The sequence below is a fragment of the Phalacrocorax carbo genome, chromosome 1 (assembly GCF_963921805.1).
Source record: "Phalacrocorax carbo chromosome 1, bPhaCar2.1, whole genome shotgun sequence".
Lineage (NCBI taxonomy): Eukaryota > Metazoa > Chordata > Aves > Suliformes > Phalacrocoracidae > Phalacrocorax > Phalacrocorax carbo.
Window position 1 is genome coordinate 214,740,535 of NC_087513.1, and position 70,574 is coordinate 214,811,108.

At 48.6% G+C, this 70,574-nt stretch overlaps 1 protein-coding gene and 2 long non-coding RNA genes across 6 annotated transcripts; 1 reads left to right on the forward strand and 2 right to left on the reverse strand.

Moving 5' to 3' along the window:
* Positions 1-8,323: 8,323 nt before the first annotated feature.
* Positions 8,324-27,564, reverse strand: TSKU (tsukushi, small leucine rich proteoglycan). Of its 4 annotated transcripts, none has more exons than XM_064441523.1 (4): positions 27,292-27,564; positions 24,793-24,876; positions 10,720-11,754; positions 8,324-10,024 (listed from the first exon to the last, which is right to left on the reverse strand). In XM_064441523.1, the coding sequence occupies exons 3-4, from the start codon at positions 11,745-11,747 to the stop codon at positions 9,871-9,873; spliced, it is 1,182 nt and encodes a 393-aa protein (XP_064297593.1). In that variant the 5' UTR covers positions 11,748-11,754; positions 24,793-24,876; positions 27,292-27,564; the 3' UTR covers positions 8,324-9,870. The 4 variants fall into 4 exon arrangements, with proteins under 4 accessions (XP_064297593.1, XP_064297594.1, XP_064297595.1 ...); XM_064441524.1 differs by lacking the exon at positions 27,292-27,564 and adding an exon at positions 26,633-27,116; XM_064441525.1 differs by lacking the exon at positions 27,292-27,564 and adding an exon at positions 25,559-26,422.
* A 4,951-nt stretch (positions 27,565-32,515) lies between these two features.
* On the reverse strand, positions 32,516-35,424 carry LOC135311582 (uncharacterized). Its single transcript, XR_010371244.1, has 2 exons — positions 35,292-35,424; positions 32,516-32,722 (listed from the first exon to the last, which is right to left on the reverse strand). It is a non-coding gene; the product is annotated as an uncharacterized LOC135311582 (long non-coding RNA).
* Positions 35,425-48,077: 12,653 nt separating this feature from the next.
* Positions 48,078-56,614, forward strand: LOC135311583 (uncharacterized). The gene is made up of 4 exons (XR_010371245.1): positions 48,078-48,351; positions 48,492-48,614; positions 48,857-48,960; positions 49,151-56,614. It is a non-coding gene; the product is annotated as an uncharacterized LOC135311583 (long non-coding RNA).
* Positions 56,615-70,574: the final 13,960 nt, after the last annotated feature.

Consider the following 70,574-nt stretch of genomic DNA (forward strand, 5'->3'; position numbering starts at 1 on the left):
CCTTCAGCAGGGGCTCAGCAATTCAAACACATCTGATACGCAGCATCGTTGCCTGACACTCATTAATTTCGTGACCTTGTCACCGCATCTGTGGGGCTAAGGACAAGGAGTGACCTGCTCAGGCTGCAGCTAGGGAAGGTTCAGGTTAGAGGCTGGGGAGCAGATTTAGAATAGACATATGGAAGCAGATTTTTACGATAAGGGTAAAATGATAAGGGAGACGCTGGCTCAGGTTGCCCAGAGAAACTTTGGATGCCCCATCCCTGGAAGTGTTCAAGGTCAGGTTGGATGAGGCTTTGAGCAATCTCATCTACTGATAGATGTCCCTGCTCCTGGCAGGGGGATTGGACTAGATGATCTTTAAAAGTCCTTTCCAACCCAAACCACTCCATGATTCTATAATTCTGTGATGAGAAGGGCAAAATAAAGGCTGAAATCTGCCTCTTTAGAGAGGATACGGCATCTCCGTTGCTGCTCCTGTTAGAAAGTGTAAATCTGGCTGATGCCAAGCTGGTGCCCTGAGTGAGTTGGCTGCTGAGGCCCCTGGTTCTAGGACTTGAGCCAAGTTGTTGGGCTTTATCTATAACAGAGCAACGTGGATGCAGCAAACAGCTCGGGGTATGCTGTTAGCCTTTGGCATCCCATGCTGAAAGCAAGCGTTTCCATGTACAGGAGTGTTTCTGTGGCCTTCACATGTCATATGCATGTGAACAGAGTCAAGGATGTGAGGGATAAGTAGATATTCTTGGTGTCTTTGCTGTATGGTGGAATGAGCACTGGAACGAGTCTCTGCCCAAGCAGGTGCTGGCTCTGATGGGGACAGCAATGGGGCAGGCACTGTGACAGGGACAGCAATGTGGCACCTTGCTTTGGGCTCCTAGAGCAGAGACAGTCCTTTCTGCCACCCCAAGGGTACTTCTGCCTAGGACTACTCTGCTGGAAGAGGTCAGGAGACAAGAGAGGTGTGTGCGCAGCAGGACTGCCATGGCCGCAGGCTGTTTTCCTCTTTCTCTAGCACTCACAAAGGGAACTAAGAAATAGAGTGTAGATTTTTGCAACCATTAGGGAAGATCTACCATGTAATGGTTCTCCTGAGTCTGTCAGCTTCTGGGATTTTGTCCTCTCTTCCAAGTGCTTATGAGATTAGGTCAATCCCTGGGAAAAGCCATGCAGCTTTCTTCTACGTTTTCAAATATATCTTGGGTTTGAAGGCGGGAAGATAAGCAATAAAAGCAAATGAAAAAAGTTGTTCATCCCTGCTTGTGCCTAGCTGCCCAGCACCACCTTCGTCAGATGGAAGGGAAGTCTCTGTTCTTGAACAACTGAGTACTTTGCAAGGAAATGTTTGAATCTCAGGGATCTTTGGATATAAAAAGAGGTTTGGAGTCTGAACACCCCCCTGACTCCCAAGTCTGTAGCTACCCCCATTGCTCAGTTGGGCAGGCACACAAGCTTGCTCTGCCATGCTGAACCAAGAGGGTAGAGAAGTGTTATGAGGAGAGACCCAAGCTGGTGGGACAGAAGCCAGGCAGGTCCAGCTGTAGCCAGAAAGCCTTGGCCAGGTGTCAGCTGAGCTTGGTGCCAAAGCTAATAAGCCTGCCAGGAGCCAGGACTTCCTTGCTTGGATGAAAAACTAGGCTAATGGTGCTTGGCTGGCTCCAGAGCTGTGCTAGAAACTGCAGAGCTCTGCTCTGCCCTGTGAAACTGCTGCTTCAGACGGGGCAACCAGCCTCTCTTCTGCAGCAGATAACGCAGGCATCTGTGGCACTGAAATGAGGACATGTCCTGACAAAAGGGTTGTCCTGGGGCTCTTCTCTTCTGCTGTGGCTTGAAGAGAGAAAATGAAGGAATTACGACCTCGTTTCCATCAGGCTGCTGGGGCGGTTATGGTGACTTTGATATCCCCTCGGTGACTCTAGGATGGGGTCCCTGCCAGCTGTGGTCCCTTCCACCCTGCTTTGGGATGCCGACACAACACACACTTTATAGCTCTGATTTTAGCTTCAGGAAGTAATTCCAGACAGAGCTTTTGCCTGCCTAAAAAGGTTGCCTATGGACTGCAGGCTGTGACTGGGGGATGTTGTCAATGCATAAAGGGCCTGCCACTGCTCTTCTGGGGCTGCTGAAACCCAGCAAACAGTATTTGCGGAGCCACCACAGAAAAGCACTTTTTTCCCCACCAGAGCAATGGAACCTAAACCCATCGTGAGCTTGGTAGTGCTCTTTCCCAGAACAGCACTTCTTTTCCTGGCATCACCAAGTGTCTATACTCCTCCTGTGGAGCGGAGACCAGGCTGCTTGTGTGTGAAATAGCTGATGAGCAAAAGTAGAGACAAGAATATTCTTTTGGGGAATATTTTTGGGTGAAAAGGTGTCTCACTGGTGAACTCAAACCCAGCTGTGAAATAGCCTCCAAAGGAAGAAGCCCACCAGCCCTGTCAAAAGGCTGGACACACCATTAGAGCAATCTTACAGCAAGCAGACATGGACTAGATGGAGCCAGTGTGGGTTCCTAAAGTGACTGAGGAAAAAAAAACAGTTTTGTGATGAGGCTTTGGGAAAACTGATTGAAACACAGTCCTAATCTTCCCATATTTCTGTGATAGTATCATCTTTGGGGGTCTTCTAGGGTTGCAAGATCTCTGGGGCAGGACCCTTACCAACTGAGCTGTGGAGGAGCGTTGGTCTTGGGAGGCTGAGGATGCTGCCACAGGACATTTAAGAAACAGTGGTAAAAATAGCATTGTGGCACAATTGCCACCGTGGATTGCCCAGGCATTTCCCATGGGCTATCGCAGGGATGTGTTCTGTGCCCTCCTCCTTTCCTGTTTATTCAAGGGGATTTTCACTCTGCGGTCTCTAGGATGCAGGTCCCAGATGGCACTATGACAAACAGGCAGCTGTTGGGTTGGGGTTTTCTTTGAAGACCAGCACTTTACAAAAAATTTAAATGAGAAAAAAAATCTATGAACAAACACTTCTGGGGCAAATGGATAATTTTTATGCTGGTGGTTAAGATTAGTAGCAAATTAGGGGAAAATCTTCCCCCTTGTGTTCCTGCAAAAGAGAGCGCAGGTAAGGCCCAAACAGGGATCTGTTTTCCTCAGCATATCTCACAGGAAAAGCTACTCCCTCTTCAGGAGTTTCTTACCTTAGACAGAGTCAGCAGATGAGCAGGTCTGAGAATTACCTCCAGAGATGCTCAGTTCTTCCATTAAATAAATCTATCCATTATTTCAGCTTTGTAATCACTGAAGCGATAAAAGAAATTATGGCAGTGAGTACCAGTAAAGCAAAAAAAAAGACTGTAGCATAGTTGTTCTTCAGAAATGTCCTAAAGGTTATGGAGCAGCATGGATTGATTTATGTTTTAATGTGAATTCTCAGATATTTGATCAATGCAATGAGGTTTTATGAATGCTGGCTAACCTGTGGTAACGATATGCACTTAGATCGTTGCAACCATGAGGTAGGACATAACAGCGTAAATGTTTGACTGGCGTTTATACTGATGTGCTCTCCCTCACAACAGCTGAAGCTGAGAGCTTAGATCTGGTCAGTGAGCAGGGCTCAGTTGAAATCTAGGGATTTTCTGAGATGTGATAGTTATTGTATGGACGAGTCCTACAAAATATAAGGACAATCATTGGCAGAAGGGGACTCAGCAGCCTGGTTTTCTTGAATTACAGATAACAGTAGAGCTGTGAGGACATGGAAGACTTGCCTTCCAAATTAATGGGCAGTTAATTTGGAAGAAGTCAAAATGAGGTGAAAACCAGCACTGACTGGAAGGAGTTTCAGGCTTTATATCTTTCATCCGAGCCGTAGAGGTGTGTGCCCCATGAAGGACCCCAAATGCAGTTTTGGGGTCATACCAGAGCTCTGCTCCATCCCTGACGCTCTTCCTTCCCATCATACCTAGTCCTGTCCCAGGTGGTGAGAAGAAAGTGTTGAGATAGTTCCTCTCAAAGACTTACTGAACGAGACAGGTATTGACTATACTCCAGCCCCTCATGGGTGCTTGGTAGAGCATCTGTCATGGGAGCAAAGAGAATAGCTAATGTGGACTGAGAAAGCATCATTAACAATGCAAAGATTTTAGGACCATAGGCCCAATGGTGACCCTGGGTGTCAATGGAGACCTACCAATGCAGGTGTCAGCTCTGCTGATGATGAACTTGTCTTTTAGGATGTTTTCTAATCTGATAGTCCAACACCTCACAGTCCTGCATACATTTATCTTCTTAGAATCATAGAATAAGATGGTCATTAAGCTTGGAAAAGACCTCTAGGATCATCAGCTCCAACCCCCAACCCAACACCCCCAGGCCTCCTAAACCATGCCCTGAAGTGCCACGTCTACACAGTTTTTGAACACCCCCAGGGATGGTGACTCCTCCCCCTCTGGGCATCCTGTTCCAATGCCTGACCACTCTTTAACTGAGGAGAGTTTTCCAAGAAAAATTAATTTTTCTTAGAAATTAAAATTTTATTTATTTATTTATTTATTTATTTTTAAGAAATAGCAGCCCAGCCAGGGCTGAGGCATGGGTTATAAGCAGGCAAGATGTTCAGAGGTACTTGGGAGCCTTCAGTCCACCTGTTTTGAACCTAAAATGGATGCAGACATCGCTCTTAGAGTCCAGATATTTTTGTGAAGAGTAACTCTGCTTATTGTGCAGGGCACCGTGCTCTTGCCGTACATTTCTGCTAGCGGCTGCGTGGCCGCCTGACGGGTTGGATCAGCTCACTGATCTGTCTCAAAACTGTTCTTTTTTTTTACTTCTTTGATAAAATGAAGAGCTGCACAAATGCTGGCTCTGAGGTAAAGGCAAGGAAGGTCAGGACAACTGCTCCCTGCTGCCCTGCAGTCACAGGGTGACTTAAACCACCGGCGGAAGCACACCTCGGAAAAGTTGTCATTCATATGCCCAAGCCCACCCAGAAAGTCCAGCATGGTAGAGGGGCTTGAACCTAGTTTCTGGATGAGCGACCCATAACCTGTGGCTCTTCCTTGGTCCTCTGTCGGCTGAGACCCCTTTGTGTGCTGCTGGGGCAGCGATGCTATGTGCCTCTGTCAATTTCTTGGGCATCGCTGGACCAGTCCTTTACCTGCAATCCCCTCCGAAATCAAGGAGTAGCTTGATCCCACCGAAATGCACCATCACACACCGCTTAGCAGCACACCGCCGCCAACATCTTCGCTGGTAAAAACCCAGCATCTCTAATGTGCTGGGCTCCCGACAAAAGGGGCTCTGGGAGGAAGACGACGCATGTTTCCTTTAACCTACAATAAAGCAAAGCAGTTCAAAGAGAAGGAAAAGGAGGTTAACGATCTCTTTGAAATGTAGGTTCAAATTCCCAGCACTGCTGAGTCAATTACCAGCAAGCGCCGTGACACACATCCACCGCTAACGAGGAAGAGGAGGGGAGCACACGGCGCAGAGGTCCGGGCAGGCAGCGGTGGGGGTTAAAGGACAACACCACAGTGGTGGGAAAGTTTTCAGGGGCAAAACTTTGGGTTTTTTTTTTTCAGGCTGATTCATCCCCCAGGGGTGCAGCTGGAGTGGAGGCAGGACCACAGGAGGGCATGGAGCTGGGCAGGGTGGCAGCACATCCCCCTGCCCAAACCCCCTTGCAGCTGGTGGGGGTTTTCTGAAGATGCACAGCGCCTGGCACAGAGGGCTGCTGCTGTCTCTGGGGTGCTCCTCTGTGCCAGAATGAACCACTTTTATTTTAATGTCACTAGTGAAAGGCAGCGCAGGGGCTGGGATGGGGCAGGAGGAGGGCGGGTGTGCTCTGGCGCTGAGGGATGCATACACACAGGCGTACAAACACTAGGAGACAAAGACTGTGATAAAGGGCTGGTGCTCCGACTCCCTGCTTATTACAGGAAAGGATTTATCTGATGGCCTAGTTTTAGCTCCAATTTTCCACTTTCAATCAGGTTCCCAGGTCTGCTTGTCCACTCAAATATGGAAGGAAGGGGCAATGGGGCAGGAATAATGCTACGGCCGCTGCCTTTAGAAACATGCATGGGGCAGAGGGTTTTGCTGCCCCGACGCCTTCCCAGGAGGCAGATCCCAGGGCAGCCAGAAGGATTATGCCCAGCCATGCAGCATTATTTTCTGGCATGCCAAGAGTGCATCTGTGCTTTCCAGCCTTACCAAGCCAGGGTGTGTGGAACAAACGTGCTGGAAATAAAAACCTCCTGCAAAATGGAAAATGTACGGAGGAGCAGCTATTTTTAAAAGGGACGGCACCTACTGCTGCTATGAAGTCAGTCACATAATCAGTCAGCGAGGGACTTCTGTAGGCTGACAACTGACAGCCAGGAGAAACAGTTCCAACAGACTGGTGAGAAGAAAATAGGAGCTTTTGGGTACCAAAAGGTGCATCTTTTCAAATAAAGAGAAGGAGGTTGTCCCATGCTGCCCTGGGCATGAAGCAGATGGGGGGAAGCAATCCTCTGTGGTTTTTCCAACATGCTGGAAAGGGGGGGGCGAGATGCTGATAACCCTCCAGGAGACAGAGTGCTGCAAGCAAACGCCAGCTCACCCACTTCTTCCCCCTCCCTAACCCAGCCTATCCTTATTGCCCAGCCTCCACTGAGGTTTTCCTGCTTCTAAAAATATTCAGCCTCTAATTAAAACGCCCATCTTGCTTGCCAGGGCAAACGCATCTGGCTGCAGAGCTGAGCTGGTCGTGGAGACAGCCAGAGCTTGCAGATAACCAGCCTGGCTGGCTTTCCTGGCATGGGTGGCTCGGGTGATGTCTGACACCAGGGTTTAGTCTGTCATGCCGTCTTAGCAAGCTGACAGCAGCTTCAGGAAGCTGTCATGAGGGCCTCCTCAAATTTTCCAAGCCTGAAGCCACCGTGTGGCTTTTCCTCCTCCGTGAGGCCATTAGGGCTATGTTTCAGGTGTCTGGGTCCCGTGGTGGGGAGGGATTCATGCGTGGGTGATACTGGGGCTCACGCTGCCGATGGAGGCTTGCATGCTTCTTCCCATGCAGAGGGCTTTGGAAAGGCTGTATAAATAACCGCAAAAATAAATAAATAGCCAAATCAGAAGAAGTTAAGGCAAGGAGGCAAAGGCGTACTGAAAGGGGCAAGGTCCAGCGCAGCACTGAAGCATCATATAAGTGGGTATTCACATGGAAGGGGGAGATGCCAGCTTCAGACCTGTTCCTCCCTGGAAAGTGTCCATCCCCTGGCAGATCGGGACAGCAGGACACTCCCCGCCACTCCAGCTGAGCCTGTTGTCCCAGGGCAGGAGGGATCCCATCTGGAAGGAGCGTGCTGGTATGGCCTAATGGTCACAGCATGCAATGGTGGACACCAGAGGAGCACTCATCTCTAAGGGTTGATGGTGGCTTTTCCCCTACAGTCCACAACAGTGCTGGGAGCAGGACCTGGCCCCTCCTGGAGATGTCTACCCCCAGGCTGTAGTCTGACTGTACCTTGCATGATGTCCTGGAGGACAAGGCAGTTTTGGGAGGCAGATTGAGAACCAACAGCCTCTTCCAGGCAGCCTGCAGCTCTGCCTGCCTGGATGAAAGATGCAGTTGTTCCTTGAAGCTTGGGAGGTCCAGGAATGCTGCAGCTTCCCAGGAGCGGTTTCCTCACTGGGTGTCTGCTTGCATCACTTTTATACACAGCATTGAGAAGTGCTTAAAATGAAATTTGCTATTTAAGAGCAGGCAAAGCCCTCCTGAGATGTTTCTATTTATTCTTTAGTTGCAATAGCTCTGCGTGCTCTTAGCACGCAGCAGCCCCTGCTCCTCGGAGAGTCGTGCTGAAGCTGGACCACATGTATCTCACCACCGAAAGCTCTGCGGTCTGGCAGCGCGCAGCTTTCTGTGCCATGGCATCGCTCCTGCACCTGTTTGCTTCCTCCCACACCCATGGGCTTGTGAAACATCTCGTGGGCTCTCCCTGCATCACCTACTCTGCAAATCCAGCCTTCCAACCCTAGCAGATCATATCCTGGATTGGCCAAATCCATGAAGAGATCCCCGCCACCTCTGAAGCTTCGGAGCAGATCCTGCAGCAGGGAATTTGCTCCAGATACTCTTGTGCTGCTTCACTGCCACGTGGCCATAATTTCCTTTGAGTCAGCCAGCGAAGCTCTCAAGCCTTTCTGCCAGTGAGGAGCCCAGCGAGCCAAACACAGCGGGGCAAATCCTGCCCCCAGTTTGGAGATGCAATACTCATGAGGCTGGTGGGGCTGAGCAGAGCAAGGAGACAAGCTGTGTTGCACTTCAGACCCAGCGACAGCTGCCGCCCTCCCAGCACTAAGGCAATAAATCTGGGGGATCTGGGTTTGTTCTCCTCCAAATCACTTTATTATATTGTGAGTAATCACAAAGCCTTACAATGCTGCAGAGGTTCTTAAAAAAAAAACACAAACCAAACTAACACAGCAACGGTATTTGCCAGCTTCTGCTAAGACTTATTTAGCTAGCAGCTAGCGTGAGATTACACAAGGAAATCTTGCAGTCTTCAATTGGATTGTCACACTGGGTTTTAAGTTTACCACAGTGGCACAAAGAGAGTAACTCTGACAGTATGTGATCCCTGAAACATTTCATCTAGGTACAGACTTATAAAATTCAACAACTTTTTTAAAAATTACATTTTCTGCCAGCAGAAAAGAATTCTCTTAAAAAGGCAAGATCCACTAAAAACACACCTCTTCCCTCCCAAGGTGCCCCCATCTCGCACTGCAGCTGGTTGTGTTCCCCTCCAGATCCCTGCCTGTAGGCAGTCCCATTGCCTTTTTAAGAAAATCAGTGTTTCTTGTGACTGTGAAGGTCGGTCGAGCACTGCAAACGCTCAGCAGAGGGGGAAACCCCCCAGCATGAAAGAAAGGGTTCAAATCCCCACCCTAAGGTCCGCAGACAAATCACTGAGAAGGAGATGGATGAAAATGTGGGAGAGGGATGCCAGTATCCAAAGTGAGGTGTTGACTCTGGCTTTTATGGTCTCAGTGGGTTTAACCATCGCTGGAGACAGCTGCTTTGGGCAATAGGGTTTCCATTCGCAAAGACCTTTGGGGGTGTGAGAGCAAAGCCTGAGCTCCTCCCAGCGCTCCCAAGGACGGCTGTGGAACGAGTTTATATCTGTGTCACCTTCGTGTGGACTTCCCTAAACCAGCTTCACACACTAAAGGTTGCCCTGCAAGGCTGGGTTTAGAGACCAAGCTCCCCACCAACCCGAGCCGGACCCCCCTCCAAAACATCCCTTCCCATCCCCAGGACAGAGCGTGCCAGGTGTGGCCCAGACCTCAGCAAACACCTCCACTGCAGGAGCTCCTATAAGCAGGTTAAAGGCTTCACAGATGGCACTGAGTCAAGCTGTGCTGCCTTCCCCCGCTTTCGGGAACGAGAGGGGCTCCCTTTGCTTTGCCAGCATTACAGCAATGGAGGAAAAAATGAGTAAACCTCTGAGGACCAGGCTTTTTATCAGATTTCAGTTGGCAGCCAAGGAGCTGTGCGAGAGAAAGAAAAGCCACAGCTCTGGAAAAAAAAACCCAAGATCTTTGCCCTGATAGGCAAAGCGCTCCGGGGTCGCAGGCGTCCATGTTAATTCTTCCCCTGGCATGTTCCGGAGACTGTTTTGGCTCTGGAAATTGCCTCACATGAGCCCAGCTGAGTCAGAGATGTTGTGGTCAGATGGGGGATGTCAGCATGGAAACGGCTTAGTCTCACATCCCTCGGGTCTGCATCTTGGTTTGATAAGGTCATCGAGACGAGAATCCGTGTCAAGGTTTTCTTCCAAGCTTCCCCAGAAAGGAAGAAGGGATTTTTTTTTTTTTCGTTTGGGTGGGTTTTTTTAAGCTAGGCTACATGATCTCTTCACTTTGCAGCTCATTTAATTTGCTTCATCGGAGGCTGGTTCCTGGGTGAGATGCGGCTGTTGGCAGACCCCTCTGCTTCCCTTGCTCTGCTGCACATCATCTCTGAGCAATAGCTCGCTAAGGCTGGAAAGATGGGAGGTTGCCAAGGTTGGACCTGAAGTAATCTGATGTGAAAAGGATCGAAATGGGAAAATAGAGAGAAAATTGTGGGAAAAGCTCTTGACTTACTCAACGTTCATTGCACACCTATGCAAATAACATGTAAAAAGCAGCACATTAGGAGCACCCTGTATTCAGGTTTGTCTGGAAATGTTTCTTCAAGACTGAAAGTGCATGACAGGGAAACGGTGCTGCTAATGAAGGCAACATCCAGAAGGCACTTCTTGGGGAGTGATAATTAAAAAAAGGACGATGCACAGGTTTGTAAGCAAACAGCTACGGAGTCGGTATGTTTTGGTGTGTGCTCTGGAGACATAGCTTTGCTCCTACAAATGTGTCTGGGGCTCAAAGGTGTGCTCCAGACCGGCTGTGCTGCCCTAGGACCTGCAGAGCAGCTTGGTCCCCGTTGTCCAGCATCACCGCTTTCGAGCTAACGGGCTGCATGCAGGACCTCAATGCACTGGGCAAAATCTGGAGCCTGCAGATGACGTGGGGCAGGATTTGAGAGTTTATAAAATCCACAAACAATCAAGTATTTGTATTATATATACAAATATATAAATTATTGACAGTTTTACAAAAGGCACACTGCAAACCATCTCAGTCCGACACCTGTACAAATCCCACAGCCCCTGCCCTCCCATCCCCACCCCTTCTCCCCAGCTTTTATCACGACACGTAAGGCGCTGCTGCTACGGACCCGTGGCTGTCGTGGCAACTGAGGATCTCTTTTTTGGTCAGGCCAATTTGTCGGTGATACTGTCCTTCTTTGATGGTCTTAAGACACTGTATGTTCTTCCCCAAGGTGATGCTTTTGATGGAAGGCAGGTATTTCAGCACAGTCTTTGGCAAGGATGACACGCCTGTCCCAGAGAGGTTGAGCTCTTGTAAGGAGTTCAGACCAAAGATAATTTCAGCAGTCAGTGACTTCAGGCTGGGATTGCTGGATAAATCCAGAACCTGGAGAGCTGCTAGTTCCTTGAAGCTATAAGGAGATAACTCTCCAAATCCACGCAGGCTGCCAAGGGATAAATGAATCAAATCTTTCAGCCCCATGAAGTCTCCTTTCTTGATCTTGACTAGAGGGTTCCCATCAAGATTTAAGTATCGGAGAGGAATCCCCTGAAGGTTTGGCACAGAGGTTAGCCTGTTCCCAGAAAGATTTAAGTTCTGGATGCTGGGGATGCTCTTTTCACGATGCCTCGTAATTGTGCTGAGCATATTATTGGATAGATCCACATTGAGGGGTTTTCCTTGACCTTTTGAAGCAAAAATGTCCATAGCTATATCCAAAAGCTTGTTATTGCTCAAATCTATGTCACCCAGAGGAGAACTGGAGAAACAGTCCTCAGGAAGGGCTTCCAGAGAGTTATGACTCAGATCCAAGGACTCCAGGTACCGAAGTCTGGAGAAGGTTGTGGAGGAAATCTTGGCAATTTTGTTGTAGCTCAGGTCGAGGCTCACCAAGGTGGTGTATCCAGGGCCAGTAAGCATCGATTCATTGATTGTTTCCAGTTTGTTTGATGATAGATCCAAGTAGGAGGTATCCAGAGGGATTGGGACAGGAACAATGTGTGAGCCTATTCCACTGCAGTCCACCTTGGTCAAGCTAAAGCTGTCAAAGAGGCCAAAGCTTTCCACTTCGCAGTGGCAGCCAGGGAAGCAGGTTTTGGTGGTACCAAAACAAGGAAGAAGAAGCATCAAGGAGAAGCAGGCTAGGAACTGCATTGTTGACCTGGAAAACAAGATGATAAGAAAACAGATTTAATCACCATAGAAATTACTTTACTGAAGATGTATACAGTTTGAGTCGTGCAGTCATCTCTGTCTTCCCAAAGGGATAGATTAAGTAGACCCTTGAGTAGCACGGATGTCCCAAACACTTTGTCTCTCCTGTTGTGATCCCCACTGGGAACTTAATGGAGAAAAAAATATTGGGTTAACAGTCTCTTCAGATGTAACCAAGCTAAGACACAACTGGAAATCAGCTGTAAGAACAGTAGGCTGCAAGGTCTATCCAACATGCATTCATTCAACTGGGCCATAGAAGCAGCTAAATGACAGCTCAAACCCTGAGTCACTTTACAGCCTGGCAAACTTCGGCACACAGAGATGTTCATGTCAGGGCATCCATGTGAGATTGGGAGCGCTGGGTTCAAGATCCTGCATTGACAGGTTGGAGAAAACTTGTAGGCCCAGTGGAGCCTTAGATGTCCCAAACCCTTATCAGGGAAGGAAGAAACCAAAGCTCTGTTCAGATTTCCTATAGATGACAGAGATAACGGCATCATCAGAACATCCTCCAGGATGAACAGCTAGGAAGGCCAGCTGCCTACTGCCCAAATGGACAGCATGTCTCCCTTGCTTATAGGCTTCAGGTGCAAATTGAGAAGTAGATCATTGCTTTATGTCAACTGGCTAAAAAAGAGGGCTACAACCAACCCGCCTCGGGCCGGTGGCAGGCAGGACAGACAACGGCCACTTGGTTCTTCGCCTGCTGAAGCAGAGGCACCAAGGACTGCTCAGTCTAAACCAGACTCTGCTGTGGTGAGCCCAGGTCCCGCACAGGCGTTGAGTGGAGAGAGCCAATTTGTTTGATATAGAGCCTCTGGGGAGTCTTTGCTAATTACATTAAGTATTCTCTCTGATTAATGATGACAGCAAGCAAGGAGTTCTCTCCACCCCTCTAGTTTTGACCCTCCCCTCTCTGAGACATTTCTGTCCCTCCAGCGTCACAGTCGAGGGAGGAAAAGAGCCAATCTGTACCTCACCAGCTTTGCTGAACCTCTTCAGATTGTGTTTTAACAGCTCCTCTGCACAACTGTGTGGGCAACAGCAGCTGTGTGATTTCAACAGCCAGCCAAAAAAGCTTCAGCTCTGCATCTCTGGAGAGGTTAAATTGGAGCGTGCCAGCACCCTGCAGGTCAGCAGAGGCACCAAGGGCTAGCCTCGTTGGTTCCCATTGCAGTCATGGGTGACAGCTCCTCATGCCTTACAAACAAGGTCTCCAGGAGGCTGGCAACAAAAACTCCCACCAAGCCAGGCTAGGAGACCCATCAGCACTGCTCTTTGGCTATGCTGCTGGCGATAAGCAAAGGCTCAGGTGCCAAGCACTCATTTAGAAGAAAAAAGAAAAAAAATCCGCTTTAAACACATGTTCCCATCCCCACCTCAGCCCCCCTGGTCTCTATTCTCACCTTTCCCACCACTGTTTAAAAGCACTTCATTAACTTCCTTGCAGTATCATCTTTCCCACACACCCTTTGATCTGGCTGCGGTGCTTTCCCCACAGCCCTTGCACCTTCCCAGGACCATTTCCTAGAAGTTCACACTTCGCCTTCCCTCACCCACCCCTTGGCAGCAGTTTCTCTCCCTTTTCAGCATGGTCTTCTTGGCCCTGATCTCCTTCCCAGGAGACCGACCAGGGACTACTTGCCAATGTGCAAAAGAAGTGCAAAGGGGAAAAAGTGTTGCAAAAATATTGTCCTGCTTACTGATATGACTTATCTGGAGGAAACTCCCAGACCTCCTGCAAATAGAGAGCAGAAACTGGGACTCTGGCCAAAGAGCCTGCAACCAAAGCATTTCTAAAGGCCAACACACAAACCTCCAGGGTCCATTATTCTATAGAAACAACAGAAAATCAGTAAGAAGAGCCCTATTCCCAGCCCGTTCAACTGTTTCTTGAGAAAACACATATGTGTGCAGAGGGGAGGCAGGGGTTAGAGCTCCTTTCCGCAGACACGTTTCCAGATATCCCGTCCCTAATGACGTCAAGGCTGGTTCCCTCTGGTTCTGTGCAGACAGACCATAGCTTGCTCCCTTCTGCAGTCCCTCATAAACTAAATACTACTTTTTTTTTTCATGAAGCTGCATTTGGAATGCACTGAAATGTTTTATTACCAGAGGAAATTACAGCAGTGAGGAGCTCTTTGGAAACTCAAAAAGCAAAACCTAAATATTAAATGTCTCATGTAAAGAGAATTACTTGTGCTAGTGTCAGCTCAGTCTGCTGGTATTTGTTCTCCCAGATCCCACCCAGTGGCTATTCCCACTTGATGTCTCAACAGGGAAAGCACCTCCTAACTCCTTCGAAAGCCCAGCTCAGTTCCTCATGGCATCCTGTTGGCCCCAGTGGGTGGATCAGACCCCAGCAGGTCCAAAGACACGTCAGTGTGAAACTTGGCTTTCTGAGCACTGGTAGGACCTTCACGGGCTCATGCTGGTCCACCTGAAGAAAAGCAAGATGGCAATCTCCAAAGTCCTAGTTTAAGTGAGAGAAAAATTAAAGCCAACACCGGGTTTTGATATGTGGCTGCCGAAACCCCTTTTGACATGGGAATTCCCTTCCCGACCAGCCTCAGAAAAGACCACCAGAAGACAGATACAGTGACTCCCACTGCAACATCCACGGCTCCAGCCCGCAGCAACCACGAAACATGATGCAGCTGAAATGCAGTACACAAAGCTCAGCTTAGGTATTTGCACAGCATCTATCGTGTCTTTCCTCCTCGCAGCACTGCCCCAAATTCTCCCTTACTGTCTCTGCGATTGCTTTGCAGATGAGATGCAGTCCCTTACTACCAGGTAAAAACTCCCTTAAGCATGAAGCATTCATAGGCTAACAAGCCACTTGGCCAATAGCCCTGATAAAAGAGAAGAGAAATAAAGGCACTGGTCATCTTCCAGTCCAAGAAAGAAACTCCTGCATTGCCAGATAATCAACGAAGAGCTTAGTCAGGTACAGGCATGCTCCATCATCGCATGGAGCAATCAATAGCGCTCTTTGAAATGGGGAAAGAAACATGCCGCAGGCATTTACAGTTCATCTGTGTACAGTGTGCATTTGAAACCGCATCAAATTGCCTTTGGATTGCTGCCTACGAGCTGCTCTGTTGATAAAGGCAGGAAGCCAAAGCATCCCCTTGTAAAAGGAAGATGAGTTATCCTCTTGCAGCACTGGGGAGATTCACCTGGAGGAAACACCACAGGCCAGAAGCCACCAGCCCCATCACCTGGGACAGTGAGGGGAAAGAACAGTCTGCTCTTAGGCTGGTTCAGCCATGACCTCTTCATTTCTATGGCTGTTGTGGTGTGGAGAGTTCCCAGGGATAAATTTTGGCCTTCTTACAGCTCGGGGGGGGTTGTTTCACCGATTCTGACAGAAGTTGCTGGGGGCGTAGCATCATCCCCCACGTTTCAGGTGCCCAGAGTGACTGCAGGGCTCTGGTCTTTGTATGTTGCTCGTCCTTTCTGCACAGCAAATGCCCTGAGACAGCCCCAAGATGACCCAGTGGTGGGTAACAAAGCCAAGGCTGGACCAAGCTCCTAGCAGGGTGCCAGCTTCTCCCCAAATCCCACATATCTCCCTGAACCTGCAGGTGCCCTGATGCCTCCTCCCTGCTCTGCTCATCCCCTGCACCATCATGCGGAAGGACCTGGGCAGAAACCTCACACTGAGATTTCCCTGCCAGAAACCCCCATTAAAATCTGATTTTAAAACTAGACTGCAGAGGAAACCCAGGTGTTATCTGATGGTCGGGGGGGGGGTGGGGGTGGGGGTGGGGGGTGGGGTGGGAGAAAGAAAAGCCCTGTTGTTGCAAATTCACTTTTCTCGGTGCACTTGATTTCCTCCCTCTCCTTTTCCTTAAAGACTTTTCTCACTAGTCTTCCCAGCTCCACAGCTGAGACTTTGCCACCTCATTCCCACCCAAGGGAGATGTGCTAACTCATCCTGCCCTGGATGGAAGCCCATTGCTCAGAGACTGGTCCCCTCCTTGGGCATGTGGAGATGAAGCGGACGCTACCTAGACTACCTCTGGTTGCCCTGGCAACCACCAAGCTGGAAATCCCTATAGCCAAAAACCGAGGACTAATTAAAAAATAATACAAGGGGAAGGTTTGAAAGTTTGTTGTCTGATGGAGTCAGGAAACGTCCCCCCGTTCATGCTGCATCCCTTGGCCTCCCTGAACGTGTCATTTGACAAGGCATCGGCTGAAATGCAGCTGGAGTTGGGGCTGAAGACGCAAAGTCACCCAATGAACCTTAAGGTACATAAGTAAGAAGTGCAGAAGCCCCAGGTTGACTCTACAGTGGTGTGAAGAGAAGGGGATGAAACCCACCTAAGACCAGACCCGTTCTCTCCTTTGACCATGGTGGGGTGGGATGCCTGCTCTCCTTGCACTGCTGCTTCCCACCCCATCCCTGGCTGCATCCTCCAAATCCGAGTCCCACCCAGCAACCAGACGCACCCAGGATGAATCACTTCAGCTCACTCATCCAACAAAAAACCCCTAATCTTCCTTTTACCCCTTTGATGGGTCAGTTTTCCAAAAATCGAGCTTCCCAGCCGCAGGGTTACCAGCTCTGACACAGGAACAGGGAAAACAAGGACCTGTGTTCTCCACAGCAGCCGCCCATTAGAGCAGATCGGGTATGATGTGAATCCCTGCGTGTCTAAGGCATGGTGGACAGATCCTGGTGACTTCCAGGTTTCAAGTGCTACTGGATTAATTCTGGATTAACAGCAAATAGAGCAACCTTTAAAGGAAAGTGGCAAAAAGGAAGGGCTGGAGCCTGCCGATCCCAAATAGAGTTGCTGTTCTAGCAAAGGACAGAGGAGCTGGATTAGCAACAATATTTCATCAGGGGGAGAATTTGGGGATCGTCTTCTGTCTCTTGCATCAGCCAAGTGGACAAAAAGCAAAGTCTTTATAGCAGGGCCCACAAGGCCCATTTGGCTGCAATCACTAACTGGGGGCAGAGGAAAGGGAGCGTTACTGGCAAGTGAAGCAAGCTGCATGGGACGTGATAGAGGCCATAAATCCTCCAGACTGAAAAGGAAAAAAAGAAGGTAAAAAAAGGTAGTTGGCTTTTTCTCTCTTTAAATTCCCACGAGGCTCCAAGAGGCAGCTGGGACGGTGGCCCCAGAGCACCAGGATGCTCCTGGGTTGCTTCTCCAACAACAAAACTGCTTCAGAGACCTTTTTTTTTTTTTTTTTTCCCCTCCCATTAATTAATCTGTGAAATAAGAATCATTATCAACTAAAGCGCAACACTAGTCACAGCTACAGCTTTCCAGCATGAACCCTCCCAGGCTGAGCCCAAATGACGCCACAAATGCAATCACCGTCCAGTCTCCAGATCCCACGCGCCGGTGGGAACGGGCAGCAAAGCTGGTTCAAACCAGCCTACAGCGGGGACGATTAATCCCTTAACTCGCAGGCACACACCCCTCACATGATAAACTGCTGCTGGCAAGGTTACTCTTTCTGTGTGAATCCATTGAAAGTAAAGGTCATCCAGGCTGTTGCTCTGCCTGCTTCAGACCGGCTCTTCCCCGCAGAAGGGCTCTCCGCAGGCATGAGGCAGAGCTGTGATTACCCACTCTATAAAGCTTATTAAACCAATTAGCGCTTCGCCACGAAGGAGTTTTGGTGTAAATGGGAGCAGGGCTTTCTGACCCACCTGTTATTTTTTGTTGTTTGCTGGTTTGGGGTACGCTTTGCAAATACCGGTCCTGGTTTTATACTCGGTGTTTGTGACTCCTTGGATTTAGGGGTAGGAGGGCTAATGAGAATCCAAGAAGTATCTGCTCTTTAGGTTTGATCCTGCATTCACTTAGAAGGGTTTGGGGGAGTAATGGTAGAGTTACGCTGGGTGTCTGAGACAGCAGGATGAGAATTAGTCCCTTGGCTCTTCTAAATTCAGCTTGATTTAGCGGAGATCTCCATCAGGAGCCATTGCTTTTGGGTGATACGTTATCACCCTTCACACCGATCGTTTTATCAGTGGGAAGTGCAAAGCTGCTTAGACAGCAGAGCCATCCCCAGCTACCCATCAGGATATAAAGAAGGGGATGTGCAACCCAATCTTCTCCTTACCCTATTTCCCCCACCAGTGCATGCAAGCATTGGGATGGGGGGAAACTCAGCACTGGGACGGTGGCATTAGCCCATATGGCTCAATGGAAAGAGACACTGAGGGCCTGACCCGGAGCTAAAATCATCCTGCAAGTGCCTGGACACTTGCTCCATCTTTCCTGCTCAGGGAAAATCAGGATTAAATGAGGGAAATGAAAAAAAAAAGAAAAGATTTCTTTATGAATTCCTTTCTGCTTTAATGATTTTTAGTAATGGATGTAAAAGCACCTCCTTTGCATTCAGTCAAGGGCCCCAGCACCAAAGGGGGAGTTGTTAGCAAGTAATTAACGCAGTGGTATCAGGAATCTACATTACTAGGCTATGGAAGAATAATATACAATATGTATCAAACTGGGGATGGAAAGAAAATGTCGTCTCCCCTCCCTCCATGCAGAGATGTGGTTGTATTTAAGGTGGACCAGGATGGGCGGCGTGATGGGGACTGGTGGGCTCAAGATGGGATTTATCCTCTCTGGCCTGTGGCTCCCCAGGGACCACAGGGGGTAGCCAAGACCAGCAGATCTTGAGAGAGTGGTTTATTTGCTCTGCAGGGTGCTTTGTCCCCATTCAAGTGATTTCAAGAGGGGACAAAACTGCCATAAACAGAGGCGAGAAGCTGCTCCCAGATCTGGACAAGAACCCCATTGCTCTGCATCGAGTCTATCTTTGCAAGACTTGAATGTCACCAAAAAAACATGGAATTTGGGGTGTGGGCAGCCAGAAGGGCTGAGGAAGGAAAAAACAAGACACCATTCCTCATTTTCCCCATGTCTCAGTTATCTCCGTTCGCTTTTCTCAGCTCTGGACATAGAGAAACTGCTGAGCCCAAACCACAGTGATTAACCAGCATCCCACCGATGCTCTCAGTCCGTCAGGGAGATTTCCATAGACGTCACAGGGGATGGGACAGATAAGATTAGCAAGAGCAAAGCCAAATTGTTCAGCATCAGAAGCATCTCACAACCCCAAAGCCAAAACCAAGCAGTCCCTCAACCCACCACGCGAGCTGCAGAGAAGAGATATGGGATTGATTGAGAGGGAACCCAGCACCTCCAAACCCTACAGCTTCACACTGGGTTTGTTTTCAAACATGTGATGTCCCTTGCTCAGCTGAAACAGCCTCTTCTCTATTTTTTTCTTTCAAGTTAAAAAAAAAAAACCACAAAAATCTATCCTTTCTCTATAAAAGAAATAGCCCTATTAAAATAATCTTTGCTCCAACTGTTAATGTCACAAATCCCATCTGCTTTGCAAGAGGCCATGGGTAATTTATCATCCTAGTGTTTAAACAGCTAATAGTTTATTCCACTTGTGCAATCTCCTCCCCCAGCATCCCTCATCCCCCTCCAAGGAGGAAATCAAGGTGCGGCGCAATGTATTTTGGGCTCCAACAAAAGGAAACTGTGCAGGCAGGTCTGCGAGCCCATGTGGCAAATTCCAACGGATTTAAATCCTCAGCTGAAATGCAGATGATTTCTGCTGCCTCGAGAGCTGCGTGCCTGAAAAATCCACATCTTGGAAGCAAAAAGCAGCCCAACTCCTGGGAATTTCACCTCAAGTGGGAAAAAGTCGGTGCTACCCCTAGCACGGGGCAAATTATGAATTAAATCACGGCGGCATGAGGGTTTTGCACAAAAATCCCCTTTCCCCACTCAGCCCGGGAAGCTGTCAGGTTAAGAGCGGTTTTATTCAGGGTTGGAGAAATAATCTCCCATGGCTTTTGAAAGCAATTTTGCTCACCAGCCTCACGCCGAGCTGTGCTTGTGTCCGGAGGAGGCGTTCCCGAAAGGAAATGAAGTTTGCCAAGCCTCCGGAGCGGCTGCGGGCAGGGGAGGGCAGGCGTCGGTGCGGTGCGGCACCTCCCGGCAGCACCGGGGAGCGGGGGGGGTGTTCATGGGGCTCGCCGGGAGCAGAGGGGACACGAGCATCCTGGCCCCACCATTGCCTCCTGGCCATGCTGGCTGCAGGACCACTCAAACTGGGAGCACTGGCAGCTGCACACCAGTTCCCAGCAGCCCCAGATGCACGACATCAAACAAGGTGCCCACAAGGATGCGGGAGCTCGGGGCTTTCTCCTGCTCCAGCATCACCCTGGGGGTGACCACCCCAAACCCTTGTACCCCCAGACAGCCCCTGCTTCCCATCCTCCCCCTCTGCTTTTTAACAGCGAGCATTTCCAGGAACAGGAGGTCTCGCTATCCCAGCACTTGTTGAGCGTAACACATACCTCATCTCAGCCAGGAACACAAATATTTTCTTAACTGCCTCAAACTCGGCCCAAACAGGATCTTTATCAAAAACCCAGCGACACATCCCAGAACGGGAGGTCTCTGTTGCAGAGGAGCTATTTTGGCACAAAGAAGTTTATGAACCAGCCCTTTGGCATGGCATGTCATAGTGAAGGGAGAGATTTACGTCAAGTTTTACACCAACCCTAATGTATTTTGCTGTAGAGGGACCTGATAAAGCTACCAGAGATCCCCCTGCCCCATCATCTCCTGTGGCCAAGGGCTCGCTGTGACGCACAGAGGGAGGCTGTGAATACCCAGGCTTTACCCAAATCACAGCAGTAACCAGGGGAGGGCTAAACCCACCTTCTTCAGGGATGCATCCCCCTTTGCAAAAGATCAATTTAAAATTGATGGATCACAGCTTTTTCTGCAACATCGGGGTTGTACATGCTTTCCCCTCCTCTCCGACCATTCCTGGTGTCAGACTAAGAAAGCCAACAAGCTGACATGAATTTTTAAAGCATAAAACACCTGAGGCAGGACCTTATTTATTAGCTGGTCAATTACTGAAAGCTAGAAAGATCCTAGCAAGCTTCTCCTATAGCCTCAGCCCTTGACGATGCTCTCCCACACCTGACCCCCGATCCCAGCCAGTTCCTTGTGCTGGCTCCTGCTACAACAATACTTTTTCATAACACTGCGGCTCTGAGAGACATGATATAATTCAAGAGGAATGCACTCTGGGACAAGAACCATACACCAGGCCAGCAAGAAACATTAAGAGGTGCAGCACGGGGAGAAGAAACCTCTCAACCATGATGGACGCTTGGTTTTAACTGTTAATAGAGCTGCTCGGCCATATGATTGTGCCTGGCTGGGAAATGCCGCGTCCCTGGGATGGCACGTGCCACGTCCCACCCCAGGAGAGCGCAGGTTGCAAGGACCCACCCGCGGCTGTCTGGTCCACGGGGGAAAGGTGTGATGTCTATGGATGCACCCATAGGGATGTATGCCATATCCCTGGCCTGGTTTGCTTTCAACCACCCCGGTGGGCTGGCCTGAGCTGCAGAAGGACCATGCTACATGGATGGACGTGGATGCGTTTCCCTGGAGATGATGAGCTGGGCAGGGGGAAGGAAGGAAGAGAGAAGAGGGATGGTGCCAGGGGAAGGTGATACATCCCAGGGTGTTGCCTCTGCCTTTCCTGGTGAGACACAGGAGCAAACAGCTCATAGCAGCCCCATCATCTTGTATCTCTAAGGGCTTTTCAGCCCTTTCTCCTTGAAACAGAAGTGGCTGCAAATCATCTGTCCAAACGCTGCCTCAGATGGCGAGCCCTGGTCGTGGTGCTCTGCCCAGCGCGGCCAGCACCAGCCAAAATCATGTGAAAAGCAAGGGGAAAAGAAACTCACCCCTGAGGGACTCTGGCTGGGCAACGCCTTCTGCCCTGGCAGAAGGATTTTAAGAAGACCCCATGTGGTTTTAGCTCTCTGAAAGGCAGCAGCTTCCAACCTCCCATCTAACAGCCCTGCGGGGCTGCTGCCTTCAATAAGGGAGCGCAGAGCGAGGAGGCAACGTTAGGCTGGCCTCGGCACTGCCCCAGCCGGCCCAGGGCTTCTTTGTGGACTTTTTATTTATTTTTGTGGTTGGGTTTTTTTTTTCATGCACAATAATCTCCGGGCCTCTTTGCCGCCTGTGGCTCTCAGCGTGCAGCTGCAGACCCTCCACCAAGGAGATAATAAATACAATCCTGGCCGTCATTGTTGCAAACAGCACAGCTGGAGGCTCCCGTCTCATTCCCCTCCCGGCCTTTCTCCCCCCCCAATAATTCTTGCAACGTGACGCTTCAAACAATGAACGCCAGTGAAAACACCCAGCAAAAGCATCAGCTGGGGCTTCAGGAGCTGCCCCAGCCTGGCAAAGCGCATAAGACATTCACTATGCCAGTGGATCTCCTACAAGATTTGAGAAGGAGGTATTTGGGGAGGGGAAAGGGGTCTGGGTAAAGCTGACAAAGGGTTTAGCAACAGGGCATCATGTCCACCATGGTTCCCACCCCAGATGATGCTTTTGTGCCCCAGTGGTGTGGTGTTGTGGTGTTGTTTCCTCAGCACTTCACCTCCCCGCCCTTGCCCAGGATCCGACAGTCTGCCTGGGCTGGCATGGGGACTTTGGAGAGAAAGGTCATCTAAAGTGCAGTGGGAGAGCCACATCCCCAGCAGAGCCCATTTCTCACCACTGATGTTACCATGACTCCCCATTCACGTGCCTCCATTTCCCTCCTGGTGCCTTAACGTTGGCTAACCCCAGGACCAAGAGGAGTTCATTCCTGTGTGAGGATGGGGCTACCATCCCCAGGTTCAAATCCCACCAGTTTAACCGGGAAAGGAGCACAAGCCAAGACGCTCCGGTCTCATCCCATGCAGAAGCCCCCAGCCAACACTGCCACTACCACAAGAGGTCCAGCCAAATGCCACCACTGTCCTCATGCACTGTGTCCAGGTCCTGCTTTGCCTGGACACCCTGGGGACACCAGCCCTGATTTGCCCTCTGCAAAATGGGCAGGCAGGCTGGGGGGCAAGGAAGGGGACATCTGGGGTGGGGACTTGTGGTGGAAAAGTATCTAAGCACCTCTCAAATCAGTGGTTGTGGACTCTAAATGGTGGCTGAAGTCTCAGTGGCTGCCCACAGCAGGCCTGCCTCTCCAGGGACCTCCGCCCACCCATGCTGCTCACCTCCCCTGGCTCCATCCTGTCCCCATCCCAGTCCCCTTGTTTTTGGCACAGCTCTGTGGCACTTCTGCCATGCCACAGAGATGCTGCAAGTCACCCAGGGGACACACAACCATCTGCTTTTAACATTCAACCCTGTATTAAACCACCTCCTAATTGAATTTTGCTGACTGGCAAAGTAAGACTTCCCAAATTACAACATCCTCATACATGTCTCCCATACGGGCTACGTGATGCTGGCCCCTGGCGCCCTGCTCCTTCCCTCAGATCATAGAATTGAATCACAGATTCTTAAGGTTGGAAAAGACCTCTAGGATCACCAAATCCAACCATCAGCCCAACACCCCCAGGCCTCCTAAACCATGCCCTGAAGTGACATATCTACATGTTTTTTGACACCCCCCCAGGGACGGTGACTCCCCCACCTCTCTGGGCAGCCTGTGCCGATGCCTCACCACTCCTTCAGTAAAGACATTTTTCCTAATATCCAACCTAAACTTCCCCTGAAGGCCAGGGGAGGCCACCATGCACCATGCTGTGAGCACAGGAGATGGGGACATTGCCATGGGATGTTTGGGGACGGTCCAGAAGACCAGTGCTCCCCCCCATGCATGAGACTGGCCAGGTTCAGAGTTACCCTATGACCCTGTAATCCTTTGAGTTGGAGATCTCTTGCAAGAGGTTGCAATGCTCTGGTCCTGGGTAGATACAGAGGCTGCACCTTGGGTGGGAACTGAGCCTTTGCACCAGGATTAAAGCATTTTGGAGGAAGGGTCTCCTCCATCCTGCCATGTGAAACTTGGCCTCGCCATGGTCCCTGCTACAGACATCTCATTCTCAAGGATGGGAGAAAACCGACTGATTTTGGGGTCAGGGACGTGTCCTGCCCCACGCAGAGACCTCTGTGCATGTTTGTCACTTCAGACGTGATGGGGGTGAGGAATCGCATCTGCTTTGACCCATCTGCCACATCAGGGCTTCGCATTTAGGTCTCAGTTTTTCCTAATGAGGGATCTCTTATTCAAAGTTAAAAAAAAAAAAAAAGGGTCCCTATTTCTCTCCCCACCCCTGAGTTTGAGCTGCCGGGCACGAGCCAGGAGAAAAGAGGGGAGTCAGCATCACAGATACATCAAGAAGCAGGAGGAGGGGAAGGGGAAGGAAAAGAAAACCCACATATGCCGGCACCCAGATATTACACACAGCACATGGCCCTTCGCTCAGCTACAGCAAAGATAATGCGGGTTTTTTCCAGTTTGCCACTGCTCCCACAGGCAGATTTCCAGCCTGGTTAATGCAACTCAGGAATGTCCCGTGCTAAGGCAGCCAGGTTGGTTTAATCTCTTGCAGCGTCTGCAAGGGGAGGTGGGGGAGGCCGAGGCGATTTTCAGAGCATGTATTTCCTTCCCCCCCTGCTCCAAATCTTAAATACTCCAAGACGGAATGACGGAAGCTCCCATGAAATTAAAAAAAAAAAATAAAAAATTGCAATACAAATGAAAAATCTCAAGGCTTCCCTGTAATGAATGGCTGAGCCATTCATATATTCCCCTTGATAGGTCCAGGTGTCAAGTTTTAAGACAAGAAACAGCTCGCTTAAGCCAGCCTTTATCTCTCCCCGGCCCTCAACATCTCGGCGCTCGGAAGTTTCTTTTGATCGCCTGCCAGGCGGCCAGCGCTGTGGCTACCGCACATGACCTGGGGGTGCCGGGGGGGTCAGGAGGGCTGCTGGACAAGGATGCCTTGTCTTACCCCACCCTCCAGCCTCGGCTTCTCCCCACCGACCAGCTGACAAGCAGGGAGGAGGAGAGCAAAGCGACTGAAAGAGGAGAAAAAAAGCAGTTAGGGATGGAGGGAAAACTCTAAACCTCCGGAAGACGATGGCTTTACCTTTTTTTCCCAGCTCTGTCTCGCGCTGGGGTGGTGCACGGTGCTGTTCAGCGCAGGGCTGGAGGAGCACAGGAAGCTTTTTTCCTATAACAAAAAAGTATTAAAAGAAATAAAAAGACTTTTGCATGGTTTTTGGTTTACAGCTCTTTTCTCCCAGTTTCCTCCTACCCTTGAATAATACCCTCCTACCTATTGAATAATGCAGGTTTATTCCTTGCACTCAGTCTTCGAGAATAGGGGTGCAGGAGAGCCTCACCCCAACCCCGCAGCCTTCCCTACCAGTCCACCCCATCGGTGGAAATTAACGTCCCCTGGGATGTCTGTGGCGTCCTTGTTCCTCCCAGGCATTCTGTAATTGCTCCTCACTGCCTGTGCAAGCAGCTGCTCAAATTCATTCACAAACCAGCAGCGTCTCCCCACAACATGCCGCGAGGGAAAGCCCGTCCGGGTGCTGCCACCCAACCTCCTGCCTACCCGGGCCCCGAGCATCGCTCACCCACCGCCTTCGCGGAGGGACCCCGCATCGGAGCGGAGACCGGCGACGGCGGAGCACAGGTCAGGGCCTCGCCGGGCCATTTATAACCCACGTGTGAGCAAACACCTCCCGTGTCCTCTCCAGGACAGGGACTGGTTCCTATGGGTCGGGAAGGGACACGAGCCGTGCTCCGTGCCAGCGCGACGGCAGACACTTAACCCACTTTGCCTTTACAGCGCCGGGCTGCCGACAGCGAGCAAGTTTAGCCTGCAGATTCTCCCAGGGACATACCAGGCTCCCTCCGGTCCTTTCAGCATCTCACACATCCAACGTGCTCCTTATTCCCGGAGAGATCAGCGAGGTGTTGGTCTAACCCTGCCTTTCCACAGCGCCTCTTCTCCCAGTATTCACTCTGCTTCCTACCGCTGCGATAAAGCCCCGCACGCTGCCAGGCGAGCTTTGGAGCGGCGATCAATGCAATATTTCAGCGCAACGCCAGCCATCGGCACCGGCTGCTCTCTGCAGAGCAATGGCACAGTGTCCACCCAGACAAGTTTCCTACTGTAACTTCAGTGAATGCGGTTATTCAGGCTGACGGCAGCTGATTTATCATGGCAGACACCCGGGGAAATCTTTTGACTGGGGAGACTGGAGGCTCCTCGCCTGGCTGCCACGATGAACGCCGTGAGCTCGGCACGGCTCGCCGTGCTCTCGCTCCACCCGTGCTCAAACGCCTTCCCCGCCACCGAATTACGATAGCTAACCGCGAAGGAGAGCGTCGGTTAACGGAGGCGATGCCACTTCCCCACGACACAAGCCACCGGCTCCATCCTCGCCGCTCTCCTTCCAGCCTTCCCAAATCCCGAGCAGAGGGGTAAAGTTGACGGACCCTTTTGTTTCCAGAGAGCTGGCACGTGTTGTGGTTTACGGGGCTAATAAATCTGCCGTGGTCTGCGCCTTTTAATGACTGCAGCATTAATAACAAGTTTCCATGGAGCTGTTTAAAAGTTTACAGGGTGTGTGCGTTATCAGGGGAACCCCGTGCTTTCTGACCTCCTGCTTCAAAAGTCACAACCAGCAGCTTTCTTTCTTTCTTCCTTTTTTTTTTTTTCTTGCAATAAGAGAACAAATAAATCCTCGCCTGCTTCCTCTCCCTTCCCCCCCCCGCCCCCCCCCAACACACCTTCCCCTCCAGCTTAATCCACTTAAAGGAATGGGAAATTCCGAGGCGGAGAGCTTTGCCCTGTCCTTATCTCTGCAACCCGAGGGGAAAGGACCCCCTCTTGGCACCTTCCAGCCTCTTCACCCCATCCAGGCGACCCCCGCTCAGCTTTACCCCCCCACCCTTCTCCTTTCTCCCCTTACCTTGGGTGAGCTGCAAAACCCTGCGAGCTTCCCAGCACCAGAACCCGACCAAAAAGCCTCTCTCTTCTCTCCGACCGGAGGGGAGGGAAGGGCCGGGGAAGGGGAGGGGGAGGCAGGGGAGGGGGAGGCACAGAGCCCCGGGTGAAATCAAAGCCCCGAAGCCGGGCACGGGAGGCGGTGCGGAGCCTCCAGCTGCTCCTCGGATTACTTTGCAGCCGTGGCAATCCCAAGCGCTCTACAAACCACCATTGCACCGGGAGAAGGAGAGGGGAAGAGATCCCGGCTGGAGAGGCTTCATCCCACCCCGGCTGCAGCCCTTCGGGGGGGCGGGGAGGGAGCCGGGCTGGGGGCTCGTACGCACCCGCTGCACCCCAAAATTGCCCTTTTGGGAAAGCCAGAGGTAGGGGGAAAAGTAGTTTACCTCCACCCGAGACCTCTGCCCTCCCTCCCTCCCCCGCACCCGAGGTGTTTTGCAGCGAAAACCAAAGAAGTTTCCCCACTCGGAGGTGGGGGGGGGGGGGGTGTCCCCCAAGCAGACACCCCCAGGGCTGACCCTACGCATCCCCAGCTCCCCGGGAGGGAGAGCTCAGCCCACCCCCATACACCGAGCCCCCCCACTCCCCCAAAAATGAGAAGGGAGGGGTCAGGGGGAGACTCACCGGGGCCGGGATCGGTTCCCACGGCGGGGAGCGGTGCCGCCGGGAGCCGGCAGCAGCAAGGCTTGTGGCCGGGTGTCCCCTTCCTCCCTCCTCCTCCTCCTCCTCCTCCTCGTCCAAGGCGTGCAGCTGGCTGGGCAAGCGGGCTGCCCCTTTCCCCGCAGGAGGAGGAGGGAGCTCAACAGATGGCTGCACACAAGGGAACATCTGGGAGGAGGAGGAGGAGGAAAGAGGCAGGACTTGCGCTCGGCTGTGCCACTCCTGAGCTGGCAGACCCCCCTTATTGGGGGGGAAGGAGGGGTGTCAAGCCGGCTTTACACACACACACACACACACACGCTCCCCCACCCTGCTGCTCTCCATCCCCCTGAGTAAAATCCCTTGTCCCTTTGCTTTCTTGGGCATCACTCCAGAGTTACCCTCTCAGTACAGCCTTCTTTCCAGCCCTGACCTGACCTGACCATTTGCAGGAGCGGGTCCTGTTCCCAAACACCACCTGCACCCACTTTTCTAGGCGTATATGGCCAAGGTCAGCTCCAGCACCCCAGGGTGCAGAGTACGACAAGGCAGCACCAAGCAATGCCATCAGGCAGGACACTGGGGCTTGTAAATTGTACGGTGCAATCCCTGAAATGGGAGAAAGCAAAAATAAAAAAGCAGGTAGTAACGTGCAGTTTGGGGAACAGGGAGTCTGGACCCCATCACTGTAGGATGGGCAGTCCCTGGGGTGTCTCCGAGGAGGCTGTGAAAGACCATCCCCCCACCATAATTTCCTGATTATTAGGTGTAATGGCCTGGCTGTGGCTTGAGATGTGATGCCGGTACTGGAAAAAAAATCAGAAGCCTACCTAGCGTCATGATACTGTGACACTTTGAACAAGGGAAAAGGGACCTCAAGGGTCTGTGAGTCACAAGGGACTCATCCTGCGTCTGGCTGCAACTTCCCACACCGCACCCCTCGTGCCAGACGTGATCTGTGGCCTGTGCCAGGCCTGTGCCAGGTCCCAAGTTTAGGTTAAGAAGGCGCAACCAGGCTCCCTGTGTTTCCTTATAGCAACGCTGGTGCTTTGAAATACACCACATGCCCAATACCAATGATCAAAGTTTGCTCAGACCATGACCCTCACTCAAGTGGGCGGCTGAGATTTGCATTTAACATCTCTTTGTGAGTGGTGTTTTTTTGCTCTGCTCAGCTGCTTTCTCCGAGCACATCACTCCACGACCTGCTTGAAGATTTGCAGGGTGACACCCCCCCCCTTCCCCCAGCAAACACACCACTGGTTAGAGGGGCTAGGGCTGGAGATACCGGGAGCATCGTGTGGAGATCGCAGCGGTTGCTCTCCACCCTCTGAATTTCTGAGCGTGGCTTGTCTGGTTTGTGTGCATGCTCTGCACCCACGTCTCAGGAGCTGCTTTTTGGGAATCACCATCAGACTCTGAGAGCTCTGCCAAAGGTGGGGATGAGCAGCCCCGGGGGGGGAGCCAGACGGAAGAAATCTGTGCTCAGGGTTCAGCTGAGCCAAGTGCTTTTCAGGAGAAACCCTGGGAAAACCCCTTAATCTGGGTTGTGATTTTCCGTGTAAAGGTGGCGGTGATATCTCCAGATACGAGCAGTCTGATGTAAGGATTCATTCACCCAGGTCTTTGCGCTGTTCATTTTTATAGCTCTGGGTAGGGGAAGTTGCTAAGCTGGAAGCTTTTATTTAATTTTCCATTTTGTTCATTTTTCCATGCCTCATGCTAGGCCTTTGCATGTCAAAGTTGGCCTCAGTAAAGCAAAATGCCAGTTTGAAGCTGGAGGAATTGGGAATTCAACCCTCTCGCTGATAGTGGTCAGCAGTGCCAGGTCTGCTGATCTGAAAGGAACAACTGAAAAACATGAACCTGGCTTAAAACCTCTGAATTTTCCTAAAGAAAGATCTTTAAATTTTGTTTTCTTTATTTGAAGCCTAAAATGAGCATGCTTTGCAGTAGCTCTGTTCGATGGACATGGGAAAATTGTGTACTCAGAAATTTTGTTGTTCAGATGAAAAAGTAATCAACTGAGAGGTGTTCTGGCTTGAATTTCTAATGCGAAGGGAGATTTTAATAAAACTTCCCCAGTTCGATGGAGTTGGCCAAAATCATGCCGGGGAGAGGGCTGACAATTTCATTCTGAGCGGTCAGGGGCTGGATCTGGTGTGATGCTGATACAAAATTAGCCCGGGTGTGTGTCCATCTCTGGTTCTGAGATCCTGCAGCCATCTCCCACTGAGATCTGCCCTTCTCCTCGAGGCTGGGTATCCTCCTGGTGCTCAGCCCGTGTCCTGCAAATGGATGACTAAGTGATACCTCCTGCTGCCATGGCCCACCACTCTGTACCCTGAAACCCCCCACTGCAAAGTGCCTTGGCTGGACAGTCCATAGATGGATGATCCCTCCAGCAGATCAAACCCAGTTCATTATCATAATAACACCAAGGTCATTTTTAGAGGAAATTTAGTCTTAAGGTCATGTTTCCCACCATTTCTATTTCTTTGCCACATGGGAGCACATTTTCTTAAAGATAAAACAGGTTTTTCCCAGAGCTGTGTGGTCCCATGGGCTGAACCTTCACATGCAAAGCCAGCCACGCTGTGTTGGACAAATTTTCCCACCTGTCTCATACATTTCACTGCCTGAATACACCAGGGTAGGATGAAAGATGGAAATAGAAAGGGATTTACTTGAGGTCATACAGCACCAAATGATGGTAGGACCTCACTTGGGGTTTTAGGTACTGCTGTAGCCACGGATTACCATCCTTTCTTGCTTTGGAAAAGTAGATGAGGGCAGTTCTGCCAAAATTACTCTGTTTCACCCTGATTTTAAGGTCTAGATATAACATAATTTTGCCAGCACTCTCACTGAAACATCTGAAAGCTGAGCACCAGATCTCTGTGCTGTCCCTCAGCTCAACTCCTTTCCTCTCTTGCTGTCTCCAGGCACGAGGGTTTGGCCTGTGTTTATGGCCCATTTCTCCAGCTCAGCTTGGCACCAGCACAGATGGATCTTCAGATTCCTCAGCTCTGAGCAGCATCACTCCAAATAACCCCCATATACTGCTGCTGCAGAGACCCTAACAGGTCTGGGGAGCATAAGACGTCTTCTCCCAGCTCAGTTCCTCCAGGGCCTTCCTCTGACTTTCTCTTCCCAGAAAACTCCAGCTCAGTTTCCTTGTTTCTCAACATCTAATAACATCATGCCTGGTTTGCTTGTTAAAATCCAGCCAACTCTTAAGCCAAGGGAAAGTTATCTGAGTCACTCTGAGCTTCTCCTGAATAAATTCTAGTAGACACATATCAGGCAAGAGGACTTAAAGAGTGAGTGAAGATGACATAGGCTGGATTATTAAGAAGAGCTAGTGTTGGAGTTCTTCTCCATGATGTTTGAGTCCCTCCCTGAGATCTCATTTCCCTTCCTTTTCTTATGCAGTCCCAGGAAAGGAGATGTGCACCAACTACAAAGCCGGACGGGTGCCTTGCAATCCCCAACTCTGATCTTCTCTCCCCACCTGTCCCCCTCCCTGGGTATTCTTGCAGAGGAAGGAGCCTCCTCTTTCTATTGTGCAAGAAATTGCTCATGAACTCTCTCTTTTGTGGTTGAGATAGAGCAGATGTCTTAGCAAGTCGTCCAAGCTCGATTGCATTTGATGGGATTTCTCAGAAGGAAGAACCCACAGCAGCTGACAGCCACAATTACTTCTGGAAGAGTTTAGTTATTGCAAGAAGTTAGAAAAAAAAGCCACCTGCAATAACAGCAAATAACCACCAGCAGTTCCCACGGGGAAAATGTGAAAGAGTTAGATCTATCTGTGTGCTCTGGGAATGTTTCCCAACCTTCTGGGACTCCTGTAGTAAGTCAGAACTAGAAATAGAGATTATTTTTTTTAACTCCTATAACAAGCAAGACTTAAAAAACCCCCACCTGCAGCTGTGCCCATGGCAGTCAGGGGAATTTTTTTTCTTGGGAACACATTGCACTCCACTCTGCACAGCCTTGGTCCAGAACACAGGTTGTTCTGTAGGTCCGTCCTCACCCTTTGTCACTGGACCATGTCTTACGGATGGAAGCCCACTCATCAGTGACTGACAGCAGGCAACTCACTTGGTCTGTGTTGACCAACGGACTTGTATGGAAAACTGTGTCACCTCTTTGCTCACAGTGTCGATTATCTCTGTTGTGACTGAGGGCCAGTAGGAAAAATACACAAAGAATAATTGGGAGAGGAGGCGGAACCCAGCTCTTCCTGGTGGAAGCCCCTTGGCTGTAGGCAAGAGGCAAGGTTCCTCTTGCTCATTGCTCTTGTCTGGCCGCATGAATTTTGCTCTCCTCAGTGCCTGGTCATCCAGCCTGAGCAAGAGAGAGAGAAGAGAGCCTCTTCCTCGCTATTTATCCCGTCCCTACTGTCCCCTCACCCCAATTGCTCCATAGCCTGGTGAATTTGACACTGTTTTGTCTAGTGGGATCTATGGATTTCGGCTCCCTTGGGCTGAGAAGGCCTTCTTTTCTGCATTCTGATCAAAATTCAGCAGCAGGAAGGGAGGGAAGCCTCCTCCTCTTGCTGTGCAGTGGCCTGACTCACAGAATATCATGCAGGAACACTTGAGTCTTCTGTGGCGTTGCCAGGATCCCATCCACCGAGGGAGAGAAGCAGGGTCTCATTCAGCTTCACTGAATCACCCCTAGATTCCTTCTCTCCACAGACATCAGAGGAACTCTGGAAACTTATGACAATTTTATCACCACACTGGGGCCAAACATCTACTTTTCAGGTATTGTGGAGCCTAAACAGCCTGCCCAAGGGAAGTGCGGGCTTTTGTCCATCTGGCTGTATTAGCCACCCCTGGCAAGTGGGTGCTTGTTTCCCAGCAAGCTCCTCACTGGACTGTTTGTTTCCTTTCTATATATGTTGAGTCTCTTATTGCAGATATTGACTTCCCTTTGACATCAGTCAATATTTAGCTCTTGAGTTAATAAATATTTAGGTTTACTTAGATGAAATCAATGTCTTCTAAGTTCTTTCTGCTATCACTCACAGTTAAGCCCTGGGGCCAATGGGTGGAAAAACCCTGACATGCTTTCGAGACCTGTTTCTGCAATGGTATTTGTAGATTGAGTTAATTCTGTTCATGGAAGGTCATATCCGCAGCTGTGTTGAATGCTACCTGGAGTATTCATGGTTCATAAGGTCACACAAGGAAGGAAGTACAGCACAGGGATTTTTATTTTCTTTTCAGTTTTGTCGGAACAGCTTCACGTTGGCATCAGCAGATCCATCCGTAGGTTGAACAGGTGTTGGCTTCTTTCTAATGACATGTTGATGTTTTCACTCAGTTCCACGTCTCTGGATCCTCAAACCCTCAGAGGTTCCTTCATCTCTATTTCCCATATAAACTGGATGGAATCTGAATGCCTTTGAGAAAGTAGAAATCTTTGAGAATCAAAGCTGGACCATGCAGTCCATATTTACCCCATCAATCCGTACTGAAAGAGTCTTCATCATGCATTCAGGGAGCCTGAACCCTACTTGGATGCTGCAAGCTACTTTGGCCATCTCACACCACAAAAAGGTATTGAAGGATGGGATGAGGCCCTTCATCCAGACAATTAAAGTATTAATCACAGAATCACAGAATCACAGACTCACAGGTTGGAAGGGACCTCAGGGATCATCTAGTCCAACCTTTCTAGGAAGAGCACAGTCTAGACAAGGTGGCCCAGCACCCTGTCCAGGCGACTCTTGAAGGTGTCCAACGTGGCCAAGTCAACCCCTTCCCTGGGGACATTATTCCAGTGGTGACTGTCCTCACTGTGAAAAACTTCCTTCTGGTGTCCAATCGGAATCTCCCCAAGAGCAACTTGTGTCCATCCCCCTTGTCCTCTCCATGGGACTCCGTGTAAAGAGGGAGTCTCCATCTTCTTTGTAGCTACCCCTTAAGTACTGGTACATGGTGGTGAGATCCCCTCTGAGCCTCCTTTTCTCAAGGCTGAACAAACCCAGCTCTCCCAGCCTATCCTCGTACGGCAGCTTCCCAGTCCTCTGATCATCCTGGTGGCCCTTCTCTGGACCCCTTCCAGCCTGGCCACATCCTTTTTGTACAGCGGGGACCAGAACTGCACACAGCGCTCCAGGTGTGGCCTGACAAGCACTGAGTAGAGGAGGATGATGACTTCTTTCTCTCTGCTGGTGATGCCCTTTTTGATGCAACCCAGCACCCTGTTGGCCTTCTTGGCCGCAGCAGCCACTGTTGGCTCATGCTGAGCTTCCTGCCCACCAGGACCCCCAGGTCCCTTCCCACAGAGCTGCTCTCCAGCCAGGTGGATCCCAGTCTGTGCTGCACTCCCAGATTGTGTTTTCCCAGGTGCATTAAAAATCCTTTTGGTGGACAGTCCGGAAAATACGGCTCATTTACACTGACAATGTGAGAACTAATGAGAACTGTATACCATGCATGCAGACTACAGGGACAGCTCTCAAGATCAAACTCAAACAACAATTTAGGTTGGGAATGATGTCTGGAGGTCTTTAGTCCAAAACTCCAAAGTTACGTCCAACTTTTATCCCAGAAAGCTCTTAAACACATATTCAACCTTTTGTATTTGCTGAAACTCCATTGATTTCACTTCTGCAGAGGATTATGAGTTTCACTAAACACCTGTGGCCTTTGTTAAATGTGTGGGTACAAGTACGTTGCTGAAACAAGCCCTGCAGCGACATGTGTTGTGGAAAAAAAGGAAACAATAGATGGAATTCAGCTATTTTTAAAATGCTGTTGTTGGAGAAAGCTGTTGGCACACTTTTCTTGCCCCCAAGCAATGAAGCCTGGTTTCTTAGTCCCCTGGACATTTGCATCCTGCAGTACTCCCAGTTCACAGAATCCCAGACTGGTGGGGGTTGGAAGGGACCTCTGAAGATCATCCTGTCCCACCCCCTGCTTGAGCAGAGACACCTCCCAGTGACCCCTACCATTTTGGTCAGGAAGGGGCAATGACGGGTAGGGCCCTGAGGTACCAGCTGGTGGGCCAGTAGGCACTTGCTGATTGATCTTGCTGCTGCCTTGCAGGATCAGTAAGGAGCTGCCTTTCCGTCAGTGGGCCCATTAACGTAGATTAATTTGCTTTTAATTATCCTTTAATTTGCCATTCATTCTCCTTTCCCTGGTTGCTGATATTAATGAAGCTTGTAGGAACTTCATACCCCCAGAGTAGCAAAGACCCTTTTCTGAAAGTAGGATGAGACTGGTCAGCAAGCTTAAAAGTGTTGATGCTTAATGGCTAGGCAAAAGGACCACATGGGCATCATTTTGTTCAGAAACCAGGCTAGGAGAGCAAAATAACTCCAGTCCCAATAAAAGGCAGCATTTTTTCCATTCTGCTTCTCTTCTCAGTCTAACATAAAATGGTTATGAAAGTTTTTTCCTTCTGTTTAATTTGAACGATAAAATTCACCTATACACTGAAGCCTTGGAAGCAAGTTTTTAGCCCAAAGCACAAAATCGTTACTTGATGACGTTAGCCTTTGAGCAGCTAAATTTCAAAAGAAAACATTGATTTAGGGTGCTTTTGCTTGTCACTTGAGAAGATTAAGCACCATATAGTGGGAAATAAAGACAACAGGAGGCCAAATACTAGGAAAATCTTTTATCTGATGGAATTGCTTGCTGAGGGATGCCCTTGCTGCTGATACTTTAAAAGTTTGATTAGGACAAGAATGAAAACACCTACTGTCTAATATCTAGATCCTGTTTCTTGTAATCTTAATGAAAATACTCTGACTGCAGAGGGTACAGCACAGTCTTCTCCGTTATCTGTCTGCTAATCACTCTTTCCCTCCTCTGAAGCTACCTATAACGTCCATTGCTATGGTAACCGGGCATGGTATGTATCACAGACAAGATGACATATGCATCTTTTCCTGCTTTAATAGCTCCTCTGTTTAGGCTGCCGTCTTCCCTCATTGCTGAGTTCCCCAAAGGACATACATATGTTGACATCATGGGTTTGCATCTCCTTGCAGGCAGCCGCCATGCTCACCCGCTGAACCACTGGCGCCGCAAAGTGCGGTGGGTTGTCATTCAAACCAGCTTTGCATGGACCATAAATTTGTGGTGCGTTCCTCTGAGGTTTAATTACATGTATTTTTAACTGAGTGGCAAGTAAATATTTTGAAAGAAAAAGTGTTCATTAAGCTTGAAGTGTAATTACCCAATAGCTAAACATACCTAGAGAAATGGGAATTATTGCATTCTTGGCTTTGTCAGGCAGGTCAGTCATTAAACTTTAACAAATGAAGCCAATATTTTATCTCAGCAAGTTTGCACCAGCGAACATTGATCCACTGGCTGTTTCTTCATGCTCTAAAACACATACCCATCAATACCCAGAAGCCTTGTGAACCCAAGGACGGGGTCATAATGAAACAAACAGTTGTCAGCAATGATTAGAAGATTTACAATTTCTTGAGAAGAGTCAGTTGCAGAGAAAGCTCAAGATTTAATGGTAAAGGCAGAAGCTGGTCTTCTCCATCACAGAAAGATATGTTGGGTGGTATTAACTGGTAACACAGTCTCCTCCCTTGCGTCCCTCAGCAACAAGCACTCAGGACTGTCTCTGTTGCAAGAGATAAGAACACCAGAAGCCTTTGCTGAGGTGGTAGCTGGATTGATGAGAGATGGTGCCCTGTGCAAAGACCTTACATCTCAGTGGGGACAGGCACACACAGCTGTAGATGGGAAGAGGACACAGAGAGGGAAAGGGACTTGCTGAAGTTCCTGACATCATCCTGTCTTCACACCAACCTTGGCCAGGGGGACCTGAAGAGGTCCAGCGATAAGATGCTGGTTCCATAATATTGTGCAGCAAACAAAGGTCATCTCATTACCCTTCTTTAGCGCTGAGCTTGGAGTGTTGCCTTCCTTCTGTTCATCCTCTCCCCCTCAAGAAATAAGCATGAAGGTTGAAGGAGCAAGTCTTGCTTGGCCTTGCCTTACCAAGCAGAAGCTGAATGAAGGTACAGTTACTGTACCTGAATGCATAGAGATGTGAACATTGTGAAAGGAAAAGAGCTAGTTAAGCTGAAAGCTGCCTCTGGAACATGAACGGCTAAATATGATGGGGCAGAAGTGTATTATAGCTGGAAATGTGATGTTTTCTGTCTCAAGCTGTGAGATATAATGCCCCGGATGTTTTTACTAATTCTTTGATGCATATCATGTTTCATATCTGTGGGCAAAACCATACCTATCTGGTGGGTTTCCTTTCCCTCCTTTACCCGCTTCTACTCTTCCTCTGCCCTCCTGCCTGCAGCAAAGCTCCCCAGGAGCTCACTTCCCACCCGAATCCCAAATCCCAAACCTCGAGCTCAGTGGTTTCCTCTGAAGCACCCTGATGACTCAGAGCGTGCCAGGGAGCACTGAAGGTGGGTGATCCTGTTGCCCAGGGCAATGCTGTAGGTATCTCAGAATGTTACAGTTCCATGAAGACACCCCTTAGTCTCTAAGGCTGTGGCTTTCTACACAACAGCATTACTGAAGGATTATATCTTTAAAAACCCCTTCTGGAGGAAGTCCTCAGGTATGCTTATTCTGCCTGAGAAATGCAAATTGATCTTTTTGTTATCTTCCTGCATTTTTCTCTCTCCAAGCACTATCCCTACTCCTGCCCCAGCCACTTCAGTGTTTTTTGGAACTCTGTGTTAACAAAAGTATTTCTGCTATGTGTGAAGACCATCATCACCAGTTCTGATATATCTGACAATTGCTTGGTGTCATTTGCGTAAGATAAGTATCTTAATGCTATAACACCCTTGCCATGAGGCTCATCTCAGCTTGGGTTGTTACTACACTGTATGGGAAGATGACGAAACATTAACGGTTGCTCTGTGCAGCCTTCTGACTTGAAGCCCTTACTTAACTTTCTCCCTGCTCTTACTGCTCTACAGAGCAATTGCAGTTACAATGCTTTTAGCTGGAACATGTCTGATTTTGTTACTACCTATGGTGCTTCTCTCAAATTCAAACCAAATCCTCAAAAGCACCTTCAATAGCCATCCTCACTCTTTTTCTATCCTCAACCAAAGCATGGATATTTGGTTTATCCCTCTCCCACATGTTAGCATTTTTCACCCATTGCTTCCTATGTAATTTACCTTGATCAGTCAACAATTACGCCCATTGTGATTTTCCCACTGCCCTGTAATGTATGTCTGTATAGTTTCACTGGTGGCAGTAACATGTGCATTATTTTTAGAGTAATCGCAGAATCATAGAGTCATTGAGGTTGGAAAACACCTCTAGGATCATCAAGTCCAGCCATCAACCCAACACCCCCAGGCCTCCTAAACCATGCTCTGAAGTGCCACATCTACATGTCTCTTAAATACCCCCCAGGGACGGTGACTCCCCCACCTCTCTGGGCAGCCTGTGCCAGGGCCTGACCCCTCTGGCAGGGAAGGCATTTTCCCTCACATCCAACCTAAACCTCCCCTGACGCAGCTTGAGGCCGTTCCCTCTCGCCCTGTCACTGGGGACTTGGGAGCAGAGACCAGCCCCCCCCTCACTCCAGCCCCTCTCAGGCAGCTGCAGAGAGCGAGAAGGGCTCCCCTCAGCCCCCTCTTCTCCAGGCTAAACCCCCCCGGCTCCCCCAGCCGCCCCCCAGCACACTTGTGCTCCAGACCCTGCCCCAGCCCCGCTGCCCTTCTCTGGACACGCTCCAGCCCCTCCAGGCCCTTCTTGTCCCGAGGGGCCCAAACCTGAGCCCAGCATTCGAGGTGGGGCCTCCCCAGGGCTGAGCACAGGGGCCCCATCCCTGCCCGGCCCCTGCTGGCCACACCAGTGCTGACACAATCATTTGATACCTCTTCTTTTTCTTAGGCGTAGGGTGTTCTCTAAGGGTTCTGGGACATGTGCTGCTAAAAGGATAGAAGGAACTGTTACTACTATATAGTCTTTTCCATTTAATCATCTGACATTGGCTCGGGTTGATGGCTTTTTTGCCTTGCAAGCTACGCTCTTGATGTTGGCCTGGTGTGATTGTATCCAGGTAGATGAGGGTGTTTAGCCAAACACTTTTTCCATGTCTCCACCTTCTCATTCACGTTTGCTATCAGGCCACCACCCAGGTTCCTCCTGGTGCTCCTAGCACTGGCAGTACTGTTGTTCCCATTGAACGCAAACTTTTCCTGTCTCAATTTCTCACCTTGTTTTCCTGGTGCTTCTCTTAGTTGTTGAGCCTTTCCATACCCTGAAAAGGTTTACTTGCCTTTGCAAATTTCCCTCTGCTTTGTTTTGTGCTTTTATTTCCACTCTCCCATAATCCTTGGCTCTGTTTGCATTTTTCCCTCTAATGCTCTTGTTTTGATGTTTGTCCAGCTCCTCCTTGTTTGCTTAGGCCTCTCAATAAGTTCCCTACTGTGTTCTCTATTGCTTCCTTAAATATTTCCCATCTGGTCTCTACTGAGATTTCTTTATCATTCCAGATTAATGGCCTGAAAAGCTCTCCAAGCATTACCTTCTCTGTCTCTCTCAAAGACTTGTCTTTTAAACTTTGCAGGATCAAATTTAGCTCCAGTGTCACCCATCTTTCCCTGGGGCTTTAATGTGTTCGTCATCTTTCCAATAAGTAATTCATGATCGCTTCTGCCCTTCAGCATCGCTATAGACTTTCACATCCAGCAGTGACTCTGTTGTGCCTTTTGCAGATAATCATGTGGTCCATCTGCTTTTTTGTGTGACCAGCTGGTGACCCTTTGTAAGTCCATGAGGGAGCCAAATGCCACCCGTGATCAGACTGTGCACCTCACAGCAACTACTCAACTTCTCACCAGTTCAACTCCTCCCACGTGGCCCAGCATATTCTTTTGCTTGTTATTTCTCCTTTCATCCTTTATGTTCCCAGCTTTCTGCCTCATAAACTGGGGCCTCGTTTCAGACACCGTATTGATAAAATTTATATTTTCCCTTCTCTGCAACTTGTTTTGGTGCATGACAGCAAATCACAGCTAGGCAGAGATTACTGCAGGCTGCAGTAAATATTGCTGTGATGATCTTCTCAGGTATTAGTTTCCTGTTGTTCACTGAAGTTCTTATTCCTTTTGCACATGGAGGCAATATTACTCATCTGGGGAAAGAAAAAAAAAAAAGAATCATAGAATCCCAGAATCCCAGACTGGTGGGGGTTGGAAGGGACCTCTGGAGCTCATCCCGTCCCACCCCCTGCTGGAGCAGGCACCCCCAGAGCAGGGGCACAGGGCCGCGTCCAGGCGGGGGGTGAATGTCTCCAGGGAAGGGACCCCACAGCCTCTCTGGGCAGCCTGTGCCCCTGCTCTGGCACCCGCACAGCAAAGGGGTTTGTCCTCATGTTCAGGTGGAACTTCCCGTGTTCCAGCTTGTGCCCGTGGCCCCTTGGCCTGGCGTTGGGCACCACTGAAAAGAGCCCGTCCCCATCCTCCTGACACCCACCCTTCAGATATTTATAGGCATTGATGAGACCCCCCTCAGCCTTCTCTTCTCCAGGCTGAACAAGCCCAGGTCTCTCAGCCTTTCCTCCCAAGGGAGATGCTCCAGCCCCTGATCCCCTTGGCAGCTCTGCGCTGGCCTTGCTCCAGCAGTTCCCTGCCCTTCTTGAACTGGGGGCCCCAGAACTGAACACAGAAAGAAGTATAATATCCAAATTACCTGTGCCTCCAGGGTGCCTCCGGTTTGGCAGCTGTGGATGCAGAGCTCAGCTGTGCTGCTCACTGGCCTGGGGTAAGAGGCAGGTCCAGGAGCCCATCTCAGAAGCTGTGTGTTGTGGTCACCCTTTCTCCAACCTCCATGGCCATTTCCATGTGTTTGGGTCATCATCAGTCAGACTGAATTACAGAACTCCTCCTTCAACAGGTTGTGGATATGATGACTGGTTATGCATGTCTGGTCTATGTGACAGCCTCGCCATCCTTTGCTGGACTCATTGGCATGGGCATCAGTGCCACCTTCATACCTTGCCTTCCACAGCGGAAGTTTGGATTGCTTCGATTTAAAACCTCAGTTTTCCTCTGCCTACATAGGCTGCCCAGACAAGGTGAAGTGAGCTTCTTTAGTAGAAGATGCAACTTTTTCTTTCGCCTTAGGTGAGACAAATCCATGACATTTTATTCAGTAATATTTGATATGACATTTCCGGGTCATTCCCATCCGTCACCTAAACATGGAGCTGCAAAGAGTCTGTATCCTGGCATAAGAGCAACCTGTCTTCCTTTAATTTTTAGGATATATGGTAAGATGTTTATTAAAATATTCTGATGTCGAAAACACAGTGAAAAGAGAGGACGTAAAAGGATGGCATTCAGTTTGAAACTAAGGTACCTAAATTTATGTGTCTGCATTAGGTGTCTGAGTGTGAGATATGCATCTGAGCTCCCACAGCAGAGAATGGAAATGCTATGTGAGATCCTGGCTGGGCTTTCCTGCTGGCCTACAGCTGTCAGGCCCTTAGGGCACAGGAGTGAACAGGTCTTGTGTCATATCATCTGGCACCACGTGGAAGTGTCAGACACCTGATGCCACCTCAAAAGGCAGCCGGTGTTTGCATTTGGACTAGCTGAGCCTCCAGTCAACGCTGTCAACGTAGTCCAGATCCAGCTAAGCAAACGTGGGTGTTGGGTTTTAGAGGCTACTGAATCCCTTTGCAGCCCCATCAACTGTGCAGCCGAATCTCTGCTGATGTCTCAGATGCCCATGGAGACATTTGTGCTTCGGCGCCTCACCAAGGTGCAGCAGGGAAGTCGACTACCTCAAGGAATGACATCATCAGCCTAAATTAACCCTCTTCTGTTATCACCTCAAAACATCTAGAGTTTGGATTAACAGTGGACACTGTATGCAAATTTTTAGTAGTTCATTGTAGAACTCTCCCAAAAACAGACGAGCCCAAGTCACTGTTGCATTTCTCTCAGTTTTGCCACTTAAACCACTGCAAAATAGTACAAAAATATCAAGAATGGTGATCTTTGATACTCCTTTTGTGGGGTGCAAGTGAATAAGTCCAGGGCCATTCCCAAAGAGTTTCACTGGGAATTTCCTACTAGCCACAGCTGTATCCCGCAGACAGACACATCGTGGGATCCCAGACTGTAGGGTTCAAAATCCACAGCAAACTAGAAACAGTAGTAATCCCTAATGGCATTTCTGAACAACTGGAGCATACCTGAAAAAAATGTATGGAGGGAAGAGCTGAAATGTGACGAGCAGAGCAGCTTGGTGTGTTTCATCATGTTCAGTGTAGAAAAAGCAACATGCAACTGGTGTTTCTCAAGAGAAATACATCTAAGGCAAGTGGTGCAAATGTAGATCAGCTGTGATCTTTCTGTGATCACAGAGCTCGTTCCCCTCTGCAAACTGTTAATGCCGATGTGTATATTGATTGCATGTCACCTTCCCTTCTTAAGAGCTAAAATATACAGCACAGCTGGGCTGTATAGCTGGAATAGCACAATGAAGGACAGAACCATCCGTAACTGATATTTTTCCTTAACCAGCCATAGCCAGAGTCCCGGAAATGATTCAGAGGTCCCAGGGCTGGAAGAAACCAGCATGATCATCTAAGCTGACCTGCTGCATTATTAAAGCAACAAAATTTCACTCATTATGAAGTCCACCAATATGGGACTGCCTACGCCAGAGCACATCTTCCCAGGAGACCTCCACTCTTGACTCACAGACTCTTACAGGAATGGTCAATACCTAAACAAAAATATACACTTAGTTATGAGACAAACTGCTAGACGGTTCTCAGAAATACATAGGTCAGAGTCTGCATTTAGGGAAATCAATGAAATGTATCAAATTGCCAAAGCTACTCTACAGGACATAACAATTAGTAAAACCATGGTCAGCCCAGAGAGTCGCCAACACATGATTTCCCCTCCTGGCGATTTTCTTAGTTGTTCTTTTCTGCTTATGCCTTCAGGGGTGGCTTGAACTTCTGAATGACCTCTTACACATCCAAGTTATAGACGCATTCCTTGGCTTAGACTGCAAGATGGTACAGACCAGAACATGGTTTGCTTAGAATTGCTCTTCCCCAGCCCAAATCTTCTCTGAAGAAACTGAGATTTTCTTCCAGATAGATTCATATCTTGTGACAGTTTTAAGCAGAGACTTATTTTCTCCTGAGCTGCAGTTCCCAGATCCCAACAGATGCAGGAGAGAGCTGAAGGTAGCGATGGCATCTAGACCGGTGGACCTCCCATGTTCAAAGCACTGGCCCACAGACTTCAATACCCAGAGGATGCCTAATTAAATCACAACAAGTGTTACTAGGAGTCAAAGCATAGCTCAGCATTATTTGGTGCTGTGCTGTGATGCCTCTGGTAGCGAGTAGAGGAAGGTTCATGGTTTCCACTGGAAGTGACTTCAGTGACACTTTCTGTTTCCTTTTTCCACTAAAACACTTAAAAGTGAGAAAGCTTAGCACTCAGAGGAGAGTTTTTCCAAGCTGCCTGTGGGCATCTGGATGCATGTTTCCTATTAAAACAGAACACAAAATACAAAGGCCGCTTGGAAAATCCCAGCCCTTTGCAGAGATGCAAAGCAAGCGCTCTGAAGTCATACAGTGAGTTTCTTTCTCTCGGATTTGAACATTTGACTTTCCTATCTGAGTCTCAGAGCTTCTAGAACTGGCCCACATTTTTACACATTAAATCACTGGGCGAACTCCTGTCCCAGCAGCAAGTTCAGCCTATTCTGACTTGGGGTCCTACTAGTCATCAGAAGACTTAAAATCATTAAATAACTGTGAGGACACGTAATGGAGACGCTCTCCGCATGCTACGCTGTTCCCAGCACATCACCTACCTGCCTGTGCGGTGCCACCATGGGGAAGGTCTCCAGGTGGTATGAGAGGAGGAGGCTACAGCATGAAAAGAGAGGCCAGAACTTGCTTTTCCATTGGAACTATTGCAGCCAGAATTGTTAATCTGCACAAACTGCAACCCCTGCTCTAATTCCCTCCAGCCTTAGGGGTAGGGGTGGAACGAGGAAGATGGATCACAGATTTAGAAACAGGATATCAGCTTTCTAATAGTCCCAGATTTTAAAACTGGAGAGGCATTACATATCACCTTTCTTGACTCCCGCTGGGGCCCAGAGGTTCCCATGCTTTGAGGGGAGCTTGTTACCAGCACCTACGATGCTGTTGCATTTCCGAACAAGTAGATGTGGCAAATGCATTTTAGAAATAGGCATAAAATCTCAGCAGCGACTGAACAACAACTTCCTTTGTCTCTCAGCCTCCCCCCAAATGCTTATACAATTGAAAATGAAATTGCACCTCTGGGCTGAGCTGCAGCCGTGCTCCTCAGAGGCCCCTTCAATCCAATTGGCAAAGGCTGGGGTCTGGCAAGGCTTAGTCAGCTCATGTTTGCAAAACACTCTGGAAATGAAAACTGCAGCACTGAGTCATACAGCTGTGACTATGGAGAAGTGAAGTCTGTGGCGCCTAGGAATACATCTGGATCCCTTGTGGAGAGCAACTGGGATCTGTGGGTTAAGTGTAGAGTTCATATTAGCAACAATAACCCAGCATCGAGCACTGGAGACCTCAGAACTACAGACTGCTCTAGGAAAAGGGAAATTTTGGGTGTTTTTGCAGAGTAGCCTGTTTGGGACTGACAGGCGTTGCACTTTGGACATGTGTTCTGCTCCGCAGTGCAATGCAGAAGTCTGGCTATGCACTGTGGAGGGAAGCACTTCTGCTCTGGGTTGATGCTAACCTTACACAGAGAAGGGAATGAACCTGGTCAGCAAAACCAGGCATTTAACCAAACAGAAATAAGACCAAATAATGTTTCTGTGTCCAGGAGAGCTCTCACTGTCAGTCCTGGGCACCCGTACCTCCTGACTGCTGTAGCAACAGGTACCCTCCCTGCCTCCTGTGCCCATAGCTGCACTGGTGATGAATCCCAGCAGATGGGTGAGGAATTGGGGCAAAAGGGCCATTTTCAGATCTCCTTTTCTGATGCCTCTGTTCAAGGAGTGAGAACCCATTCAGCCATTCCAGGACTCACAACAACCCTCAGTAACAGGATGCTGTAGGTGCCTCTCTTGGATATCTTTTCCATTTCTTCAACGGACCTGACCCAAATATGCTATAAGTCACTGGATTTGAACGTGCCTTTTAGGGCACATAAAGGTCTTTCCCTCTGCTGCTTTTCTTGCAGTTATGCAGTTATCCACTTAAGTTTCTTCCAGGTTTTTGGTTGGATTTTTTTTTATATAAAGAAAGGCCAACTGAGGGGGAAAAAAGAGCAGATGCTTCTGTTAAAAACCCTTTGCTTTCTCTATTTGACTTCAGGACTGTGATCAGATCCAAGAGAACCTCCATCTGCAATATCAATTTGGGTTGTTCCTTCCCTCTGTCTGCAGGGAGAGGTTTCTGTTAGCCAAACGATTATTCTTGGAATAATAAAAACTTGCAGCTGGAACCAAGAACTTGGCTGATGCAGACAATAAAACCATGGGAAGGCATACAGAAAGAAGAGACCATCTTGGCTTGCCAAGCTCAGAAATCTCCCTGTCTGTGTGGCTCCTTGCTTTCACCCCCCTGTAGATCAAACCCTTTAAAATTAACCCAGCTGCTGACATGGAATAAAAACAGAGAGCATGGAAGGAAAACTCTGCCTGAAAGAGCAGTAATACCTTTAGCAAGAGTGGAAGGTAGGCAGCCTGCAGCTTACAGCCCACATGTAACAGCTTGTGTAAGAAGGGAGGAAACGAAACAGAAACCAGAAAGAAAATACCACCCTGTATTACTCTGCAGATATGGGGATCTCCTAAGCTTTGGCGTGAATAATGCAGTGAATAATATTACAGCAGGTGCTGTCATAGCAGAACTGCATAAAACCAGCAAACTGGGATGTCTTCAGGATGCATTTAAGCCTAAAATTGCCTTAGGCGTGGGCTTAAGTCCATTCCCGCTCAGCAAACTGATATGTGCAATGTGTGCAGTCACCTGATCCCCAAATCCGTTTTACTCCTAGGGGTCTCAAGAGCTTTGCAAGCATTAACATGACAAAACATGACACATCAACACATGCAAACAGTACAGTGCAGGGGCTACCAGCTAACACATGCTAACGACCTGTGATCTCATGATGTGCTGTCATCTCAGCTTCTCTCTAAAGCTGACGGAGGTGAGAGCTCATGAACCACAAGGCAGATCTCGTTCAGCTCTGGAGAACCAGGATGCAGCCAGGAGACCCTGGTTGGGGTTTAGGGAATGATGGGTGAGCCTAAGAGAATTAGGTATCTGCTGTGTCTGACTGCATTTAGGCTCTGACCTTCATAAAGAGAGCAGAGAGAAGGTCTTCTCTTAAAGATGCCCGAAGTCTCAGCATATGTTCTGGTTAAGATTTTGATCTGAAGGTGCTGTGAATTCTCTTCACAAAAAGATGTCCATCTCACCAGGGAAATGCTTTTTTTTTTTTCAGCTGCTCCTCAATTTTTTCCAAACTGGCAGGGACAAGCTGTCCCTTCCCTCTCTCACTCTCCTTGGAGCCAGATGCCCTTGGAGACTGCTTGACGGTTAAGCATTTTGAGCCACAGGGATGCTCACTGCTGTGCTGCGTGTCCGGGGCAGCCAGCCCACCGCAGGGCTTGGCAGAGGAGCCAGATTCCTTGGCCTGGCCCTCGACCACAGGTTCATCTTCGCATACCAGGAGCAGTAACACTGCTCCCAGCTTTTCACAGAGCCAAGGCTGCCACTAGACACCAAATCAGGAACAAAGGAGAAAGAGTCACACATGTTTTGTTTGCAAGACAAATGCGAGAAAAGATGTTTTGCTTTTGAAACCACAAAATTCTACAGTTTACAAAGAATTCCTTGTGTGTCCCCTAACACTCCCTGTCCTCTTCTTACCCCCTCTCTGGCTCATCATGTGCTGCTCCCTGCCCTACCGACCTTCCCTCATCAGGCCCCAGAGAAAAAAAGCAGGAGCAAAGCATATCCCCATCAAAGCCCCAGCCCCCTGTAGGCAAGCCAGATGTGTACATTGGCTTTTTGGGGACACGCATGGAGAAAAGCCCAGATAGGCCAGGGTTATACATCATTCAAACCAAACCGCTCCTGCCTTGGGTCCAGAACTACCAGTGGTGTAAAGCATCTCTTAAACCACTGTGTGCTAGAGAGGGCTAAAAGAACTTTAGCTCTTCAAGTCCCCTCCCTCCTCACTGCATCCCAGTACCGACACCATTCCCACCACTGTTCTCTTCTCCATCCTTTGCTCCAGATTTAGGAAGAGAGGGGAAGATCTGAGATGGGAAGAGCTGTAATTCCAACAAGATGGCAGAAGAGAGGGAAGGGAGATTAGCTGGGATGGGAGGGTAGCTACTAGAACATCTCTCTGGTGGTTCCCATCCCTCCGTGCAGCCCTAAGTGGTGGCTAGGTGAGAACTGAATCCCACTCCAAAACCAAACTCCAAAGCCAAGCACCGGTTACAGACAGAGCCCAGCTCCCTCAGACTTGGCCACCTCAGAGCCTCCTCAGCTCTATTTCCAACTTTGGTGCAGCTCTCTGCTGGTGTTCATCTTTCCTCCTTAGAGCCTGCCTTGACCCCTCCCATGCACCAGTCCTCGTTGTTTCCAATCCTCCAAACAATGTGTGTCTTTTACCCTGGCACCTCTGTGTAAACTGATACCAATCCCAGCAAGCTGTTTCTCTTGCTTAAGGAGTTGAGTTTGCCAAATTGAAATTTGAGAAATTCAGACCAGAAAGCAGTAGGGAAAGCAGTGGAATTTCCCCAGGGAACAGGATTGCAAAGAGGTGAGGGAGGTCCTCAAGCACAAGACTGAAGGACTTCCCACCAAACACAGCTTAGAATCATAGAAACATTAAGGTTGGAAAAGACCTCTGGGATCATCAAGTCCAACTGTCAAACCAACACCCCCAGGTCTCCTAAACCATGCCCTGAAGTGCCACATCTACATGTTTTTTGAGGTAGAGAGGTGGTGGATTTCCCGAGCCTGTCAGTGTTTAAGCAGCATTTGGACAATGCCCTTAATGCTTTAACTTGGTCAGCTCTGAACTGGTCAGGCAGTTGGACTAGATGATCATTGTAGGTCCCTTCCAACTGAATTTGTCTATTCTGTTCTATCAGCAGCACTCTCTGGGCAGGGAAAATGAGCTGCTGCTGCTGGTGCTGCTGCTAGAGGCTTTGGATTCACTTTTAACACATTGCTCAAGGCAAAAGGAGGTGTCTCAACAGGTAAAAATGGCCATAAGCAGCTGCAGAAGGTACCTAGAGTGAGATGGAGCAGCTCTTTTCATGAAAAAAGCACAGTAAGCTGCAGGCTGGGGTCTCTGGTTACAGAGCTGCAAAGCCTGCCTGTTCTCAGGCCCCCAGAGGTGAAGCCACAGGTGAGAAGTATGCTCATCCTTGAACAGTTTGGGTGAGAGTCAGTCAGTGTGCAAGCTCCTGTTTAGCACCAAGAGAGCCAGGCTGGTCTGCTGGAGGGGTAGATGCCTCCTTCAACCACTCCAGTATCTCGGCATGAGCACCTCTGGAAGCTTTGGGGCTCTCCAAACCATGGCAGCCAGGGGTGCACAGGCTGTTCCGAAGTGGTAGATGGATACTGCTCCTTCCACTGGGGTAGGACACATGGCTCTGAGTCAACAGAGCAAAGATACAGTGCACGCAATGGGAAAATATTTAACTTGGTGGTTTTGGCTCAAGCAGAGAGCATTTCTCTCATGCCAATAGCCTTTCAGAGCTGACTTTCGCAGGCACCTCCTGGCCATATCTTGACAGGAACTTCAGCTCTGGGAAAAATACTCTCTAGAGGAATGAAGAGGGCATTCAGCCCTGCCAGTGGTCGGTAAATGGGAACTTGGGTGCCTTATTCGGGTTTGAGGAACCTTACACCCCTTTGTGTGCCTCTCTGCACAAGGCAAACGGGGATATATGCAGACCACACTGGTGGCCCTGTAAAGAATGTCACAAAAACCCCTTCATCCTCTCTCTGATGATAGCCCTGGGAGGAAAGCTTTGCCTTCTGCTCGGATCAGAGGTGAGCAGAACAGGTAGAGTCCAGGCTTAGAGTCAAGGTCAGAAAATACTGCTTTTTTGTAAGCCTGATATTCTCCCTGCTCCTTCCCACCCTTCATAAGACAGTTCAATATTACAGCTCCTGTTAATTATTCATCACAGCCTATATTTGCTTAGGTAGCTGTTCACATCATGAACTCCCCTAACCTGCCCGATCTAGCCTTCCTGGGTTGTAAATCAGCAAGAGCTGAGGCAGCGCTTATGAATGGTGGCCACGATGAACAGGTACTTCTTGCTTCCTTCTGCAAGCGTTTTCAAGATGACTTTGCAGCATTTCGAAGCACACATGATTTTTGCTTCTCATTTTTGCTTCAGTGGTGCTTGGCCAAGGCGTCACCGTGTCCTAGAGGAGTACATAAGGACTAGGCTTATGTTATGGGTGTCCTATGAGTGAAATCAAACACAAGTTTGTGAGGCAATGATTAAAGAACAACCTCAAGGCTTGCAGATCCCTTTCTTCCCTGTAGGACGATGGGTTGCCTGGGGAGCTGAGGCACGAGAGAAATGGAGGAGCCACATAAAGGAGGTGACTGAGGAGGCCCTTTGGACCTTTCAGGCAGCCCCCTCCCGGGTACCCCTGGCAGGGGATGGCAGGGACACAGGCAGGAGGGAGGCACTGGGGCTGGTTAGTATGTGGATGAGGTTCAGTGCGGGTTTTGAGGGGCTGTGAGATGAGCTCCAGTTATCCTGGCACTTTACACTGGGGTGGTCAACCTTATTTAACTCCACAAGAGTCACATAACCCTGACTTGTTTGAACAGTTTAAAGAGGAGCAACATCACTGGTTTCAGGAGAAGCACACCGGCAGAAAGCCAGCACAGACAACCTGAATGAATCCAGCCCCTGAAACAGCTGGGACTAATGCACTTGAGAAGGAAACATCTGCTCTACAGGAAGAAGGTCAAAAGCTGGCTACTAGCCAGGAAAGGAATTTGAGATCATGGTGAAAATATCTCTGAAATGTCTGAACAGACCATAGTTAGGAGCAGAAGAGACAGCAGAGACAAGGCTGGATTGCAATCCTAGGACAACGCAATGTGCATTAAATGCTTGGTGCAGGCTGCTCTGGGCAGCGCTGGTTAGATGCTGCTTGGAGGAGCCATTCGACATCCCGGGAATTTTGATGTGGTTGCACCATAGGCAGTGACAGGAGTCCTCCATCCTTCTCTGAGCTTGAGGGTGGAAGATAAAGGGGTGTCAGGACCATGGGAGAGAGCATCCTCTGGAGTTAGACATGGTCAACAGCCTGTTGCTGCTTTAACCAGCACTGCCAGGGGTGGGGGAGATTAGCCTTCTGCAAGCTAACCTGAAGGTTGCCCAAATGCTGCTCCAGTCCACAGGCTGGATAGTACCCATGTGCAAATCTTTGGATGCTACTGCACAAAAAAATATAGCGGTGTAGTGTCTCAGTCTGAGACTGGTTCCATGGCTGACCCTCCTTCAAATAAATTAATGGAAAAACCTGCCAAAACATGTCAGTGGAGAAACTTCACTGAACCAAGTAGAGGTTTTCCCTGGTTTACATCACAGCAGAATGGGGCAAGTATGGTCTTTGTCCTTCTGGTAGAGCTGGAAGCCAAGGAAGGTCCTGCAGGTGGGGACCCCCACTGAGACAAGGATCCAAACCGTATTTGGCAGGTGTCACTTGTGTGGCTTCAGGACATATGTGGGTGCTTCCTAGAGGATTTTTACCCTGTCGTCCCTGGTATGGTTCCTGCAATGATCTGCTGGAGAGCAGGACCAAGCAGGGTTCCTGCTGAGCACCAGAGGCTGGCATGGGCAATGGCAGCTCTGTCACTCCTTGGTCTGCCTGCAACGCCTGACCTGTACAGCAACACTGAGAACTGTGCTCCTGCTTCCTTTACCCTCTGTGACCCCTCTGCTGTGCAAAGCAGGCTGGGGTAACTGCAGAGCAGGAGGAAGAGCCCAGGCACAGCACAGTGCTGCAGCAGGGAGAGGAGTGGATGGTCCTTGGGCAGGCATGGTCCTCACTTTGCTCCTCTGGGGGAAAACCCCATGGAGCAGCTGTGCTGCAACCTCCTGCATGTAATTATCACTCCAGTCACCTCTTCTGGGCTTCAGCTCTTCTTCTTCCTGACTCCATGTCAAACACAGAGGGGTAAAGGCAGGGTGATGCCAGGCTGCCTGCCTCCTGGGCCACTCAGCATCCCTTATTGTGTTTGCTCAGCTGTGGCTTATTCCACTTTGGAGGCATTTCCCTAAAACCTAAAACCAGCAGTGATGGTGGGGAGGAAATTTGCCTTCTGTTCCCTCCCTAAAAAGCATTGTACCTCTTTAAAGAAGCTACTAAATAAGTACAGGAGTTTTTCTACCCATATAGTGGGTAAATATGCTGCTATAAAACCTTTGGACAACACAGCAGTTTGATCAAGTGACTTAATTTCCAGTGCAAAGCACCTGACAACATACTGCATTAACAAGATAAAACCCTTGTTTATCTTGCTGGGACTGGGAATGGCTCTGCTCCCATCCTTGCTGTATGACGATTAGCGGGTTTCCTACACCTGCCCACTCTCCTCTGTCTTTCATACCCTCTTACAGTCAGGTTTTTAGGACTGGGGCAACCTCTGAGTTGTATCAGGGTGAGGTTAAGGGGTGCCCCAGTAATAGAGTAGTTGCTGAACAAGAGGAGTCACTGCTGCCCTTCTGGGACTTCCCAGGGACACCTGAGAGTGAGCTCAGCCCCAGGGTTAGGTTACCCTGTGTGGTACCCAGACAGGTTCACTGGGTGCCCCAGAAGCATCACTCTGTGCCTCCAGGATGTTCTACTTCCAGCCCAAAGTGACTCACTTGCTCCTTTCTCCAGGCTGCCTTTTTCTTCCAGACTTCAGCCATGGTACAGGGTCATGTTTGGGGTTTTCTGCTGAGATGAATCCTTGTCTGTCAGTGGGACAGGGTCCTTCTCCCTTCACCTCACCCTACTTACAGGAGAAGGAGTTTGTGTATTGTCATAGCCACAAAAAATATATTTTGGAGAGGACTTTAAACCTAATGATTCAGGGTGGGAATCAATGTCAGTGGTACTCCTCCAGCAGGCAGAGCTCCTCACAGTGTCTCACACAACAGGGTTGTCCTCGTCCCACCAGTTACTGGAAAAGGTGGATATGGAGATACTAAAGGCAGCCCCGCCCTGCCAAGAAACCCCTCTAATAGCATATTCCTATGGATATTTTCATTTCAACATAGAAAACAAGCTATTACACAAGTGAAGCATCTCCCGGACAAATGGGGAGAGCTGTAGGTTTTGTTTTCCTATGTAGGTTGCGAGGTGGAGAGTGCTTGCGGTGTTATGGGCAAGCAGGCTTCGTGGTGGGTGTGAATATTATAAGGTCTCTGACCCTTACGTGTTAGTGCTTACATCACTGCGGGGAAAAGCACTCAAACAGCCATAATGTGGATTAGCCGTGTTTCCTCCTTCTGGGACATACTGCAGCAGTCCAGATTTTCAAGTGCTCAGCTCTCAGCTGTGACCCCTTCCGAAAATCTGTCCCCTTGCTCTGGGAGCTCTCCTGGCTCCAGACTCTGCAAACACTCCCCATGTGTCAGTGCACAGAGAAAAAAATACAAGAAACAACAACTGCAGAAACACCCAAGCCCCATATGGAACAAAGAGGGTATTTAGAGACCCTGAATAAGAGTCACCCTGCCCCGAAAAGGCTACTATTTAGTATTTTTCCTTCTACTTTCATTTCCTAACTGCCTCAGACGTCCTTTTGCAGGCTTTTATGGCAGGAGGGATGATGCGTTGCTCTCTGCCCTGGTGAGACAGCCAGCTCGGGTCCTGCAGTCCCTGCCTGAGCAAAGCCCTCGTTGTCTCGAGAACTTTTCAGGGAAAGTTTCCTCCAACTGCTCAGCTGGGCTTGCTGCCAGCAAAGCCAGCCCCTCTGGGCTCATCAGAAGAGACCTTGTACTACATTTTCCACTATACTTATCTAATCTTGGCTTGCGTCCATCTAGTGTTTGTGCAGTAATTACCTCACTAGGCAAAACAGTTCCACTGCCTAATTGTCTTCACTCTCAGGAAATTGTTCCTAATAGCTAACTAAATTTAATCTCCCTTTCCTTGCTCCATCCACTGCAGCAAACCTGTGCAGCCCTTCACCCTCTGCTTACGGTTCTATACATGAAGCGATTATATAGTCTTATCTGCTCTTATTTCTTTAGGTCAAACACGCAAAATTACTTTCTAGGACTTGTGTGAGTCACAACCATCATCCTTAACTCAGTTTCCTTGGCCTTGTTTGAACTCCTTTCTGCAGTTTTGCAGACCACGTCCAAAACTGAAGCGTGATCAGCTCCCAAGTGCATTGAAATCACGAATAAGGCTACCACAAAACAACTTTTCCTTAAAAAAACAGGAATCTAAAAAGAAGAGAGGGTTTTTTAAAAGTTCACCTAGATCTTGAGCCTTGAGAGTTTTCTTTAAACTTTTTTTCCAGTGGCTTTCAATGATTGATATATCCTTGATTTTCTAAATGGAAGGTAAATGTATGCAGATGATCTTTAAATAAAATGTCCTTTATTTTACCAAATGAGTTGGCACTGCTGGAACAGAGCAAGCTTAAGGGCATAACAGTAGCTATGAGTCATAATACAAACCAAAAGGGTAGTCCTTGTCCCCTTGTTTCCCACAAGCCTGAATTGGCAAACATTTTTGGTGGGGTATCTTGCCTTAAAAGAGTCAGTAGATATCAGGGAAATTTCTGACTTCTCAACTTGAAGGCCCTCCCAAGAGCCTTGAAAACAGCAGCAGAGACAATCCAAAATTACTGAGTCCATATTTTGGGTGGTAGAAGACCCGTAGGTGCGTCTGCTGGAGTTTCGTTCTAGAGAGGAGCAAAGCTGAGGGCTAGGTGAAGCAAGGATCAGATGGGGTTCTGCTTTGGTGTGTGCTGTGTAGGAATTTAATAGGTAAGTGTGTGCTGGGGGAAGTGATCTGAGATGTCAAGGTGTATTCGTATTCGAGAGCCATCGAATGAGGAGGGAATGGTGCATGGGGCTTGCTGGAAAGCTGCCACATGAGAAAGAGCAGTTCTGCTCCCAGCCTTTGCCCCTGAAAGAGCTGATGACCTCCCCCTGCACCCCTCTGCCACTGAGGACTGCAGAAACAGTGATTGGTTTTCACAATGTCTAATAGAAACTTCCCTTCAATCAGCCCCCTCCAACCTTTGCACCATAACCAGGCCCTATGTACGCTGTGTCTGTACAGGGACCACAAGTTCAGGTTGCTCTCCAAGTCTGCCCTTGAGCCTTCTTCTCAATGTGTCATGTCCTGCAACACCAGGCATCTTTAGGAAGCCTGTTCTGAGTTGTGTCTCCATCTTCTACTCAACAGAGCAGCAGCAGGGCCAGGATATGGGGTCAGCCAAGCATCTCAGTGGGCTTGGGGCTGGCTGAGAGGCCAGTTTCTGTTGCCTGTCCATCTTCTCTGCTCCAGTGTGCCCTCCCAAATGTGTCCTTTGCCACAGCTCTGTGATGCAGGGTCCACATATCCTCACATACACAGGCAGCCCGCTTCCTAAAAACTCCACGTAGCTACCTCACCTTCACTACAGTGATTTCTCCACCAGCTCCTTTCCAAGAGGAAATGACTATTTTCCAGCTCACAGACATATGCGACTGGCCCAGCAGAGCCTCATGGCAGGAGCGAGTGGGAGGAAAAAGGGTTGTCTTCGAGCTCAGACGATTGCACCATCCTGGCAGAACCAGTTTCCCCAATGAGTCGCATCCTGCTGGGCTTTTAACACCCCTGTGTTAGCACCTCCGTGTTTCTCATGTCTGTGCTATACCCAAACCCTGCTGGGAAGGGGGTTGGTCTTCTTGAGAAAGCCTGTTGCTGATGGGAGAGCTGGGATTTCCCCGTGCACCTCCCCCTGTTTGAGCCGTTGCAAGTCATGTGTCTGCTTTAGCACTGCAAAGGCTTCCTCTGAGGACTTAACCCTGACGGTTATCACCAAGGACTGCTTGCTGGCACAGCTGGTGTGTGCTGGCTGCTAAGCCAGGAGCTAAGGAAAGTTTGCCCCCATCTTGGTTTACAGATTGCCTTTAGGTCTCCAAGCATTTGGCTCAGGGATTTCACCTGTCTTTGTGCAGGACCTAGTACAACCACTTCAGTTTGTGCCAAGTAACCCATGCCTTCCTGCAATGAAGATGCTCCATATCAATTAGGAAGAGGATCAAGGCCATGAAGGGGGTGTTACGACAAACCTACACGCTGAAGCCTTGTAAGAGAGTGTTGTAGATGAAACGGGAAAGCTCCCATGTTAACTCCTCCAACCCACAATGAGTTTTTAGTCTCGACTGCTGGTGGAAAGACCATTTGCCCTTGTGAAAGCAAACAGCGCACATGTCATATTGAAACCAGGGGAGGTAGGAAACACAGAACCCCATGGTGCTGTTCTTGAATAAAACCATTTTTCAAAGGCAGGACTGTGCTTTAAAACAGAGCCATGGCTTGTGAAAGGACTGACTCAATACGTGCTGGGATCTGCAGGGTCCCAGGGAGGATGCCAGCTCTGATGATAGGATTTTTTTTTTTTGTATGGTAGGGACCTCTGGTTAGTTTTCTGCAGCAAAACTATTCACAACAACAGACACACACACATAAAAATCCCCATGACTTTTCCCTAATGGGAAGAAACGTAGTGATCAAAATTTTGGCCCTTTTAAAGCCCCTTTGAAGTCAGAGGCCGAGGTTTTGTAGTTGTTTTTTCTAAAGCTCTCTGTAACTGCTGACATATGCTGCACATATGGTTTCAATGTGATTAGACTTCTGATCTGTTTTCTTTCTTTTTGACTTGACAAAGTACCTACTCACTAGCCACATTTCCATGAGGAAGGGACTTTTAATAGGATTCCCAGAAAGAAATGCACTTCTGCAGATTCACTAAACAAATAATAATCTCTCTTTTTTGATTTCTTTTTCCTCCCTTTGAAATATGTGGGAATTTGCCCAAAGGAGGGAAGCTTTAGGTGGGACCATGCTTTACTTCCCCAAATGCCCTCAGGAAAAATTACTCAAGGGTAATTACACATCTTTGCAGATGCACTGGGAATACACAGATCACTTGCTCTAGTTAGACAGCACTGGATCTGCAAGCGTGAAGCTATGTTATTATTTGTAGCATGGAAAACGTCTGGAGGCCCCGCTGGCAAATGAGATGCCCCTGGGCGAGATGCTGCTCGCAGCAGGGGGTGGAAATTCAGCCCCATCTCCTGAAGAAGACAATCTTAAAGAAGAATGGTGTGCTGCAGTCATGAGGATCACTGCAGGCAGCACAGATGCTCTCTGGGGTTTCCTCTTAAGTACCATTATGAGGGTTAAGGGTATGTCTTGAATGTCTTCAGGTGGCAGGTTGGGACCTTTGAGTCTTGAAGACCACCTGAGATCTGCATGAATCGATACCCAGAGACAAAGGTCCTCCTCGCTTGTTTGGCTCTTCTAAAGATCTTGGTGTCAGAGTAAAGTTTGGCCCCATGTACACTAACAAAGCAGTTGCCATATGACAGCAGATTTATGCTCAGCCTCCTCTTGTGTCCTGGATGGTAGCTAAGCTCTGATGCCGCCAGGCACAGCAGGAGAGGTGCAGGGCTCTGCTCCACGCGTGGTGCCAGACCTGTCCGCCCAATCCTGCCGCACAGAGGCAGCTACTGGTTGTCAGAGTATATCGACATCTATGTTGCTTGTGAAATTTTCACCACCTCATTTTGTTTCTGCACACCTCTGATCTCTCTCTTTGTCCTATTAACTTCCCGTAGGTCTGCCATTTCTCATTCCCTTTAGAAATACCTAATCCTGCTTTGAATCCTAACAGTTTCCCCCATGTGATTCTTGTGGCAATGAATCCTCCAGGCTCATCAAACATGAGGTAAAATCAGAAGAGCTGATGCAAAAATGGTACCTACCCTTCCCAATTCATCCCCTATGCAGCCAAACCCTCCCAACCTTTTCAGGGGTCTTGTTTTATTGTATCTGCTCCGTTTAAGCGCCAGGTTTTTTTCCAGCAGTGAACTTTGCATTTACCCACATGGAGAAAAACGGTTGTGAATTTTCCTGACCCGTTGCCTGTTGATTACGAAGTTCAGGAGATGCAAGATTAACCCCGGGCTGTGAAGTGTCTAAGCTGAAGTCAGCTGATAAAAGCAGAATGCAAAATCACTGCTGCGCTCAGTTTGCCAAGATAAAAGTTCACTAAGTTTGTAAACGCTTGCAAAATACTTGTGTAATAGAAGAGCAAAGGTCATGTAAGTACCTGACTAGTTGTGAGAGAGGGAAGAAAAAGTAGGTATGGAGATGTACAGAATATTTTGACTAGTTTATAAAGCTATATGATAAGAAAGCACTGGTGTCACAGCCTCGGCTCTTGGGTGAACAAGTTTTTATGAAGAAAATAAGGTAATGAGTGAGCAAGATTTACTCTTGAGATTTCCAATAAAAATATATCTTGTCCAATCACGTCACTTCATGCAACACCAGCTGCTCTACCAGTCCAACAGGCAATTTTAAACTGGGATGCAAGCATGATCTCAGCCATCCTCTCCACATATCATTTTCTCTCCCTATCTCTTGGAAATAAGCACCTCTTCCCTTTCATTAGCATCACCTCTACCCTACAGGTACGAGGTGGTCTAACTAGTACAAGTCTAATTAAATGCAAGACACTTGTTCTCAAAGTTAGCTGCTCTCACTTTAGCCCAAGAAAAGCTGTGCACTCGGCATCTTGATAACTTTCTCCAGCTATATCTAGTGGGTAATAAGACACTGTTTCTATTGCAAACCTGCTTTGGCTCAGTTGATCTGGTGTTTCATGCCCTTTGTTTGCCTTGAACTGTGTTCAGACAACCTGGGTTAGCCTCTGTCAATCTTCAGCCCTTACTCTTGTGACCTCAAATGCCAAGATGCCAAGTGGGATTTAGATGAAAATTCCCTGAAGTGTCCTACTCTGGGTGAAAAGAGCAAAGGGGGAGGCTTTAAAACTTGAACTGTGGGGCACTGGGGCTTACTGGAGGAAGGGGCATGTGTCCAAGCATCCCCTGCCAGCATCCAGGTTGGGTCACCCGGCTTGGGGCACATGTGGTCTCAGTGAAGGTGCCCATTCAATTTGTCCATGAAACTAATGAAATCAAAGTTTTATTTGAAAAGCACCATCCTGACCAAGAGTTTGCATGACTTTTGGTGACAGCTGAGCGTATTGTGCCTCGGTGACATCTGAGCACATTAAAGGTTACTTCATGTTAGTCACACTGAGCAACACCTCACCCCTCACCTGGGAAAAGGTAAAGAAGACGGGTTTGATAATAAAAGGAGCTGTCTCTGAACAACAGCAGAAGTCAGTTTTATCAGCTGCTTGGCATGCGCAGCATCTTGTTTCCCTTTGCTGAGAAGCACCTATTACTTTCTACTGACTGCAAGCTAATAAATTGCCAGGCCAATGACACATGTCTGAGTATCAAACGATCATACTGCAAAGGTTAAGGTGACAAGACAGCAGTTGTAAATACAGCATTTTGCTCAAGGCTGCAGAGATCCAAGTGGTCTGAGCATGCTGGATGTTTTCTGCTAGACAGCTCTGCTGATTAAGTAGGGGGACAAGGATTTTTTCCTTTGCAGAGTTCATGCTGGAAAATCCTGTTTGTTTAACCATCAGCTGCTGTGTCAGGAGAGTTCACCAAAAGCGTACCACCAGAGTTCAAACTGTGTTCTCCTTTGGAAACTGAAGGGAAAATTCAGACTAAGCTTCAATTTAAAGATGAATGACACGTTTATAATTAATGTTGCCAACACACCAAGAGCTCTTTAACGGTCAGCAATGAACTTAGAATCATAGAATCATTAAGGTTGGGAAAGACCTCTAGGATCATCAGGTCCAGCCATCAACCCAACACCCCCAGATCATCTAAACCTTGCCCTGAAGTGCCACATCTACATGTCTCTTAAATACCCCCCAGGGACGGTGACTCCCCCACCTCTCTGGGCAGCCTGTGCCAGGGCCTGACCCCTCTGGCAGGGAAGACGTTTTCCCTCACATCCAACCTAAACCTCCCCTGACGCAGCTTGAGGCCGTTCCCTCTCGCCCTGTCACTGGTGACTTGGGAGCAGAGACCAGCCCCCCCCTCACTCTAGCCCCTCTCAGGCAGCTGCAGAGAGCGAGAAGGGCTCCCCTCAGCCCCCTCTTCTCCAGGCTAAACCCCCCCAGCTCCCCCAGCCGCCCCCAGCACACTTGTGCTCCAGACCCTGCCCCAGCCCCGCTGCCCTTCTCTGGACACGCTCCAGCCCCTCCAGGCCCTTCTTGTCCCGAGGGGCCCAAACCTGAGCCCAGCACTCGAGGTGGGGCCTCCCCAGGGCCGAGCACAGGGGCCCCATCCCTGCCCGGCTCCTGCTGGCCACACCAGTGCTGACACAAGCCCGGGGGCTGGTGGCCTCCTTGGCCACCCGGGCACTGCTGGCTCATGCTCAGCCGGCTGTCAGCCAGCACCCCCAGGGCCTTCTCCGCCGGGCACTTCCCAGCCCCTCTGCCCCAGGCCTGGGGTGATGCCTGGGGTTGGTGTGACCCAAGGGCAGGACCCGGCCCTTGGCCTTGTTAAACCTCACACAACTGGCCTCGGCCCATGGATCCAGCCTGTCCAGGTCCCTCTGCAGAGCCTTCCTGCCCTCAAGCAGATCGACACTCCCACCCAACTTGGTGTCACCTGCAAACTGACTGAGGGTGCACCCGATCCCCTCATCCAGATCATTGATAAAGATACTAAACAAGACTACTTAGTGCCTTTTGGTGTAAAATGCTTCTGTTTCATGTAGGAAGAAGAGGCACATCAGAGGGAATGTTTTCCAAAATATTCACATCCTCTTTTGAGGATCCTTAAGCCAAGGTACACCTAAAACGGGACCTAAATGAAACATCAGTGGGTGTCCACACAAGTCCTGGTCCTGCAGCAGCCCACATCTAGAGACTCAGCAGCCTGAGGAGCACGAAGGGGATTTGCCCGCAGGTCTGTACCATGCAGATGTGCAGTACAGGACCCAAACTCCCTTTGAGATCATGAAGAGCCGTCATCTCATGTCCTTTCTATAGCCAGCAGCAGCAATCAGTGCCTGCTCAGGATGCTGCTGCACCATTCAGGACTGGCACCGGGTGATGCCAATACCCTCCCTTCTGGTGGCTTTGGGACATGCCTAGCTCCCACCTACTGTCTGCGTGAAGGCAAGAAATTCAGCTTGAGGGTCCCACCTTTCATAGGATCATAGGATAATGTGGGCTGGAAGGGGCCTCAGGAGGTACCAGCGTAACCTGCTGCTCCAAGCAGAGATGGATACAAGCCTGTGGACATACCCTACCCTGTAAATGCCCTTTGACATGTTCATGGCTGGCACTAACTTCATCCCAGCTGGCAGACTGAGATGGTCTGGTCTGAATCACTCCTGGCTGTCAAGAATAGTCAGTTTCCAAAATGTGTTCCCTGAATACAGCCCAGAGACATTCATGCCCTCAGGTCTTAAACCTTCTCAGCTTCCAGTTACGGATCCTGTCCTCCCCGCAGGGTCACTGGGAATGTCCTCAGGGCAGTCCCTTGTTTTCCTTTTACTTAAGCATCGCTCGTCCACACGCTGTGAAATGGGGAGGTTCCAATCTGATTTATTACCTGGGATCTGTTCATTAAAGACCTGTAATTTCCAGAAGTCTTTGTGCAAGCAAAGAACAGCTTTCATAGGCTATCAGGGGAAAAATCATTATTTCCACAGCCCATGCAATAGCTCCCTTAAAATTTGCTCATAGTGCCTTGCAGCCCAGCAGCTGAGGTTACAGCAGATTCCTTATTTTAGCCTTGCCATCTAATTACATGCTGCAAATGCAGCTAACACCCATGGTCTAACATTGCTTTAATGAAATCTCCTCAGTGGGGACTTGGAGAGGAAAAAAAAGAAATAAAAAGGGACAGATATACACTACCTGTCCTGATGAAGTTGTTTATTTTACACTGACGACAGCAAAGCCCTGAGGTGTCGGCTGACTGCTGACAGAAACTTTATTCATGGCATTAAAATTGTGGCCTTCTTGTAGCATTCAAGGTGCCTTGGCCTTCCTAACTAGGAATGCCCTTGAGGGGAGCGTTTGCTTTCCCATGCTTTTGGCAGGTCAGGGGCTGAGGCCTCGAAAATTGCCGAGACGCACGTCATCTAGCCCAGTGAGGTCAAAGGATTCATTGTGTGAGAAAGCTCTGGTTAGAGGAGGATTTGCAAAATCAAACCCTAACTGACTGTGAATTGTGCTGGCCCAGGGTAGCCGCATCCCTACAATGTGAGAGAGCCACTTGTTGCAAATGCAGTGGGAAGAACTTGGAGCTCTATTAGGTTTTAACCCTGATGGCACCTGCTCATGGTCAGATGAAATTTATGTTATAGGGCCCAGAACTTCACCTGACCTGCCCTTTTCTCATGCCCTCTCAGACACCAGCTGAGAAAATAGTGTGGATAACAATATAGTGCAATAATTGCATATTCACCTTATTCTTTAATTTTCCTAATGAAAGCTATATAAAAATCTAAAAAAGCAAGTTTAAGACAAACAAACATACATACATATATGTATAGATATATCTTTCTATTAGAAGAGGTAAATAGTAAACAAGAAGAGGTAAATAGGAAAGAGAAGAAGAGGTAAATGGTGAACAAGAACCTATCCAGAATTCTTAGATGGGTAATGCTTTACCTCTGCCTAAGCAAAGTCTGAACACTGAAGGAAGAAATGCATCACTGGGTGGGGCATAAATTGTGTAGCAAAAGTAAATCTCATCTAAACTAATCAAAACAAGCGCATATATCTCTAAGTGTGGCACACAGTAAAACGGTATTTTTAACAAAGCCAACATACATCCTGTGCTACCTGCGAGCAGGAACTGATGGTGGTGCCCCTTTTTGCCTCATGACCATCTTCATTCATGACCATCTAGATTCATCCCCAACCTCTGGCAGTTCCCGCCCTTCAGCTGAGCAAGATCGGACACTCCCCTGGGTCTTCAACGTGAAACACCAGGGAAACGAAAGCAAACAAGACCCTGGTTTGAGACGTGTTCATCTCAGGGGAACTCGTTAAGCAATGGTATATCCTGCACTTACTTCTGAACTGAGCGCAGAGAATTGTAATTGGCCTAAGAAGGTTTTCAGAGAAAATATCAACTTTTAATTTCCAAAAGAAAAAGGTCGTATGTTCCAACAGTTAATCACTTCTCTGTTATGTCTGTCTCTACTTTCAGGTCAATGCACCCTTTCCTATTAGATCAGCAGACCTTTCTTGTGCAGTCAAACACCCTTCCCACACAAAATTTCAAACAATATGTCCTTAAGGAAAAAAGTAGTCAAGAGCATGCTGGATGGGCAATATATCATTGCTCCTTTGCTTCATAGCTAAGTTCCAGCTTACTGGGGCTGACCAGAGTGGATTTCAACTTGAATCTCACATCTTTGGTTTCCCAGCAAAATACCATTGCTGAGAAATGCAATCCCAGCTTTGGTCTCCAAGGGACCGTCCCTAACTGCTATACCTCTGTTCAAGTCATTAACTGGAAACTTGGACTCGAGCCTACAAATGTGTGACCCTCCCTGTCATTGATTGCTAGCATCTGAGCGAGTGATTTAATAATCCTGTACTAAAAACACGGAAAGAACGTGACTGTGAGAACACTGTGGGAATGGCGGGAGCTCAGGAAGTACCATATTCCTGCAGAGAAGAGCCTGCACTCACAGGGAAAACTGAGCACAATAACGCATGGCCCAGCTCCAGAGAGATGTTGAAAAAACAGGAGAAAACACTCTTTTTCATGCTAAAAAACCTCCTTGTTTTATCAGGTTGGTTAAAAGAAATTCTCTTCGTTAGGAGCAGGGGTCTTATTATTGCACGGCCTCTTCATGCCTTTAAACAGGGAGCTCCTTTGACATATGCCTGCTGGCAGCAAGCGCTTTCCTTCCGTATGAATGGCTCTTATTTCCCTTCCTTTTCCTCAGCCTCACTTGTACCATCACATCAAGCGTAATATTTAACCCAGCTGAGCTCCTTTTGATGCATCTATTTTCTATATTTAGGAAATATTTCCCATTTATTCTGAGGGGCCAGAGTTCCTTGACTTGGATTGCTTCTATATCCAGCCTGGGGAAGGGGAAAGGGGGGGCGCAGGGAAGAGTTCCTCCAGATCAGCAATGTTGGCACAACGGTCCCCGCACAGCATGTGGTAAAATGCTACAGTCGGGGAAATGTCGGGCTGATTCAGCCTGAATGGCTGCAGGATGGGAAAAGTCCCAATTTGCTTGGCTCAGCATAATCTTTTGGGCCAGTGCCTGGACGATTATTATTGCTATATCCTTCCAGATCAAGGCCAGATATCAACAGGAGCCTATCTTCCTGTTTGCTGTGTGGTTAAACAAGGCCAGGGAGCAATATGCAAGTATCTAAGGCGTTTCAAAGCATTTAAGGAATTTCATGAATGCCAACTCTATCAGTGAAAGGCTTCCTTGCTTGTGATACAGCATAGCTGTCCAAGGACACCGCTATAGGAACATATATCTCCTTGCTCCAGCCAGGAGTCTGGGCTGTCCAAGCTCCATTGATGACTCCTTCTGTCATCCTGAGCAAACCATGTAGCAGCTGCTTTTTGGTTTGACTTCCCCAGCTACAAAGATGGGTTCACTTATGTGTTTATCTTCAGTTATAACCAAGCAAAACCATGACTGGGAGATTTTGATTCCTAACACCATGAAATTAAAGGGCTGTTCCATCCAATGGTCTTGATCCATTTAGAAGATGGGGTTTGTTTTGTTTAGTTTGAAATTTTTTTTCACTGTGTTCAGATTTCTGATTTCAATACCCACCCTAAGAATCAGAAAGTGCCTTGTTCTGGCAATTAGTTCATGAAAATCTCTGATCTCGGGTCTTGAGAGGAAAGGCAAATTCAGATAAGAGAGTTCTTTATCAGGTGGGTCTCATTTAAAATCACTTAAGTAGAACAAAAGCTTTTCTGAACTGGGGGGTACACTTGATCTTCCTCCTGCTCAGAGCATAACATTATTTTCTCTGGAAATCTGCAATTTGTTGACAAAGGGGAGCAAATCACTCAGGCTCCACAATAGCTCCTTTTATTGCTCTGCATATCTATCATCAAGTTTGTTTAGCAATGCTTTTAAAGAATTAGTGCCAAAGTCTACCTTGGTGATTTTGGTGAAAATCTAGATTAGTTTCACAGAAGCAGTAGAATTAATTCTGATTAAGGTTGCTAAAAGGTGTAGAGTTTGGCTCTTAATCTATTAGATTGGGTTTTCTGCCACAGTAAGTGCTCCAGAGGTCCATTTCTCTGGATCTACTTTACAAACCACCTTCTAGTGCTATCACTTTACAGCTGTGCTGCTTCCTCCCATGCTGGTGTCCTGCCATTGGGAAATCTACCTGCTGGCTTTCAGGGATCTCACCCAAGGGGTAAGCTACCAGAGCCTGATTTACCAAAAAACGGATGCCTCTTTTTTTTTTTCTTTTGAGGGGTGGAGTCCCTGCTGTCTTTCATCAGCAGTTCTGGGATGTTGTCAAACCAGACCTCTCCTTTTTTCCTTTCTTGTCTCCATCATCTCTGAAGGTACCTTAGTCTTCTTAATCTGTAATGTGGTGCTGGTACAAGCGTCTTTCCAAGTCTGCAGTTCTCCCTGCGTGTGTAATTTTACCATAGCAATCTCTTCCCCCATGGTTTTTCATACATGGAGAGACAAAGGGGACCCTGAGATTGTAGTGTTGTCCCAGTGGTCCCAGCTAAAGACTAGATAGGATTTTCTTCATGTGGCCAAGAAGGCCAGCGGTGCCCTGGGGGGCATGGAAAGGCGTGTGGCCAGCAGGGCGAGGGAGGTTCTCCTCCCCCTCTGCTCTGCCCCAGTGAGGCCACATCTGCAGGGCTGTGGCCAGTTCTGGGCCCCCCAGTTCAAGAAGGGCAGGGAACTGCTGGAGCAAGGCCAGCGCAGAGCTGCCAAGGGGATCAGGGGCTGGAGCATCTCCCTTGGGAGGAAAGGCTGAGAGACCTGGGCTTGTTCAGCCTGGAGGAGAGAAGGCTGAGGGGGGATCTCATCAATGCCTATAAATATCTGAAGGGTGGGTGTCAGGAGGATGGTGCCCAACGCCAGGCCAAGGGGCCACGGGCACAAGCTGGAACACGGGAAGTTCCAGCTGAACAGGAGGAGAAACCCGTTTGCTGTGCGGGTGCCAGAGCAGGGGCACAGGCTGCCCAGAGAGGCTGTGGGGTCCCTTCCCTGGAGACATTCACCCCCCGCCTGGACGCGGCCCTGTGCCCCTGCTCTGGGGGTGCCTGCTCAAGCAGGGGGTGGGATGAGATGGTCTCCAGAGGCCCTTTCCAACCCCCACCAGTCTGGGAGTCTGTGACTCTGTGACTCTGTGACTCTGTGACTCTGTGACTCTGTGACTCTGTGACTCTGGGATTCTGTGATGTGCTGCCTGGCAGAAAGGCTTAGCCCACGCTCCTATTCTCTTGGCATAAGCAGAAACCCTCTTCAGAGGAAAGCCAAACTGTCCAAAGGAGAGTTATTGGGCTGTGCTGCTGCCATCTGATGCAGCATTGCCTGAATGGGCATTGAACTTGGCTCTGAAGCAAACACGGCCTGAAGCAAACACGACTTGAAGAGGGAGCTAAGAGCACATGCTGGGGGTAAAACATGCAAAATGGAGACTGTCTAGGCTAAAGAAGCAGGTCTGGTGAGGAGATGGGAGAAAAGTACATTAAAAGCTGCTGCAGAGAGGAAGAAATATTATTTTCTTCTTGTCTGTGCTGGCAAGAAGCTCAGGTTAGATACTAGTTTGGACAACTTTAGATCTAAATCGGGTTGCAAAGGGAAAATATGGTGTGGCATCACACATGGAAGGTATTGCAGTTATCACAATTTAGATGCTTCTTGGTTTGAAATTGCTGAGAATCATCTAAGAGGCTCTTTCGAGTTTTCTATCAGTCTTCTTCAGCGTGGGTCTGTGAGCATACAGTATGTGTCAACCACCATCATACCAACATGCCATTTCCCCACTTCAATATCCTGAGCGTGTGAAGGAGAATGATACAGGGTCTATTCCAAGAAAGGAGACATGCTGCTGTATTTTAATGCCCTTTCTGCCTAGAGGTTGATGTTCCCCCCTTGCTGCAATTTTTACGGGGGAGGGGGAGACGCGGAAATCCTTAGACCCTGGACTCCCCCCTGTTTCACCTGCTCCCTTCTATTCTCCTGGTGATCTCCAATCATTCATCTGCCACCAACCCTTCCCACTTCTCCCACCATTTTCCCCGCTCCTCTTCTTCTTCAGTAAACCCAATGCTTTTCTCCTCTGGTCTCTCCTCAAAGCCAACAATGTTCTCCCATTTCTGATGCCGAACTCCCTCCTCCCAGGTGTTGTTCCCGCTTTCTATATCTTTTGGCATTCACAGGCGGAAGGGGAGGTGAGGGTTAACTTCCCTGTGAACATCTCCTTTCCTGCAATCTTTTTTTATAATCAGTGAGGCTTTGTGGTTATTCTGGCTCCGTTCTATCCCTCAGTTGAACCCTTCCACTGAGGCAGCTCTGTAGCTCTAATTTGCCAGTGAGGTTTTTCTTCTGGGAAAAGAAGACAGTGGACAGATCTGTACTTCACAGATATGGGTCGTTAGCAAGTTGGCCAGAAAATGGGAGCAATTCCTGGGCTGGAAATGGCTTTTCCATCAGTTAGAACATCACATGGGCTTTGCAGAAGTGTCTGTGAGAGGCTGCAGCCACAAGGGCTGAAGAGCCATTTTGTCCAGGACCTTTTCGATTGAACATAGAGCAGGAAGAAATTGGCTCGAATATTGTACCAGTGGGTAATTCCTCCATTTCCTATTTTATCCCATAAAGGAACCTTTGTCTTGTATATGATAAGGAGGGTGGAGGAAGAAGGTAAATTGCACCTGTGAAGTTACCCTTGTTGAGCAAGACTGCTTTGCCCCAGTGGGAACACCTTTCGGTTAGTCTTTTTTCTTCATCTTCTTTTTGTTTCACTGATATTAAATCTTTTCACCTAAAAATATCCATTGATATTGACATCATGGAGAAGGATACCCTTGAACAGCTGGTGATCCTTGAGGTCCCCAGCAACATGCCCTTGGAGATCCTTACTTGATCTGAATTGTGTTGGGTTTCAAGCCCTTGGCAAAGGCTTTTTTTTTTTTTGTGGAAAGGACATGATTTGGTTGACTTCAGACCTTTTAACAGGTATGAATATTACCACTGCAAGGGCTGGGCAGCTCCTGCCACTGCAGAGAGAAGGGAAAAGACAAAGACCTGGAGTGGATAGTTGTGAGGGACACCTGTACTTAGGGGTTTGCAGGCAGGAGACAAAGGCAATGAATAATGCTTCTGTCACCTTATCTCCCAGAGGTCCACAGAGGAGCTGTAGCCTCCTGGTCTTCTCTCAGCAGCAAAGGTTGTTGAGAAAGTTGGTGGTGATGATGGAAATGCTTGTCTGGTAGTGGCATGCCTGACTTTCCAGGATTCTGGCAGATATGCAGGTAGCAGGGCCAAAGCTTTTCAGGTGCACTGGGCATGCTGCTGCCCAAGGAGTTGCACCTACTACTCTACATCAAACCTACTGAGACCTCCAGAGCACAATGTACTGCATTCAGCCCAGCTACCATCAGGTAGCTTGAGGGACACCACATGTGGCTGCAGCGGAACCAGCCAAGTGGCAGCAGGTCTGGGTCTGTCCTCACTTTCTTGGGCGTTGATGCCAAAGTGGCTGAAAAAAGCAGTCGGGTGCCTGGAATGGTGGATCTGAATATGGGTCTTTCTCCTTCAGCATCATGGGCTGACCCCATCAGCAGCTCATGCAATCCTTCCTGCTCACCATTTGTTTTGCGTAAACACATGCAAAACAATCAACAGGAAGGTAATTTACAGCTTGTCCTGAGTCTTACCCATAGTATTTAACAGTCATCATTAGTTTTCACAGGCATTGGTTGCTCCAAATCCCCAAATTTCCTGGTTTCATCCTGAAAACCATATTGCACCGGAATCCAGACCTGCACTCTGGGATTTATGTCAGACTCAAACATTATGAGAACATACAGATACAGAAGCAAATATAAATGGCCCCCAAAGGCTTTCAGGATGAGTTCCTCCTGGGGTGCCTCGTGGGACTTGCGCCTCTCAAAGGAGAGGGGAAAACAGCTGCTGTGATTTGCCTCCACTCTGAATACCCTACACTTCCAGCATCTCTGCCCTTGCCACAATCAAGTCACTCTAGTGGTTGTTTTGCTGCTCCTGGGTCCATTTCTGTGGCTTCTGGGCTCCACAGTAGGAATGAACTGGTTTCGAAGTGAAAAATTCAATATGTTGCATGAACTTAGGTTGTGCTTGCAAATGGCCTTTCTGGGAAAGTGAAGCATTTGAGGAGCTCTTTTTAAATTAAGGTTGTGAGCTGGCACTCAACTCCTGCTGTGAAGAAATAGCACACAAAAAGGAAGTACCAGAACTCAGTTAAGAGCTGCTGCCACTGCTCGTGAGCACATATTGGAATATGTACCTCAGTCCCCTGAATAAGCCCCAGGGACCAAAAGAAACCAAATTAATGTTATAATTTTCATGGAAAGCATTGTATTTGCAGGGTCAGGGCCTGCCTTCAGTGAAGAGGGGAGGGAGAAAGGTATAACAGATTAATAGGGAGCAAAAGGTTCTGCACTGGAGCAGAAAAAGGCACCCCAATCTTCTGCCAAAGAAGGAGGCAGCAGTTCCCATTCGCTGATCTGTTGTGCTGCTTTGTCTCACCAGGAAGGGCTTCCTGGTGTGGTGTCTTCTTGTGAAGGCTTGCTCCTCAAAGCTAAGAGGTTTCAGCTTTACTCTCCATTTTGCTGTGACCTCCCCACAGATCATGCAAAAGTGAGCCTACAGAGAGGCTGAGGAGCCCCTAGTCCACATGTAACCCCTCCACCCTCATTTCCTTGGCTGAACTGTGGCTCCAAAGCACTTATCACGGAGCCAAAACCAGCTTCAGCAGCTCTCACCCTGCCCCTGGCTGCTATTCCCTTCCATGGGTTGTTTCAACTCATCCTACAGCTCTAAAAAAAAAATCCTCTTATTTTTTTGGCAGGGTCATTTTTAACTTGGATCAGTTCACAGGTTTAGCATAAGACCCCCAGCCGGCTGCATGGGAATGACTCAAAGTGGTAGCATGCAGCCAGCTGGGGAGGGTACATGGGGGTAGGGAAGAGGTGGAGGGAGAGTAGTTACATCTGCTTTGCCAACAAAAATATGACTAGTGTTTTACCACCAGCTGAGGCAACATGGTTGCTGCTGAGATAAGCCCTTCTCCTGTCTTGGGAGAGGCTGGTGAGGAGCAAGGGAGATGGGAAATATTGGAGAGGGTAGGGAAGCAACCCCTCTTCAACAGTAATAAGTTGCAGCATTGGCTTACTGAACAAGGTTGACCACAGCCCGAAAGTCTTTGCAAAGCTGGCTTTGAGAACAGATGAAGTCCTGAGTTAGTCATGGCCAGTGGCAACGTTCTCAAGCACTTTGCAGCTTGGCCTGAAACACCACCCCAATGGTGGCTTTACCTGCTTTGTATTCTCCCCACACTGTCCGTAAGAGCCAGTGCTGGGAGATTCCCTTGATTTTGTTAGGGATGCATCATTTATCTCCTTCAGCTTTTTAATTTTACGCTTCTCTTGCTGATATTGAGAAGGACCCAGAATGAAGGTGTCTGACATTTTGCATGTGTTTACTTAAATTTGGTTTTCCCATTTCATTTGATTAATTCTGTTTGTGTTTGTTTTATTCAGTTGGTGATGGAGTGTAGGATCATGCATGTCTGAAAGACTCTGTAATTGCATTGCCTGTCTTCTGATAGTGCAATTAATCAGGCATATTAATCATCACTCCTTTCTAATTATTGCCTCCCATGTAGATATATAACCCTGAAAATTCGAGCATAAACCTAAATCTTTACAGACTTATTCCTATTAATAACAGTTATAGATGTGGTGACTTCCTCCATAACCCCTGGGAAAGGAGTAGTGGCCCTCTGTGATGAGTTATTTATGCCAACTTGATTTGATTTTAAGACCTTGGTCATTTACATGCTTTAATTGATGGAAGTTATTTCCCTGGAGCTTGAAGTCTTATATTTGATTTATTTCCCGAGAATAACAATCTGTTTGTAGGTGCTCTGGATAGACAGTGGTTTGTGATATTTTGGTTATTGCTTTACTTCCTAATAGTCTACAAAAAGGCTGTTAAAAGTCTTTAAGTCACTTATTAAGAGGAGTCTTGAGTAATATGTGCCTTGGCTAATATATGACTTGCATGGATGGCAATGCATAGGTGGATTATAAACCTGTCAAAAGGCACTTTGGCTTCTAGTTATGTTCTTTGGCAGGAAATAAATGCCATTCCTCTATGAGCTCTATTATCTTAAGCATACCCATGCCTCATTTGAAAGGGATTGTTAAGATTTATTGCCCAGCATTTGGCTGTTGTGATACCTGAAGGAGTCTGCTGTTGCTGAGGCTGCATTAGGTGGGAAAAGAGGTTCCTGAGCCGAGCAATGTCTATGGAGTAAGGAATTCACTGGAAGTTCAGCATTGTGAAGCTGAAGTTTTGCAAAATACTGTTTAATGAGAGAGATTTTAGTGTCTTTGACACTCTGAGGTCCTCCACTGTGTTGATCCAAAGCCTGAGAGCTCATAACACTACTACAACAGACCCAGAATACACTCTTGCTATGGTGCTGGGTCGTTGCAGTCCGGAAACGCATGGCTGGGGACCATCTGTGTGAGCCTTTGTATGAAGGCAATATTTTTCTCTGGTTTAAGTATTATAAGGTAAGGACTGGACCTACTGGATGCTGGACTTGACCGCTGAAGGACCATAGTGTATTTTCAAAAGCAGGTGGTTTGGAACAGGAGAGTTTTCAGGGAATTTCCAAAGCACTGAGAAACTGACTGCTGGTAGATGCAAGTGGAAATGATTGTAAATAGCTCATTGCACTAATTATGCAAATTATTTTATTTACACTGATCGGAACTCAAGGAGGCCACGCAGCTTAGTCTGGATGCACACAGGTGTAACTAGAACGTGAAGCCTAGTCCATCACCTGCCTTGGCTCAGGACCTTTACAGACCCCCAGT

What these genes read in the sequence shown, in the direction of transcription:
- TSKU (XM_064441523.1), bottom strand. Translation starts at nt 11,747, where the DNA reads ATGCAGTTCCTAGCCTGCTTCTCCTTGATGCTTCTTCTTCCTTGTTTT. An exon ending in AGTTGCCACGACAGCCACGG is followed by an intron (nt 10,025 to 10,719) that starts GTCCGTAGCAGC and finishes TTTTCACATCAG; the next exon opens with ATTACTTCAGGTCCAACCTT.